Source organism: Pecten maximus, chromosome 7 (assembly GCF_902652985.1).
Source record: "Pecten maximus chromosome 7, xPecMax1.1, whole genome shotgun sequence".
Classification (NCBI taxonomy): domain Eukaryota; kingdom Metazoa; phylum Mollusca; class Bivalvia; order Pectinida; family Pectinidae; genus Pecten; species Pecten maximus.
This window is the reverse complement of record NC_047021.1, coordinates 18,444,327-18,498,409: the sequence shown is the minus strand read 5'-3', so window position 1 is coordinate 18,498,409 and position 54,083 is coordinate 18,444,327. Positions and strand designations below refer to the sequence as shown.

Genomic DNA, 54,083 nt, shown 5'->3' with positions numbered 1-54,083 from the left:
GCAAGATAGCATCATTACTTGAAACTCAACACGAAAGACTGAGTAATTTGTGTCATTCAAATATGATATAATATCAACAAAATAATCAGAGATGTCAATAACATAAATCATGACGAAACAGAAAAACATGTACATGAACTATATGGTGCCGTTTTCCTCATTTACTTATAGATAACACGTCTCAGTATCAAAGTTGCTTCATTATATAGACGAAATATAGCCAACAGATAGGATAGAGGTCGAAGTCTCACGATATATCTTGCTTCTAGTTTTAAAGGTCCTTAACCGAACGACATAGTCCCGAGCCTTCATAAGAGTGGCGTCTTAATCTGAATAGAACACAATTAATTACATAATTCTTCTCCAAAGCTTAACGCGGCTGTTTACGTTATAGTTCCACTACATACATGAATTACATTGCATCGACGTTTTGCAAATAGTATCTAACGATATTAATATATTTTTTAAAGGCCAGCACGAATAAACAGCATTTTATCACCACGCATTATTCTAAGCAGAAATACAGGAACCCATGTGCTACGCAAATTTCCACTATTGGTAACAGCCATATATGTTAAGCATTTTTTTTATAAAGCACGATATCCCGTCAGACTTTGGTACGCTCCCGATAATTTGTAATCTGTTTAATTATGGGAGTGTAAGGTTCATTTTATTTTTGCCTGTTAGATTAACGGGATGCCAGATCACTGGTCACGATTGATTAGAATAATTACTGTTCAATACTTGACAGCTGTTTATGATAATTGTTGTAAAACTAGCATTCTTCTCATTCTTACACTCTGAATATTTTACATAGGTATTATATTCAAACCTACTTTGAACCGGGACGAAATACCAAATTACTTTTAGTTTTTCAAAATAGTGAAAGTAGGGTTAAATATCAAAACGAGGTTTACGAGATTCGGTTCGTGTCTGAATATTTCTAGAAAAAGTGTTCATACAGTCGAGTAGATATACTCATACGAAACAACCTGACTCTGCAGTTGTAGTTTTATTAAATGTTACAAATATTCGTCAACAACTACATAATTATGGTACTGCAGACAGTCAACGAGTCGCCTCGGTCGTTTGATCACTTCTTCAGTAACAGACCTGAAATGTAAACAAAAGTAAAAAAAAATAGTTTATCATATTAAATGATATGTTATCGTACGTGTTATTAAATTGATCTAACCCTACTTTCTTTGCAATTTATATTTATGACATTACCGAAAATATCCATCGATATAGCTGTAACTCAGTATACTAGGCTTTTGATTCAGCGTAAGTATATACATGTATATGTAAGTAAAGTAAATGCAAATGCTGTCCTCGATATCGCAGGAAGTATCTTTAAAATTTAAAGTTCTGACAATATCTCCGGGCTTACAACAATATATAGGGCAATAACAATTAATAGCATATTTGATACATACTTCGAATTTTCTTGAAATGTTTAAAAAAAACTAAACAAAATAATGCTCTGAGGGTATTGATCTCTACTATCAATATTTATAAAAAAAAAAAAAAAAAAAAAACCTTGTAATACTGATATCATTCAAATACAAATATATGACTATAAGACTCTTTCATATGTGTATATGTAGGATAGGGATATTCCACCCGAGGGGTCACAAAATGTGGTGAAACCCGAGGCTTGCCGAGGGTTTTACCACATTTTGTGATCCCGAGGGTGGAATATCCCTATCCTACATACACACATAATGAAAGAGTCTTTTTCTCTCATATCATTACCGAATTTCTGGCGAAAGTGTCCCTCAGCCATCCATTTTCTTCAATATTTTAATTTCTTTATTTGACGTTTTTACTAAATATACTTGTGATATTCTGAAAGATCATACGCTATTTTGACAAACTATGTTTGAACACAAATTTCATTCATTTTGTGGTTAAGTGATGAACGAATGAACTATTCGCCGATAAAAATTACCGTAACTTGACCGACTTTTACGTGGCCGTGATCAAATTGTCAACATCCGAGAAAAAGAAGTTCTATCAACAATACTGAAACCCAACGCTGAAATGAGTTTTCCAACTTCACATATAATTTGATTTGCACCTCGACATATTTAATCATTTCACAGAACACACTGTACTTTTAAATGTCAAGTCAATTTTTTTTATAAAATACTACGTCACTGCATGACGTCACGACTGTCATTGGAATTCCATTCATAGTTCAAGGATATTGAGAGTGATGTCGATCTCGATCGCCATGACGCGGCGATGTTTCGTGGCTGGTAATTTTAAATTCACCGTGATTTTGGCAACTTCGTGTGTGAACCAGCGAACAGTGACTCTATACGAGTATTCGATCTTTTCTGTGACATAGGATTATATGTGTTTAACCGGTTGTCTTGATGGAATGACGAAGGTAGGTCAGTCGATAGGCTAACGATGATCATATTGAAAGGCTAGGATGGCAGTTAGTTTTCATGGTTACTCTACACAAATATAGACTCTGAGTTACAATTGAAATAAATATTTTTTATATGAACATCGAGGGGTGTCATTTTTACCGAATGTTCGTTCATTTAAGAGCCAATTCCCAACTTCCAAATACACAGGTTACTGAGTAGGCCTAACAGTTACTGACAGTACCGTAGAGTAAACAAATTCCAGGGCCCCCTGCTGACGCAAACGGAACCATTTCATAGGTTGTGACGTTTGACATTTTCTTTTTTATATTTTTTTATGTATGGCTTTTATTTTACTTCCTGTCATTGCCAGGTGATTGTGTGTGTTTACATGTTTTTAATGACAAATGACAAATCTGTCGGGTAGGCAAGTCTGTATTGTACTGTAACTGTTACAACAGGCTTGTAGGCGTAGTCTAACTGTTTGTTAGAGCAAGGGTACGTAATTTCGCACAGTACGTAAATTCGCACACCTGACATTTTTTTGCGTTTTTCCTCCAAGTGGTCGAGGGCTGTGTTTTTTTTGTTTACATGTTGACTAATGCCAACCTTTAGTGGAACATTTGCCGTTTTAAGTACATATTTTCAGATTTAGTTCGTTTTGAAAACAAATTTTAACTGATACGACTCTCGTCCGATAAAATGGATACCGGATGATTAAATATTTTATTTAAAATAATCCCAATTGTTGATTGGCATGTGAATTTGCAAATATTTAAGGAAAATAGCATTTGATCAGATTATAAACAAAACTTATTACAAATCCACCAAGTATAACTAATAACAGCGCTGACCTGCAGACACCCCGTCATTTTCACCGCCTTGTTTACATTACCTCCGTAGGGAGCGGTCATTATTTAAAGCAAAAATGGCGGTAAATTGACACTTTCCAATTTTACATTATTTTGTTTTTAAAGATATTTTTAATCATGGCATTGGGCTTAATCTTAGTTTAGGATGTTGTTTGTCTACAAAATGGCTGAAAACTATTTTTACCAACAAAATTAAAGAAGTTAGATGGGTGTGCGAAATTACGTTCCCGATCGTCTTCAAACCCAGCAATAAACACAAGTTAACAACAGCTCCCTTGCGCAGTGATACGTGTGCGCATATCAGGTTGCACACTTGTATGTTACGAAGCATTTGTACATCTAACAATGTGAGGTATTCTTTCTTGATTTGAAATTGATTTGATGGAAATGTATTTAAATACATACCGAAAGTGTGCGAAATTACGTACCCCCACTCTACAGTAACGGAGTTATACATTGTATGTTCGCTCAGATGAAATGTCTAATCGTTTAACCGTGTAGCCCTATTGATTTACTGCTGATATGATATATATTTATCTAAGAATGTATGTATTTTTATAGTTAAGTCCAACGTTTCAAAACCGACACCGACGAAAAGGACTGTCGGATGTGAACACAAGCAGACGACGTTGTGAGAGTTGTCCCCCTTGAACGCAGATTAATCCGCGCGCGTGAAATGCTATGTAAGATAGATTTATCTTACATAGCTATCTTACATGGGCAAACTCTATCCAACATGGCGAGATATGAGAGAAATATACGTCTTGATATAATCATATTCATTACCTGGATAATCAACACATTCGACCGTTCCGTCGGTTACTGTCAAAGAAAGATATCATTTTCAAACAAGATTGTTGTGAAAGAAAAAGTTAAGTTTTACAAATTATAACGATGATATTTGTGTCTGATTGACCAAAATCCACATCAAGATTTTCAAAATTGCCTGATTAAAGGAATTTAAACTTATCTCGTATTGTCGGAAGTATTAGAGGAACTCTCAATCTTTTTGAGCTATATCTATTTACAAGGAGGAATTACACTTTAGACGAAGGCAAATTGCCATGATATAAAAAAACAACTTTGCTTTTTACAAAAATAATGTTATTTTCTGTTTTTAGTTGAAACAAGACTAATATTATTGTTGATATAATATATACGTCATTTTCAATGATACGGAAAGAGAACATTTCAAAACACTTCGTTTGCACTTTTTTTTCAAAAGCATATACTTACAAATAGCACAGCAATGAGTCATCTCTCCATCTGACAATACAAAAAATGACGATATATATAGATGAGACAACATACATTTTTATGATATACATATATTTATGTTATACATTTCCATGACGACAAACAGGTCACGACTTGAGCTATGTTTTTGGTTACACATTTATATATAATTATATATAACAACCTAGAACAAATTTATCCAGTAAATATCATTTTATTAAATGCCGAATGACAGCAGACATGGCAACCACAATGTCAGCCATGCTGCATAAACACATTTACAACATAAACAATACTTTGATTATATATATAGCCAAAAATGTGGAGCACAAAAATACGCCACAGGACTGTAATGCTGTTAATCATGTCAGTCCAGGGCTGCCACCCCAGGTCGTCACTAAGATAAAGCGTGAGATACTGTCTAATTACAAGATGAATAATTATTGACACGAATATAACGAAGCATAGTAGTAAAATGTTCATCTCCTTATTCCCAATATGTATATACCATAATAAGCAACATTTGTCGAGTCACCTTTCTAACATACAACACAACGCACACCATAGACCTCTAGCATTCGATGATCACACCACAAAACGTGTGCATATCAATTTAAGTGAAATGGTAACTATTTAAGATCAATAATAGTATGTAAGTTCTGACCCTTTAAGGTAAATTTTACCTTTATATAATTAAGAATAAGTAAACTCTGATTTCTCAACTCTAACCACTTAGTGTAAGTTCATCATCCTATGATAAGAGCAGGAAACCCTGACCTCTTGGTGTAAGTATTTCCCTCTAAAATAAGAGCAGGCAAATCCTGACCTCTTGGTGTAAGTATTTCCCTCTAAGATAAGAGCAGGAAACCCTGACCTCTTGGTGTAAGTATTTCCCTCTAAGATAAGAGCAGGAAACCCTGACCTCTTGGTGTAAGTATTTCCCTCTAAGATAAGAGCAGGCACACCCTGACCTCTTGGTGTAAGTATTTCCCTCTAAGATAAGAGCAGGCACACCCTGACCTCTTGGTGTAAGTATTTCCCTCTACAATAAGAGCAGGCAAACCCTAACCTCTTGGTGTAAGTATTTCCCTCAAAGATAAGAGCAGGAAACCCTGACCTCTTGGTGTAAGTATTTCCCTCAAAGATAAGAGCAGGAAACCCTGACCTCTTGGTGTAAGTATTTCCCTCTAAGATAAGAGCAGGAAACCCTGACCTCTTGGTGTAAGTATTTCCCTCTAAGATAAGAGCAGGAAACCCTGACCTCTTGGTGTAAGTATTTCCCTCTACAATAAGAGCAGGCAAACACTGACCTCTTGGTGTAAGTATTTCCCTCTACAATAAGAGCAGGCAAACACTGACCTCTTGGTGCATTTCCCTCTACAATAAGAGCAGGGAAGTCCAGACCTATTGGTTTAAGTATTTCCCCTGAGATAAGGACAAGCAAAACTGACCTCTTGGTGTAAATATTTCCCTCTAAGATAAGGGCAAACAAAAACTGACCTCTTGGTGTAAGTATTTTCCCTCTAAGATAAGAGCAAGTAAAACTGACCTCTTGGTGTAAGTATTTCCCTCTCAGATAAGAGCATGCAGATATAGCAGTCACATCGGAATAAAGTGGTTGACTTGTATTAAAAGTGGATACGTAAGCTCGAGATACAGATTGAATAGTATTCTTCCTCGTGTAATCACTTCATAGAAAACGAGAAGAAAAAAATAATGCTTTAGCTTTTCGTTAACGAAATCTAATGATATTTGACTTCGATGGAAGTAACAATACTTAAATACATACCAAGTTCTGTATAACAAACTGCAAAACAAATAATTACTTTCGTCAGTTGATTGACAAAACACCACAATTAATATCTGGCAAAGATCTGACCGATTATCGCATGTTTTTACAAGAATGAATTATACAAAAGACAAAGACATAGAAACCTTTCATTACAAATTGAAAGTAATAAACAGTAGAGCCAAAGCTCAGTTAAAATGCATTACACAGCTGTTTCGTCCTACGACTCGTCGGTGCTAAGAGAGGAGACTAAAATAGGTAAAAGAAGTTTCAAGATTTGGAAGGGGCGGTGCAAAAGTTCCGTGATAAAAAAAAATGAGAAAAATATCTTTGTTTTTGAAGAGAAAGACGTGTTTATACTGAGTGTGTGTGTGTGTGTGTATGTGTGAGTGTGTGTGTGTGTGTGTGTGTGTGTGTGTGGGGGGGGGGGGGGATGGGGGGGGGGGGGGGGGGCAGTAGAAAGTCTAGAAGCTAAAATGTCAGAAGATCTTTAAACACGATCAAGTGGATGAAGGATAATAAATTAAGTCTCAATTTAACAAAAACCCAATGTATGATGAAAGGATCGTCTCAAAAACTCGCAAGATGTCGGCAGCTGATTTTGAAAGTTGGGGATCTCTCCATTGAAACTGTCCAATGTGCAAAGTTACTGGGTGTTTTTATTGATAGTTGTCTCTCATGGAAAGAGCATATTGAATTTATTACAAAGAAAATATCCAAGAAAATAGGTGTGTTGAGAAGACTAAGGTCATTTATGTCAGATGATGTCATTACCAACGTATACAACAGTATTGTTTTCCCCCATTTTATGTACTGTTCAACTGTCTGGAGTAAACCTAGCAACAAAATGTATATAGATATGGTCTTAAAATTACAGAAAAGAGCAGCCAGGATATTATTAAATGTTAGAGATATTCTTACTCCCTCCAAATCCCTCTTTGAAAAATTAAAATGGATGCCAATTGCAGACTTTTACGATTTTAGAAAAATGGTTTTGTGTTACAAAATTTTACATTGTGAATCACCAGGTATTTTAACAAACATGTTTTCTTATGTAAAAAAAAATGTGAATGGCAGAACAACTAGATCTTCTATATCAAACAAATTGTATGTTCCAACAGCCAGAACAAACTATTTCAAATGTTCATTTGTATATACATGTTCAATTTTATGGAACGAAGCTAATGATACTATTAGAGACTCAGTTAGTATTGGGATTTTTAAAACTAGATACCTGCAGCTTTACTTCTCAAAATCTTCGCTATATATATATATACCGCAATATTATATAAATTACTTCAACTAGTCTAGTTTTAATTTCTAAATATTTCTTTTGTAATTATTAATAGAATATACAGTTATATCTGTGATTAATTTCCTTACACTGATATTTTAGTATAGTAATATTCAATCTCATTCCATAATCTTCCTTTCTAAATTTAATTTTAGGTCACCTACTTCATTGTCCCATTTTAATTCACACTATATTAGTGTATATTCTGTCAATTTTTACCTTTTGCTATATTAGCATTATATGTATATTCGACTCCTAGTGCTTTAATCATGCCCTTCAGCAACACTTGTGTGATATACAAGCGTTCATTTTTAAACCATATTTAAGCTGTGATGATAATTATATATGTATTACATTATTATATTATATCGTTATTTTAAATTATGCCATGCTTGTGTAAATATATTTGATGCAGGGCCATGTTGTAAACTAGACATTGTCTAAATATGTTACCCTGGTTAAATAAAAGATATTATTATATTATTATTATTACTGGACCGTGTCACTATTCAAATGAAAGAAAGGGTGATATATACGGTACGGCAAACCTAGCTGAGTAAACTCCATCAGTGTCTATAACCAGCATCCTCAAAGAATTGTAAAAAGTACACAATATATCAACATTGTTCAAATTTAAAAGTTTCAACGCAGCCTCTTATATTACGATACATTTTTAACAATGTTTTAGTATCATACCAACAAAATGGGATAAACAAGCAATATTTTAAAGATGAAAACATATTGAAACAATCATCTAAATCATCGTGTAAGTAAATATTACAATCTTTACATTTATAAAACATTCGAATTATTTTTCTCTTATAAATATAGCTTATGTAATGCGTACTTTGAAATACTCGCCACAGTCTTACCATTCCCACCCAATAAGAAGGGACATAACAACTCGCGTGAATTCGGTACGAAATCCAATTGGTAAATAACTTATTTTGGTCATAACCCTCCCTGGGTCGAACATTTCCAGGTATACTGTTAGTTACTTTCATAATCTTACATACATGGGTAGTGTAAACAGGATACTTCTCCTAGCCGTGCTGTAAATAAAGTGAGAAACAACTATTATAGATAAAACCAACGATAATGTATGCTAGCATAATGCCAATTTTGAATACACATCTGTGGTTACAGGTGGAACGAAGGCTGCTTTTATCGATTAATTTAAGCTTAAAAGCACAATGGTGGCAAGTTATTAAACAGACAAATTATTTAGTGTATTGTATTAATTTGTACATCTTGTTAGAGAAAAAAAATATATAAATGTAAATATGAAAACGCTACTTGCTTACTTTGATTATTTTTTTGTTATACATACCCCGTCGACAGCACTCTAAACTGTTGTCTTTAATTGGAAAAGAAAAAACAATGAAATATAATAGACCTTTAATTTTAATTATTTCATCACCACCTCAAAATTCCAACTGCCACCATTTTACTATGAATAAATTAAAAGTATTTGTTTCATAAAACAAACACGATAGTTAAGAAAGTGATAAATATTTGTTCTGTGCCTTGTTGAAATGAAAATTGGCGATGGGTTGTTGAGTCATACAAAACAATTTTCAATGGTTGTGAGAAGAAAATTACCTACATTTGTATATTATGGACATAGAATATGATTCTCTGACCAATCGTCTGAGGTCTCAACCATTCGAAATTGATCCTGATCAATTTTAGTATATCAATATGCTGTTCAATTGCTTGTTTTTCACTATGATACGTTGGGTAAAACAATATTTGTAGATTGTTATTGTTTTAAGTTATTCGTGTTTTATTCGTGTTTACTAAATAACTTGCACAAGCAAAGTCAAGCTATATATTTCCTCTGTGAACTGTGGTGTTTAGTCGATGTTATATTCAATTTATTGGCGTTTGGTCTTACGGCTCATTAGTACAATTGACATACAATACATAAATACGAGTGTGACAGCAAAAATGAAGAAATATGGAGAACGAGCTATATAGATACATGTATAGCTATTATCTGATTTGCTTCAGACAAGACATTTCCCGGTCGGATTGATTCTGTTGCTAAAAGACAGTTATTGAATAAGTTTGCTCATTGAAGATTTATGCCAATAACATATTTTTTTTATATAACGAATTCCTTGAATGAGAAACACAAAATGATGTTCGTCTTCTACCTCAGTAGGAGACTTACATTTCTGACAATATCTTTTGTTTCTGTCAATGTTTCTGTAACAACCTCTTTCCATTGCCAAAGGGTATGCAGATATAAATAGTTTTGTTAGACAGGTTCTGTATTATAGACATGTACAGATGTTGTTTAGTATATCATACACCCGATAGAAAAACAATATAAAAAGTGTGTACTTACCTGCGGTGGGCCTACAGCCTGAAAATGGATATTTGTTTAAATTAATACAAAAAATCTTCGTTATATGCATTAATAAAATACAAACTTTTCGGACATTAAATACAAATACGGGTTCGTGTATTAATAACTGTTTATTATGTTTTTAATACAAGCATAAAGACCTCTCTTCGTCTTGTACCAATACATTATCTATTCTTTTGTTCTACACACTATTAAAGAAATCACTAATCATTACAAAATATGTCACAGCACTAAAATAACATTGAATCTCTTATACAAACTTCTTGCTGCGCAGTTGAAGAATGCATCTTCAGATAATTCTAGATCCGATGGTTGCAAATCCAGGACAGGTCGCTTCCAGTTGCACAGATTTATATGTAGGGAAGCGCCGACTTAAAAAGAAGAGAGGGGCTATCAATGATGTATTCAATAATTTCATAAACTTGACCTACATTTGCGGCTAGGTTTCGCAAAGTGGCATCCATTTTTATTCCAATAACGTTGACTTACATACTTTAGTCACACCGTTAGAATATTGAACATGGAATATGGAACATGGAATATGTAAGTATGTGGGATAGGGAAATTCTACCCGATGGTGAAGATTTTGACCCCAAATTCTACACCCGAGGGTAGCATTTCTCTATCCCATATACCTAACATATGACGGACTATTTTTCTCACACTTTTTTTTTCGTGAAATGCAGGGGGAAATCGATCGAACATGGCGAAACATCGGTGACCGACAATAAAACCAATTACATATTTGGAAAGATGAGAAAAAGTATGGTATACCGTGAAAAATAAGCTGACTGTTAAAGTGTCAAGGTAACAACAAATATATAATAAAAAATTTTCAGAGGTGATCGGCTTTCCGGAAACTGCCGTCTAATGTTTGACATCACGTCATTTTCTCCGCCTATGCTTGTTTGCACAACGGAAACTATCTAGTCTTCCGATGTAAAACAATAAATTCTCGACAAACAGTAACAATATGACTGAATTTACAGGGAAATGACCACACTGTTTTTTTTGAAAGACACATAGAAAAAATGGATTTGTGAAAGTTATTATACATATAAACAAACAGAATGGTTTTTCCCTGTGACGTCACACAATTAAAAAGTAGTCCTGGAACTGAGGTCACTCGATACAACTATTTGGGATAGAGATATCCCACATGGGTGTTCCACATGGACAAATGTATCTTACATATGCAAAGATGTGAGAAAATTCGGTAACAGTGACACCCCCGCTATTCATAACATCTGAATAAACACCGGGGGTATCATTTTTACCGAATCGAAAAAATCTCAAAATGTGCAATACACACTAGGGAAGGTCCAAATGCATGTAATATTTAAGAAATTCTCTGAGGCCATGTCAGGCGAACGATAAGCGGTATTTATATTCGTACGTAAATATTATACTTACATACCATAACGTACTCCACCCCGAGTGTTAGACTTGTACCACACAATTTATATCCGTACGTCATTACTATACTTACATACTATAACGTACTCCACCCCGAGTGTTAGACTTGTACCACACAATTTATATCCGTACGTCATTACTATACTTACATGCTATAACGTACTCCACCCCGAGTGTTAGACTTGTACCACACAATTTATATCCGTACGTCATTACTATACTTATATACTATAACGTACTCCACCCCGAGTGTTAGACTTGTACCATACAATTTATATCCGGACGTCATTACTATACTTACATGCTATAACGTACTCCACCCCGAGTGTTAGACTTGTACCATACAATTTATATCCGTACGTCATTACTATACTTACATACTATAACGTACTCCACCCCGAGTGTTAGACTTGTACCACACAATTTATATCCGTACGTCATTACTATACTTATATACTATAACGTACTCCACCCCGAGTGTTAGACTTGTATCACACACTTTATATCCGTACGTCATTACTTATATACTATAACGTACTCCACCCCGAGTGTTAGACTTGTACCATACAATTTATATCCGTTCGTCATTACTTATATACTATAACGTACTCCACCCCGAGTGTTAGACTTGTATCACACACTTTATATCCGCACGTCATTACTTATATACTATAACATACTCCACCCCGAGTGTTAGACTTGTACCATACAATTTATATCCGTTCGTCATTACTATACTTATATACTATAACATACTCCACCCCGAGTGTTAGACTTGTACCACACAATTTATATCCGTTCGTCATTACTTATATACTATAACGTACTCCACCCCGAGTGTTAGACTTGTACCACACAATGTATATCCGCACGTCATTACTATACTTACATGCTATAACGTACTCCACCCCGAGTGTTAGACTTGTACCACACAATTTATATCCGTACGTCATTACTTATATACTATAACGTACTCCACCCCGAGTGTTAGACTTGTACCACACAATTTATATCCGTTCGTCATTACTTATATTCTATAACGTACTCCACCCCGAGTGTTAGACTTGTACCACACAATTTATATCCGTTCGTCATTACTTACATACTATAACGTACTCCACCCCTAGTGTTAGACTTGTACCACACACTTTATATCCGTACGTCATTACTTATATACTATAACGTACCCCACCCCTAGTGTTAGACTTGTACCACACAATTTATATCCGTACGTCATTACTTACATACTATAACGTACTCCACCCCGAGTGTTAGTCTTGTACCACACACTTTATATCCGTACGTCATTACTTATATACTATAACGTACCCCACCCCTAGTGTTAGACTTGTACCACACACTTTATATCCGTACGTCATTACTTATATACTATAACGTACTCCACCCCGAGTGTTAGACTTGTACCACACAATTTATATCCGTACGTCATTACTTATATACTATAACGTACTCCACCCCGAGTGTTAGACTTGTACCATACAATTTATATCCGTACGTCATTACTATACTTATATACTATAACGTACTCCACCCCGAGTGTTAGACTTGTACCACACAATTTATATCCGTACGTCATTACTTATATACTATAACGTACCCCACCCCTAGTGTTAGACTTGTACCACACAATTTATATCCGTACGTCATTACTTATATACTATAACGTACTCCACCCCGAGTGTTAGACTTGTACCACACACTTTATATCCGTACGTCATTACTATACTTACATGCTATAACGTACTCCACCCCGAGTGTTAGACTTGTACCACACAATTTATATCCGTACGTCATTACTATACTTATATACTATAACGTACTCCACCCCGAGTGTTAGACTTGTACCATACAATTTATATCCGTACGTCATTACTATACTTACATACTATAACGTACTCCACCCCGAGTGTTAGACTTGTACCACACAATTTATATCCGTACGTCATTACTTATATACTATAACGTACTCCACCCCGAGTGTTAGACTTGTACCATACAATTTATATCCGTACGTCATTACTATACTTACATACTATAACGTACTCCACCCCGAGTGTTAGACTTGTACCACACAATTTATATCCGTACGTCATTACTTACATACTATAACGTACTCCACCCCGAGTGTTAGACTTGTACCACACAATTTATATCCGTACGTCATTACTATACTTACATACTATAACGTACTCCACCCCGAGTGTTAGACTTGTACCACACAATTTATATCCGTACGTCATTACTATACTTACATGCTATAACGTACTCCACCCCGAGTGTTAGACTTGTACCACACAATTTATATCCGTACGTCATTACTATACTTACATGCTATAACGTACTCCACCCCGAGTGTTAGTCTTGTACCACACATAGCTTCATTTGTATTTGCGTTAATGTCAACGATGCTTTTCCCCTCAACTAACCTGCTGGAATTCTGAAATAATCCGCTCAATTAAATTACATTTTAATTGACAAGCCTTTACTAACAAAATCAATTTAATTCAATCAGTTTTAAATTAGAATCATGATATCATTAATATTTCGAAATTTGGTATATTCAGTGTTGAATACCGGAAGAATTTTACTGCTAAAAACATTTCAAGGCCCGTTGTAGGACATTTAAAGAATACTAAGATTCATTATAGTTTACAACTCTTGTCTCTCTCCTGCATAGTAAACAAGATCTCATACATATTTAACAATGGTTTGAAAATTATAATAAAGAAAAAGAAAATACATAAGATTATCATTATATATTATTCACAAATACTCTTTCTATATATATATATATATACTGTAATTTCCATTCTTGACTAATAACCAGATACTAATTATTTGAAATAAATGTAATATGTTATGGAGAGAACTTTAATATAGGCTTAGCCTGATGTTCAATCCATTTGATTTCCAATAAAATATGTTGAAATGAAAAATAAGATTCTGATAATTATACTACTCTCCGTATCAATTCAGTTTACAATTGTGACATGTTAATGCAAACTGAAACCGGCAGTGGATGCTAGTAAACTGTATATCGTCTTCTGAGGTACTTTAAAAAGTGAGATAAACTTACTCCTTCAGCTTTGATGACGCTCGTTATTTCAAAGGCGTAGGACACAATGTCGGCCCACGGGTAGTTACTTTCTACTACTGTACTGTTTAAGACTTCTCCTCGGAGGACTAAGAAAACAAGTCAATGATAGACATAACAAATACAGAACATGTGTTCTTACAGGCTACTTTATATACATTAGAGTGAGATATGGTAATCTGAAATATCATACAAGTGTAGCCTTTTGATGAGGTCGGTCGTGGTTTTATCAACCCGAGAAAATGTACCACTGAGGACAACAGTGATATGATGAACCGAAATATAAACTAATGGCTAATTACTATTAAGAGATCATGAGGTATGATGACTTTTGATGTATCGCATTTTAAACGTGTAAAGCTAATAATGGATTAACGTTTAAAATCCAGTTTATATTAAAGTGCTGTGATTGCATAATAGTTCGTTTTAAATGCCATTAAATCCTTATGCTTCATGGTTTATTGAAATATCAAATTCAGTGATATTTTACAAGCGTTTAAATCACTTCTCTGGTGCAATGGAACAGAGGTAACTTGACAATTGCATCACGGCCAATCATATACAATGTAAATCGTTTAACTGCTTACTTATTTTTGCAAAACATGCCAAAGATAGCATGTTTCAAGAGTACACAATTAGTTTATGCGGATTACATATGTTGCATAAAATAAACAAGCCGTCATGTTTGTCTAAAGTGTCTGTAGTACGTAGTAGGGAAATTTGTTTGACCTTTCATAAAGTATATCATGATTACTGATTGATTGATGAATGATTGGTTGATATAAACGGCGTTTCTCTTTTGATCTTGAAATGCAAACGACGGTTGTGAATGATATAATACAAGTATGGCATATAGACCAAAAAATAACCAAAAATGTTCTTATTAGACAGTATGGAGAACTCTGAACATAACAAAAAGACTGCCTTCATGTAAAATAGCACAACCGTTTGAGGTAAAATATGCAGATTTCTGAAATAGCCTCTAACTCAACATTTAAACTATTTATCTCGAAAACATAATTCTTACTATGCTCAGAGGTTTTGATAGTATCTGATGGATATTTTTACTAAATGACTATTTATGCCCGATACACTTAACTATTGATACATGATACACAGTAACCATTTATACCTATATATTATTCGTACCCACCTTATTAAATGGACATCACGGTAAACCAATTTTTATTTTGTATATTTAAATATTATTGGGTATATCTTTAAAAAAAATTAACCTTATGAACAATAACCATTCGAATTTGATGATATATGTACATAAAAACATCACTTATTAATTATAAAAAGGTTATCACAATTCGTTGATCAACAGTCTGGATTTGTAAATTTTGTGACATACACGATTAAACGTATGCGCACAACAAACTAAAACACCTGAAAACAAAAATGGCTTCCAACGTGAATCGAGCGCGGTTGAAAACGATAACAGCTTCCGCAATAAAGGGAACAATAGCCAAATGGGTCAAAGACAATCCTAGAATTTGGAACAGTTCAAACATGAAAACAATGACTGCAGTAATACGGACGTTGTTCGTATTCTGCTTGATTGCTGGATAGTAGGCCATAACAAACTCGGTAATATTTATACAAACTCAGTAATACATAATGTATGTATACAGTCTGTATCAGTACATCGCTACTGTCACTATACTATATGTACAGTGTTTACACTTCTATAGAATATATACAGACCGTGTTATTTAACATTTAAACCACTGTATAATATCGTTATCTAACAAACCCAGATGGAATATTTCGACTTGTAAGCTATCGCGTGTTTGTGTTTACAAATGAAAATGCCTCGATTTCAAAACAGTCACGTGACGATTTAAAAATAATTTCCGCGCTAAATTTCCAACTAAATCAAATGGTCAATCTGGACATAGGGATCGACTGTGAATATTGGGATATCACAGAAACATAACTGAAAGGAACAAAACACGTACATTCAATGAAAATAACAACTTTTTTACCGTGATGTCCCTTTAATTCGAAAATGATTTTTTTTTTTAATTTCAATACCTGAATTTTAAAATAATTGTTTCATTGGACTCTATAATATATCTATTGTTTCTTTTGTCACAAAAACAAAGCTATTGTTGCCTTGATCACAATAGCAAATCTATTGTTCCATTGGTAACTATAGCATATTTATTGTTTCCTTGGTCACAATAACATATCTATTGTTTCATTGGTCACTATAACATGTCTTTTGTTCCCTTGGTCACTATAACATATATATCGTTTCCTTGGTCACTATAACATAGATATTGTTTCCTTGGTCGTTATAATAAATCTATTGTTCCCTTGGTCGTTATTACATATCTCTTGTTTCATTGGTCACTTTAGTATATGTATTGTTTCCTTGGTCACTATAACATATCTATTGTTTCCTTGGTCACTTTAGCATATCTATTGTTTCCTTAATCACTATAACATATTTATTTTTCATTAGTCACTATAGCATATCTATTGTTTCCTTGGTCACTATAACATACATGTATCTATTGTTTCCTTGGTCACTTTAGCATATCTATTGTTTCCTTAGTCACTATAACATATTTATTTTTCATTAGTCACTATAGCATATCAATTGTTTCCTTGGTCACTATAACATACATGTATCTATTGTTTCCTTGGTCACTTCAGCATATCTATTGTTTCCTTGGTCACTATAGCATATCTATTGTTTCCTTGGTCACTATAACATACATGTATCTATTGTTTCCTTGGTCACTTCAGCATATCTATTGTTTCCTTAGTCACTATAACATATTTATTTTTCATTAGTCACTATAGCATATCAATTGTTTCCTTAGTCACTATCACATATTTATTTTTCATTGGTCACTTTAGCATATCTATTGTTTCCTTAGTCACTATAACATATTTATTTTTCATTAGTCACTATAGCATATCAATTGTTTCCTTAGTCACTATCACATATTTATTTTTCATTGGTCACTTTAGCATATCTATTGTTTCCTTAGTCACTATAACATATTTATTTTTCATTAGTCACTATAGCATATATATTGTTTCCTTGGTCACTATAGCATATCTATTGTTTCCTTAATCAATATAACATAATTATTTTTCATTAGTCACTATATCCCTGTTCTGGATTTGACTTAATTGAACTTTAGAAAATATGAAGATTGTGGAAACCATCAGTTTAACAGAAGAAGAAGGACGCTTACGTTTTACTTTAACGTTTGCAAGTTTGCAAGGACATATACGAATAATACTGTTCTTGATATTTTACACTTCAATTTTGAGTTGGAATAAATGTTAAAAATCATTATAATTACTCACTCAACTCCGTGTAATCATCACAGTAGTAGTCCGCAAGGTCTTTGCTTGTCATACAAGTACAACCTTGACTTCTGTGAAAACAGACAGCTGTCACAAATGTAAGCGCGAGCGGTATCCATTCCATTCTCAAGAAATCTTCAGATCCGTTTTTGCTTGAGAAAAGATATTACCAATTCATATTTGAAATAAGTTTTGATAATCACAAGCTTATGATATCTTCCTACAAAGTCATAGATTCAAGAGGAGTAGTTTAAAGAAATCTTCAGAAATGGTTCCCTATAACAAAACCTCTCTGTAAGCGCTGACTTGTTACAAAACGATTGAAAACTTACAAAGTATTGAAAATTAAAATAACATCATACTCACATATATTAATGTTATGAGTAGCGTTGGGTTGTTTATACAAACGTTAAAGTAACGTTGTGATCAGCTCCCTAGTCGACAAACAATTCAAACGTTTATATATCAACCCCTTGATATAAAGATGAAAATGTCACATGAAATATCAGAGTGTACATTACGTCAATTTATTAATTAAGAGCTATTGCAATGCAATTCAATATAAATCGGGCGTCGGAAGTAGCAGCTGACAATGACAGGATGATTGCTGGTGATCATGGTGCTGTTCACGTGTTGTTGAAATGAGTGTTTGTGTGTGTTTGAAAGTGCGCATATACCGGTAAGGGAGAGTGTTATTTAGGTTTTTATTTAGCTTACCACAACATACAATTGCAATCACTTATTATATAGTCACGCAAAGAGGTACGAAACGAAGGCGTGTTCCACATGGCATAGCATTGTTAAAAACACTAACAAAATGAACATTATAAGTCATTCAATACAAATCACGAGCAGATTGATATTGTGCTGTAAAAAGATAACAAATTCAAATGACATGCAATTATAAACATGCAATAAGCGAAAACAGACAGATAGATATTCCAAGATGAAAACCATGCAAAACCTGACGGAAGCGACAAGCTAATTGGGTGTTCCGAATGAAAGAGGACTTCCGATAGGTTTAGATGGATACCACAGATAAAGTATCAATGATAAATATAAACCCTCTGGATATTATCTCGTTTGAATGACACTTTCCTGATTATTTCCCCATAAAGTTTCTCGCATTTGCTACTCCAATACCCCTATTCCTGATAACAGTACTTATATACAATTACTAACAACAGACTTTAATTAGGCAATTAACATAATGCTACAATATGAAATTTAAACGTTTAAGTATGATGATATTATACTAAAATGACACCATTTAAAACCATGAACCTAATCTGAGCCAAGTGTTGCTGTTAAAGAGCCATCCATCTGTCTCTGAAAATCTGCCACATCATTTATAACCGATTTGATTATTTATGCTTGGTTACAATAACGTCAACTTCGGAACGTGCGTATCGTTCCTAGGGATTCCAGTTTTCATCGAATGTGAAGGTATAATTCAAATAAGCGTACTAGTATTTACATCAGGTAAACATGTATTGCATACTAATGAAACAAATGCGACAATTTGCATTGATATGTACCATAAACTGAATTAATTTGACATTATTTAGAAATCAGTATCAATCTGTATCAACCAACACTTGTTGGCCTGGTGATGGCACATATGGATTGACGAAATACACCTGGTATTGTATATTTAGTTTTGTATGATTTCAGAGCAGAATACACGTGACAAAACGAGAGTGCTGAGTATGTCTTGGATAATCATCCTCTGTCTGGCTATTATAAGTATAGAACAGTGTGTAGCCTGTTCTTGTTCCAGGGTTAACGGGAACCTGCGCAACCAATTTTGCAAGGATGATATTGAGCTAAGTATGTTTATTTGCCACACTTGTCATTATGAAATTACTGATAGTAATTAAAATATGTAAACATCTCCACTGATAACTTCATTGTACATGAACTCTTTACATGCTATCATAATACGTTAAAAATAATCATCTTTCCAAGACTTTTCGTCATATATCAAATCATATGATGCAGTCGTGATCTGTAAAAGTTCGATAGTATGGTTATTGGTATTACTGCTTGGATAATGTTGGAAATGTTGAAATATTCAATTTTGAAAAAAGAAAGAAAAACATCTATCAGAACAGTACTATTATTCTCCTCGTTAAGAATAACATTAGTCGGGCCAATATATAAGTTTAAGGTAATATACAAATAAACATTAAAGTGTATGTAACAGTTATAATACCAAGATCCGTTATTACAAAAGCGAGAACAAGGAATTTTTTATATGTTTTTGTTTAAAACTAAATATGTACTTGAGTAGGACACCGTATAATAAATAAGCTTAGGAATGTAATATGTACCTTTTGTAATACATATACATGTAATACATATACATGTGTTCTATCACGAAATATGTTCTTATTGGCTATATTTTGTTAACATTTCAAATACATTCGTTGTTTATATTGGATTGGATTGTTAAGATATTGTTAAAGCGAATGTTATTATGTAATTGCACCCAACTGTTCAAATTAATTTTATCTTTTTGAAGATAATAATTTTTCAGTGTATGTAGCCAAAAATACAACGTATTCGGACGTTAAATAACCCCTTGTTGAAATTGAATGATAAGAGAACATTCACTTATACTCGATAACTTACATGTACTTTTTTAGTTGCGACGGGCGTGGTCCTTAAATGAGTAGCTATTGACTCGCCGACTCAACTAAAACTATCAATAACTAAACTATTGTTTTATTTGTATCTAGTCGTGAGGGGCGTGGTCCTGAACGAGACGCTATTGACACGCCGAAAAGATGACCCTTTTGACGACCAATTCTTGTATGGGTTTGAAATAACAAATATCGTCCAGGCAACTTCGGTACGTTTCTTTTCGTTCAGTCGTAGACAGTAAGTTAATGGGGGAAAAGTTTATCTTTGGAGATGATTAAAGATGAAATGCGTAACAAGAGAATTTGTGTCGAAATAATATTATGAATACTAATAAAATTTGAATATGTATATATATATATATTATTAAGAAGTTTCCATGAGTGAACTGTAAACTTTAGTTGATTTTGGGAAGAAGAAATTTCCTATGTATGATAATCAGATAAATTACCAAGTCTAGTTAAAATCAAATATCTGTAAAAGAGAATCCAATATCAAAGAAAGTTTTACTGTTAATTGTTTACTTTATTTGCACAAAAATAGTCACGTAATTTACCAAAATATTTGTTTTTTCTTTCTTAAAATCACCAATAAGGACTTTTCTGTAGATGCTAACATTGTATGATATAGATTATTTGTGGTAAAATGTAGCATGGAATAATTCCAAGTCATAAATATAATTGAACCTGAAAAATAGCCATGCTATTAGGCTCACGAGTGTTTAAAGCCTACGATAGGAGCATTTATGTGACCGGATTTGTCTTTATGTACGTATAAACACTTCATTATTATAAGGTATAAAGGGAGGTATTTCAATTAATAGCAATGCTCCTATATTATACTTTTAAGACATATGGTCATAGTAAGAAGACTTTTTTTTAAAGTCAGATTTTTAAACTGGTTGGCTTTTTTTCATAAGAAGATGCATCTTTTGTCCCAAACTCACCGATTGGACACAGAGTATTTATGGTGTTTGAAATACCTCCTTATATGCCATATTTGTGCGATATTATTCACAACCGTCATTTGCATTTCAGTGTCAAAATAGAATCAATTTATCATAATATCAAGTGAACCAATGTTCTTTTTGTGTGCTTTAGACACTTATAAGCAAAACGACATGGCTAGCTTTGCTATAAATGTGATACAAATGAGCAAATTGTGCCCCCTGAAATATGTATTTTTCGCATGTTTTAATGAAATTTACAAACAGCTTAATAAATTACATGTCAACAGCAAGCCCCTTGGTTTACCATGATACATACTAAAAGTTTATTAAGATACTGTTTCTGATGCTTAATTAGTCACATTGTTCATTGTTTACACTTTAATTATTAACACTGATTATTGTTTATACTGTTAATTAGTTACACTATTGTTTTCATTGTTAATTGTTTACAGTATAATGCTAGTTAAGACCGCACTGACAATGATTTGGAGAATCATGACTGTTCATTTTATTTTATAATTATATATATGTAATTTTAGACTACACTTACAAGGGTTTAGGGAATACTAATTTTTCATCTTTACCGTATAATCGTTGGCCCTGCAGATAGGGCATACGAATTGATGATCGTAAGAGATAACTAAATCTGGGATCATTTTTCTTCTTATTACACAACTTCATTCTAATGTCTTGACACTTTTGACTTCTCATTGAGCGCTCGTCCATATGAGGAAAATTCTGTCCCTTGCTCGAGACATACAATGTATCAGGGTCTATAAAAATGATAGACTTTGCTACTCCTGCTTTATGTTCGGCAATTAGGGAGTGGGTCATCTAGTTTGTCCGTTGTCAGTAAAATGTGTTGGGTATCTTTGGCAGTATGCCCCAGTAAGGTAGCACTATAAAGTTTCACGGTAACACAAGGGATCATACCTGAACATACCACAGATTCCAAAACACACACGCCCTCACCACATGTATGCATATCAAACAGGGTAGGTCGTCATTACATTTATCTTAGCTGTTAAAAATAACGTTCAAAATAAAAAGTAAAAACCCCTCTATAATGGTATTTGCTTTTAGACTGCTTTAGCACGAGTTGGAGGGGAAAACGTGGTCTATCTACACACGGCGGCGTTTGGCTCCCTGTGTGGCGTACAGTTGACTGTCGGCACAGACTACGTCATCACATGTAAGTCGTATCACAGGGGCTTGGCACGTTCCTATGACCCAGAATGAAAAACTAACCCCGACGTCCGACCCCTCGATCACTTTACATGGGCTTGACATGTTTCTATGACCAATAATGAAAAATCATCACTGAGGTTCGACTCCTCGATCACTTCTCAGGGGCTAGAAACGTTCCTGTGACCCAGAAATAATAGCCCCAGGGTCCGATCCGTCGGACACTTTTCATTAGCTTGAAACGATCTTATGACTTAGAATGAAACATTAACTCCAGGGTTCGACCCCTCGATCATTTTGTTCAGGTGCTTGACACCTTCATATGGCCCAAAATAAAAACAAACCTAGGGTCCGTCAGCTCGACCACCTTTCAGGGGCTTGACACGTTTAAGTCCCTATGAGTAGAAATGACAGATCTAATAAAATAACATTTACGCTATTATTTATTTCATGATAAGGGACGTTGTATAAATAAACCGCTTTTTATTTCAAACAGGTTTTTACTTATCAGCGTATTTGATATATCAATAATACATTACGCACGAACATGTTGTAAAATATATTTTCCCATGAACATCATCGTAGACCCTATGACTTTAATGAAATATTGTATATGTAAGCATTTAAACTTTTTACTACATTTGTTTATGTCTATTTTAGTTTACTTCTATATTTGTTGATGTCTATTTTAATCCATTACAACATTTGTTGATGTTTATCTTATTTTATTCCTACATGTGTTGATGTCTATCTCAGTCGATTCCTACAGTTGGGATTGGAGTCAGCAGGGATCATTTATGGTATACTTGTGTGGATATCACATACCTTACGATGACCTGTTTCCTGGTGAACTTGAAGTGCTCGAGGAAGGAGATTTAGATTGTACCAACATCAGTATGTATGAAATTGACTATAAACATGTGCATGCCTTGTGTCCTCCATAACAAATAAGTAATAGTAATAATAAGAATTCATGTAATGATGATTCAAATAGGACACCAGGCATACTAGCCGCCATGTCCATTGTACACAAATTGGTGTTTTGTGATGTCGATATCCATATTAATTCTTACCTTTATCCCACGGAAGGCCTTATCAATATCAATAAAGTCTATCTTTTTATTATTGATTTAACGTGATGGATTATTCTTGAAATAAGACTTGTTATGGTTTTATGGTTATATTACAGATGGAGAAGTAGAGTGCAAACCCAAAGAAGGTAGATTCCCTTTTCTATAGGAGAACCTTATTTGTATTTTAGTTTGATTAAAAACTATAATTGTGTTATAAACGGAATTTTAAACTTTTATTCTTACAATTGTACCAATAATTGCAGGTCTAAACACAAAATCGCTGAACGATAAATGTTGTTAAGGGTCATCTAGTGATATTTTATGTCTATAAATCAAAACTCTGGTGCAATTTATCAGAAGATTCAATTCCTCCTTATATGCCACATCAAACAAAAGTCTCAATTACGTGCTACGGGTAATTCGGAGCATATCGGCATGGTCATTTGTGTATGTGATCCAAATAAGTTAACTGTAATCTCACGAAACATGCATTTTTCGCGTGTTTTGCCAAAATTAACAAATAGCTTCATAAATCATATGTCAACACAATGCCCTTGGTTAGCAATTATACATACTAATAGCTTTTCAAATCACTTCTGTTTAACTTCACCAATATAGTAGTGATTTATAGACTTGTAAAATATCACTGGATATGTTATTTAGATGACTGACTTGTAAGGAAACATGATAAGTAGCTTGTTTTTTTTGCATTGTTTTACTGCCAATTAAGTAATTAAGTTCTTATTATCAATCTGCATTATCACGTTACATATTTGCCAAACATTTTTTGTAATATAACACTATATTAGATACATTTTACCGTCAATCACTGTCAGAATTAATACCCATGATTCACTAAAGACGGGAAGTTTAATGATACCACACGTTTCCTGCATGTGGTATGTGATCGAATGCTAACGCCTGTTGCTTGTACCAGATGTTCCACTATATCATAAATTATTGATCAGATGCATGATGGATGTTTCTAAATCTCTGCAGAAAACATTTACTTTACGAAGTCCTAAGTTCTCTGTGTTGTCTTTTCTTTTCGTTTCAACAATCCGTGAAGAGATGTGGCGAAAACGTAACAAAAGACCCGTATTGATGGTCTTGTTTCCTCTAAACAAGGATTATAACGGCCTGAGTAACTTAATGCCTAAAATTATACATTAACAGTATTCATTAACATAATTCATTTTAAACTATTTGTCACTGTGCAACTTTTTTCCAACAGATGGCGGAATGCAGTGCTGTCGACACACAGGCAAGTGCGATGTTTGTATTAATTAAACGACATATTGGCCGTAATGGGAAGAGAAAAAACAATTTTACCAGTGATTTTTCTGTCCGAAAGGAGCCATCATAGTCCCGATTTATTTGGTAACATGGTGTATAAGTGGTGTAGGAACACTTATGTTAAGTTTCAAAAAATCGTTACAATTATACATCGCAAAACTCATTCTTTTTTTAATGACCGAATCAAATAATTTTCAGAACAAGGTTCTAAAGAATAAGGAAACGGGTTAAGCCTATTCGTACATAAGACTACATATACAACAAAACGTTATCACTGAGCGTTTACAAATAAACTACTTTATTGATGATGGTGTTGAATTCCAGGAACGAGTACTAAAATTATGAGTACACCCTACCTGCGTTTTGGTTTTATTGTCCATTTAGCTTAAAATATTACCTTCTCAATAGGAAATACCAAATTGCCTTTTTGCTTGAGTGATGACGCATTTTTTATTATTATTATTATCTTAGTACTGTTTTCATTTGCAGGGCTGTCGGGGAGGGGACCTGATGAATGCTTCGATGTCGAAGGTATTAAGTATTTGTCATTTCTTTAAGACATTACCAACAATTCTGGAGCGACCCGAGTGATGTTTAAAGTTTGCAGTAGTACCTACATGTATAGCGTAGTTATAACGTCGCGAATCATGTTTTATTTGTGACATGGCCAGATATGTTTTAGATGGCTACCATTTATTTATTTCTGTTGCAGATTCCAATGAACAATAACAGATCATCACAGTGTCTCAGTATAACAAACCTGGGCCGGTACTGAACAAGTTCGCCGTATTGTCAATTGATGACACATCGTCGTTCGTATTACCATATTGTATCAGACCAAACCATGCTATTGCAAATAAACAAGATCAATAGAAATATGTTTTACGTTCTTTTTTATCGACACTAGTTTACGATACATATATACATGTATATGCGACTTAGTTTCTATTGGAACACTCTGGTACAGATACTTTAGATAAATACGTCACTTTCTTTGTTCCAACGTTGTTGTGTTCAAATTTCAGTAGTAACTACTCCTTTTACATTTCAGTAACAGAGATGAAAATTTGTTTTCTTATGATAATCTGCCTTGTTGGGACGTTATGTCAACATAACAAATCCATTACAACATTTGTTGATGTCTATTTTAATCCATTACAACATTTGTTGATGTCTATTTTAATCCATTTCTACATTTGTTGATGTCTATTTTAATCCATTTCTACATTTGTTGATGTCTATTTTAATCCATTCCTAAATTTGTTGATGTCTATTTTAATCCATTCCTAAATTTGTTGATGTCTATTTTAATCCATTACAACATTTGTTAATATTCCTACATGTGTTGATGTCTATCTCAGTCGATTCCTACAGTTGGGATTGGAGTCAGCAGGGATCATTTATGGTATATTTGTGTGGATATCACATACATGTACCTTACGATGACCTGTTTCCTGGTGAACTTGAAGTGCTCGAGGAAGGAGACTTAGATTGTACCAACATCAGTATGTATGAAATTGACTATAAACATGGTCATCCCTTGTGTCCTCCATAACAAATAAGTAATAGTAATAATAAGAATTCATGTAATGATGATTCAAATAGGACACCAGGCATACTAGCCGCCATGTCCATTGTACACAAATTGGTGTTTTGTGATGTCGATATCCATATTAATTCTTACCTTTATCCCACTGAAGGCCTTATCAATATCAATAAAGTCTATCTTTTTATTATTGATTAAACGTGATGGATTATTCTTGAAATAAGACTTGTTATGGTTTTATGGTTATATTACAGATGGAGAAGTAGAGTGCAAACCCAAAGAAGGTAGATTCCCTTTTCTATAGGAGAACCTTATTTGTATTTTAGTTTGATTAAAAACTATAATTGTGTTATAAACGGAATTTTAAACTTTTATTCTTACAATTGGTACCAAGCATTTCAGGTCTAAACACAAAATCGCTGAACGATAAATGTTGTAAAGGGTCATCTAGTGATATTTTATGTCTATAAATCAAAACTCTGGTGCAATCTATCAGAAGATTCAATTCCTCCTTATATGCCACATCAAACAAAAGTCTCAATTACGTGCTACGGGTAATTCGGAGCATATCGGCATGGCCATTTGTGTAATGTATGTGATCCAAATAAGTTCATTGTAATCTCACGAAACATGCATTTTTCGCGTGTTTTGCCAAAATTAACAAATAGCTTCATAAATCATATGTCAACACAATGCCCTTGGTTAGCAATTATACATACTAATAGTTTTTCAAATCACTTCTGTTTAACTTCACCAATATAGTAGTGATTTATAGACTTGTAAAATATCACTGGATATGTTATTTACATGACTGACTTGTAAGGAAACATGATAAGTAGCTTGTTTTTTTTGCATTGTTTTACTGCCAATTAAGTAATTAAGTTCTTATTATCAATCTGCATTATCACGTTACATATTTGCCAAACATTTTTTGTAATATAACACCATATTAGATACATTTTACCGTCAATCACTGTCAGAATTAATACCCATGACTCACTAAAGACAGGAAGTTTAATGATACCACACGTTTCCTGTATGTGGTATGTGATCGAATGCTAACGCCTGTTGCTTGTACCAGATGTTCCACTATATCATAAATTATTGATCAGATGCATGATGGATGTTTCTAAATCTCTGCAGAAAACATTAACTTTACGAAGTCCTAAGTTATCTGTGTTGTCTTTTCTTTTCGTTTCAACAATCCGTGAAGAGATGTGGCGAAAACGTAACAAAAGACCCGTATTGATGGTCTTGTTTCCTCTAAACAAGGATTATAACGGCCTGGGTCACTTAATGCCTAAAATTATACATTAACAGTATTCATTAACATAATTCATTTTAAACTATTTGTCACTGTGCAACTTTTCTCCAACAGATGGCGGAATGCAGTGCTGTCGACACACAGGCAAGTGCGATGTTTGTATTAATTAAACGACATATTGGCCGTAATGGGAAGAGAAAAAACAATTTTACCAGTGATTTTTCTGTCCGAAAGGAGCCATCATAGTCCCGATTTATTTGGTAACATGGTGTATAAGTGGTGTAGGAACACTTATGTTAAGTTTCAAAAAATCGTTACAATTATACATCGCAAAACTCATTCTTTTTGTTAATGACCGAATCAAATAATTTTCAGAACAAGGTACTAAAGAATATGGAAACGGGTTAAGCCTATTCGTACATAAGACTACATATACAACAAAACGTTATCACTGAGCGTTTATAAATAAACTACTTTATTGATGACGGTGTTGAATTCCAGGAACGAGTACTAAAATTATGAGTACACCCTACCTGCGTTTTGGTTTTATTGTCCATTTAGCTTAAAATATTACCTTCTCAATATGGAATACCAAATTGCCTTTTGGCTTTAGTGATGATGCATTCTTTTTTTTTATTATTATTATCTTGGTACTGTTTTCATTTACAGGGCTGTCGGGGAGGGGACCTGATGAATGCTTCGATGTCGAAGGTATTAAGTATTTGTCATTTCTTTAAGACATTACCAACAATTCTGGAGCCACCCGAGTGATGTTTAAAGTTTGCAGTAGTACCTACATGTATAGCGTAGTTATAACGTCGCGAATCATGTTTTATTTGTGACATGGCCAGATATGTTTTAGATGGCTACCATTTGTTTATTTCTGTTGCAGATTCCAATGAGCAATAACAGATCATCACAGTGTCTCAGTATAACAAACCTGGGCCGGTACTGAACAAGTTCGCCGTATTGTCAATTGATGACGCATCGTCGTTCGTATTACCATATTGTATTGGACCAAACCTTGCTATTGCAAATAAACAAGATCATTAGAAATATGGTTTACGTTCTTTTCTTTTTATCGACACTAGTTTACAATACATACATACATGTATATGCGACTTAGTTTCTATTGGAACACTCTGGTACAGATACTTTAGATAAATACGTCACTTTCTTAGTTCCAACTTTGTTGTGTTCAAATGGAATTAATTTCAGTAGTAACTACTCCTTTTACATTTCAGTAACAGAGATGATTTGTTTTCTTATGATAATCTGCCTTGTTGGGACGTTATGTCAACACATATGAATATAAAGCTTTATCAGAGCAATATTCAAAACCTCGGACATTTAACGATTTTATGAGGATGGAAAGATCGGACAGTTGAGACAAGTAGACAAATATGGTGTAGTCGTGACATTATTGGTTGGATAAACAAGAACTATTAAAATAAATATACAATTGCCATAGATAATGTCACATACATACTGCCCCCGGTTTTCAGTTAATAATGACAGATAACACAGACAATTACTCAATTGTACATCCATTATTTTAATATGAAGTCCACGTTTATGACATTCTGAACGTATGTTTAGCATCAGATATAACGGTTCAACACTGAATTGATCCAGCTGTGAATTTTTTTCCCGCTTGCTGAAACTTGAACTGTGTTCATCTTCGGAAGGTAAGCATATTGTACATTTGAAGGCTAATTGAAAATCGTAGCAATAGTTCACATGATATCTGAAATATGTGTCAGTCCTATAAAAATAATGCTCTTTTGAACAAGAGCGCATTTTGATATTGGGGGTAGAATTTGTTAGAAGTTCCCTTTCTTTTTTATTTTTTCTTCACTGTTTAAAACGCATTTTAATCAAGATGCCCATATGGCCTGCATCGCACACCTGAATATTTTAGTAACCATGCAGCTCTCATACAAGTTTTATTTAAAACGTTTTTTCTACCTTTTGACTGCCTCTCCAACAATGATTCAAAACAAATGTGGGCCAAATTTTGCCATTCTTAAAGAAAGATTGATTTGAAAGGTTTTTTTTATTGGCCTTTCTCCGGCCTTAGGAAAACCACATTCCTTATTTTATGCAAAAAATGAATATCCTTTGGCCAATAACGCTTTAGACCAAATTTCATCAAAATACATTGTCTTTACGACATGAAGGAGTATTCTTTCTTTTTTCAATTGGGTTCCACTCCTTCGGCCGAAGGGAAGCCACAGTCTCCGTTGATACAACATTGGATTGCCTTCCCAATATTTATGCCAACCAAATTCATCAAAATGCATTCAGGTGTACATGACTCGTTGCTATTTAAACGTTTAACCTCTATTTCCCCCTAATGAGCCCGCCACTCCGGCCCCAGGGGATCCGCGCCCTCCATTTTAATACAAACATTGAATTTATTTGACCAATAATGCTGATCACTGCATTTCATTAAAAATCTAATAAAGCATTTCAAAACTCTTTCATAAACATATAAATAAAACTTGCATCTGAAGTGAGATACTTGTTTACACTGGAAAAACGTCACATAAATCCAATACTAGTATTACTGTTTCAGAGTTTAATGATGGAAATCCACAGGATCCTTGTTGCGTTCGTACTCGCAGTGTTTGTTTTAGATGGTAAAAATGTTGAAGCATGCTTCTGTCCGAAATCTCACCCGCAGACAGACTTCTGTCATCTCAGTAGCTTTGGTAAGTACTCTGTAACGTTTACAAGATTAAGTCAAAACAAGATTTGCGCAAAAGCAGGATATCAAAATGGGATTGTCAAACATGATATAGATCCCGTTGTAGGAATAGAAAATAGCAAGTAACAAAGATCATGTTGTAGAAATAGTCTCACAAGACAAATACAAATGTATCATGTTTTATGTTTTGTTTTATAAATAGTAACACAAAGCAAAGATCATGTTATAGAAATAGTCTGACATGATACAGATCATGTTATAGAAATAGTCTGACATGATACAGATCGTGTTATAGAAATAGTCTGACAATATACAGATCGTGTTATAGAAATATTCTCACATGATACAGATCGTGTTATAGAAATGTTATCACATGATATAGATCGTGTTATAGAAATAGTCTGACATGATACGGATCATGTTACAGAAATATTCTGACATGATACAGATCGTGTTATAGAAATATTCTGACATGCTACAGATCATGTTATAGAAATATTCTGACATGATACAGATCGTGTTATAGAAATATTCTGACATGATACAGATCGTGTTATAGAAATATTCTCACAGATCATGTTATAGAAATATTCTGACATGATACAGATCATGTTATAGAAATATTCTGACAAGATACAGATCGTGTTATAGAAATATTCTTACATGATACAGATCGTGTTATAGAAATATTCTCACATGATACAGATCGTGTCATAGAAATATTCTGACATGATACAGATCATGTTATAGAAATATTCTGACATGATACAGATCATGTTATAGAAATATTCTCACAGATCATGTTATATAAATATTCTGACATGATACAGATCATGTTATAGAAATATTCTGACATGCTACAGATCATGTTATAGAAATATTCTGACATGATACAGATCGTGTTATAGAAATATTCTGACATGATACAGATCGTGTTATAGAAATATTCTCACATGATACAGATCATGTTATAGAAATATTCTTACATGATACAGATCGTGTTATAGAAATATTATCACATGATACAGATCGTGTTATAGAAATATTCTGATATGATAAAGATCGTGTTACAGAAATATTCTGATATGATACAGGTCATGTTATAGAAATATTCTGACATGCTACAGATCATGTTATAGAAATATTCTGACATGATACAGATAATGTTATAGAAATATTCTCACAGATCGTGTTATAGAAATATTCTGACATGATACAGATCGTGTTATAGAAATATTCTCACAGTTCGTGTTATATATGTTCCTGTGATGTAGAATACGAGGAGCAGATAAACCATATCGTATTTGTGTCTATTAGTGACAGTGTGATCCTTCTGTGCGGACGAGATAAGGTTACTTTCAGGGGATAGTTATCAAAGGATGCTGTCAGATTTCAACGTCCTGTGTTAATGGTAAAATTTAACATCAAATTTCCGTCAATCATTCTTTGTCATTATAACAAAAACAATACGTATCTAAATGGGAGTCATTTTCACATAAAGATATATAATTATGCCAAAATCATAGCCGTAAATTCCCCATGACCAAAGGGGATGATGGACCACAATTATCATCACAGTAAATACCATCAGTCTGTTTGATCAATGGCTCCAGCATCCCTTTAATCTTCATTCTACACAACAACACAGGGATGTTTATACACAACAACACAGGAATGTTTATACACACCAACACAGGCACGTTTATACACACCAACACAGGGATGTTTATACACACCAACACAGGGATGTTTATACACACCAACACAGGGATGTTTATACACACAAACACAGGGATGTTTATACACACAAACACAGTGATGTTTATACACACCAACACAGGGATGTTTATACACAACAACACAGGGACGTTTATACATACCAACACAGGGATGTTTATACACACCAACACAGAGACGTTTATACACACAAACACAGTGATGTTTATACACACCAACACAGGGACGTTTATACACACCAACACAGGGACGTTTATACACACCAACACAGAGACGTTTATACACACCAACACAGGGACGTTTAACACACCAACACAGGGATGTTTATACACACCAACACAGTGATGTTTATACACACCAACACAGGGATGTTTATACACACCAACACAGAGATGTTTATACACAACAACACAGGGATGTTTATACACACCAACACAGTAATGTGTATACACACCAACACAGTGATGTGTATACACACCAACACAGGGATGTTTATACACACCAACACAGGGATGTTTATACACACCAACACACGGATGTTTATACATACCAACACACGGATGTTTATACATACCAACACACGGATGTTTATACATACCAACACAGGGATGTTTATACACACCAACACAGGGACGTTTATACACACCAACACAGGGATGTTTATACACACCAACACACGGATGTTTATACATACCAACACAGGGATGTTTATACACACCAACACAGGGTTGTTTATACACACCATCATAGGGATGTGAAATATACGGCCAATGGGGTTGGAGATCTGAGCCACGCCTCCTTTTTTTTTTTTTTATGTTGATCATGTTGTCAATTCACTAAATATTGTACAACCTTGTTGTCAGCGTTGTACCGACGAAAGCTTTGGTTTGGCTTTTCGGGGTTTAACATGCACGCAACGGGGTAAAGGGGAGGGGGTGTCACGAATTGATATAAGCTGAAAAATAAAATATCAATTTACTGTACTTTTCTATTTCATAACTACTAAGATAAATATCAGTCACAGATACTGGATATCAGTCAAAAATATTAAGTATCAATCAAAAATATTATTTATAAGTCAAAAGATATTAAAATATCAGTCAAAAATATCAAATAGCAGTCAAAAATTTAGAAAGATATTTTTGAAGGAGCGACGAAAACATTGTTCAGATAGCAGTTCGATTAGAAGCGCAGAAAATGGGCGCTTTTGAACACTTTCTGAGACATCTCTACTAACCAACGAAAAGGAACTTTAACTGATCAGTTTGTCAGCCAAAAATACGTCATGAGTGTGTCACTCATCGATACATGAAAAGATTATTAGAGCCATTGAGCAATTGGCATCCCGAGCAGGTAGTACAGTAAAACCTCGCTATCTCGAACTCGAGAAGCATACCTTACTCGAAGTAAAAAATCAGTCCCGTCAGTAAAAATGATATATCAAATAAACACAGTTACCATGAATACTCGAGATATCTAGGTTTTTCTTTCCTCCCACTTTCTTCGAAATAACGAGGTTCGACTATAATTTATCATTCTCCAACAACTTAGGTACAGTAATAGTATCCAAGATGGAATTTCTTTTTATTTCATTATCTTAACAGAAGGGAATTATGTTGCCTTGTAATAGAGGAAAAGTAAAAAGTAATTAATACAATCATAGTAACTTGAAAGTGAATGGATGTTTTCCTGTACACTGATCACGATAAAAAAATATCGGCCTCGAATGTAGTGCGTCCGATACAAGTCTCATTGGGTTCAGAACAATATTTGGTTTGCATTTTCAGCACTTTGTTCAAAAGGTATGAAAGCCTATTCCAAAATAAAACAGGTGTAAAAATGCCAACCATCTTACAGTAAGGGAAGTTCCACGGGTAACGGAGTGGAGATTTGAATTAATCTATTCAAATGACATCTACACTTTCATAATTAACAAATTCAGTATATTCGAGAAATTTGATATTCTGTGCGCCTTGACAAAAACTGATTCAAAAGATCAACATAGTGACTGGCTTTTCTTCACAAACATGTTTTAACAGACTTATTTACCTATTCACTCATTTTAACATTTCGGGATATTTCACCGCAATAGAAACAACAATATGCACCACTTACCTCTAAACACGAAACAATGCTTCCTTTTGTTGGTTTCAGCTATTGTTGGGTTTGTCAATGACGTCACCGAGAATCAGAAGGACAGAAGATTCTCTGTGACCGTTCAGCACATGTTAAAGGTACAAAGCATGTTATGGATGATTTTAAGTCCCGAAGATAATTTGATTTAAAAATAATGTCAGAATAGTAAATCGTGGTGTGTACAACTCCCGACGTGTAGATTCAAACGCCTGACTCGTACTTCAGATGTCAATATAGATACAAATGACATATTTAACTATGCAACATTTACACACAATCCTAGTATCATTCAATTGTTATGATATATGTTTTGAAGGTTTTATTAAATTAACCAGCGTCTTATTAACATCTTCTTTATTGTTTTATGATATAGCTTCCTGACAGTTATACTGTTACAGACAAGGAACAGCTCGACCTGATATCTTACAAAGGGCCTACATTGTGTGAACTAGAACTAGAGCCAGGACGACTGTACTTAATCACAGGTGTGTAATGTAAAACATCATATTCCAAATAAGGGTAATTGAAATAAATTTGGAATGTATATATCTGTATGTTTGCTATATAGTTCAAATCTGAGATCAAGAGGGTTTTAGTGATACTTTTAAGCATGGAGCGATTACTAGTGTAGATAGTGTTAATATTAGTGTTCAGTTAAAGATTTTGAAAAGATCATTGTAAACCTGTTAATTACCCGTAATTACCCCCTTTCCCCCCAAATACAATGACACCTTTAGCATAAATAGTATCATTTCTAGGAATAAAGTCTTTAAGCTTTAAAGTTTCCTGTATTTTCTTCGTGGTATTTAACGCAAAATTTGTATTTCAAACTAGGATATGTGAGCACCGACAACGTCTACCTTGTGAACTCCTGCCTGTGGACAGAAGATTTCAATGCTCTGTCACTCAACAAGTTTAACGGCCTTCTCGGGGACTATGACTGCAGCTGCTATGTAAGACTATATAATCTTTCATTCACTCCCAATGGGATGGAGGATTATATTTCAGGGACGTGTATTTTTCTCGTCGTGTTTACCCAATTTTGTATCTAATATTGACGTTATATCAATGCAAAACAATCTAACGCTACATCGAGTGGTTAAGGTTTCCCGACACTTTATCACTAGCCCTCCACCTCTGGGTTGAGAGTTCGAAACCTACGTGGGGCAGTTGCCAGGTACTGACTGTAGGCCGGTGGTTTTTCTCCGGGTACTCCGGCTTTCCTCCACCTCCAAAACCTGGCACGTGCTTAAATGACCCTGGCTGTTAATAGGACGTTAAACAAAAACAAACCAAAGATTCAACTGTCGACATGAAATCATCGTGTTGTTGCCGTGATGTCATACAATTGTAGAGAGCGTATAAAGAACACGCGTAGCTTGTCGCAACCCTAAGGCAGCATAAGAAATCTCCCATCGGTAAAAGCGTGGATATCCATGTCCAGGATAAGATATATATATATATATATATATATTGAACTGGACGTTTTATTTATTTTATTTATTTATGTTTTGATAATTCGAACCTTAGGTGCCATGGTCACCCACCATCCACGGCTGTTACGATGTAATGTTAAGAAGAGGCTGCTACACTGTATGCTACGTCAATATAAATTCTGGCACAACTTTTTATTTTTTATCATTAACGGGACGACCTTTCGGCCCCTCAGTAGACTGCTGAATCTATTACTACGGCGTGGATACGGTCTTGTTCGTACAAATTGTCGAGAATAACTCACGTAGGTGTATGTCTCATCATATCCATAAGAGACTATACAAGGGGCCCAGAGGGCCTGTATCGCTCACCTGGATTTCATGAGATATGAAACAAAAATGATGATTAAGTATATTTGTCACTGGTATTGGTATGTCAATATATCATAGGCATTTTGTACGGGTACGTGAGGTTTCTATGCCCAAAAATGCATTAATCCATGAAATGAAATTGACTTTTGGGCAACCCCATAGGGATGCTACCACACAAATGTGAATGATATTCATTGCTTAGTTTTAGAAAAAAATGTTGTTTAAACCAATTGACCCCTTTTGACCCCGCCCTCTAGGGGTAGGGGGATGGAATGGGCAAAGTAATCAGAAATTGATGAGTGGGAAATAGGAATTGCTGTCACATGTGTACTGATATGGAAGAAGGATATGATATCGGGAATAGTTAATGAATTTACAAGAAAACATTCTGATCACAGAGTGATATCTGGGTAACAGTACAGGTTTGAACTAATGGGCAGTTTATACATAACAGAACTGCTTTTCAGTGTTGACTTCTAGAAAGAATTGTATTGTCATGCAAATTTATATCCCAATCATAAAAGGATCACCAATATGTCAAACCTCATGATTTTGTCAACTCCTTCCTTTCAGATAAATGATTGGGGACTGATACCACCACACGCAACCCCTAGTGATGTCTGTAACTATGACCAAACATCTAACTGTGAAAAGGCAGCATGCATGAGAAATGAACTCGGAACGTGCGAATGGATTCTGGACTGTACTGATCAAAAGAGGACAAGTCCTGATGTTCTCAGTTTGAAAACGATAATCAACAAAAAACTGAACAACATCTTGTAAATTTTTCTTTTTCAATTCTTGACACATTGTATTTTTATATAATTATTCAGTCCATCATATAACCAATGATAAATTGATTTCAATCTGATTATTGTTTTTGCGTTTTGTGATAAAAACACCACAAAATCCTATGACAATACTCCTCGAATAAAACTCCGATAACACATATAAATATGTGCATCTTTTGTATTTCAAAGTTGACAACTGACATTAGTCAAATATAACCAAAATAGACCACTACATGTAACAAAAAAGTTATTTCCTACTGGTAAGCAATCTTAATTATCATTTAACATCTCTTAAAAAGATGATAGCTTAGCAAACTCGAGCAAACTTTAAACTAACCATGATTATTAATTTGAACAAGCTTGATAGCCCTTCACTTTATTTGTAAAATATCTTTACCCTACCAGAAGGTCAAACATACATTGTATATTATTAGGTATTTTTCCTTCCAAAGGTACCAATAATGCATGCAATATTTAAAATGAGTCAAAGTTATGTACACATTTCATATAATTGATAGCCCTTCATGTTGGGATATTGGGACAAATATAATGAAACCAGCTCTTTAGGTTGTACAGGTAAAAGTGTGGTAATACTGTCAATTTGAACTATTGGTACATGTACATTAACATATTTGGCTATAAAGAATTTATATTCTCTATTTATGGATTTTTTTCTCTATGTACGAATTTAAGGACACTCATTCGAAGCCAGGAAATCACAATACCCTAAACAGAAGATAAAGCTTACAAGATGTTTTTTATTGTCAAGTTGTTAATATTGCCATTTGGGAGGACCTCCAGTGTCACACAAGAAGACCAAAGGTTTACAGGATCTGGGTACTGCTACTTCTATGAAAACTCTCGCTTGCAGTTGTCCAATCAGCATCCAAGGTTTTATAATGTAATAAAACAATCTGGCATGCAATGTAGTTAACAAACAATATTGGAAAGATAATAAAGTTAAATTTAAGTTTTCACAATTTTTATTTTACCAAAAGATGATCTCCCCCTCTATATAAACCATTCATATCACTGTTTACTTTCATACATATTTATAATTTTGTATCACAGCTATACTTTACATCAAATGTTAACATCTGAATACAAAGATCATTTAAATTAAAAAAAAAACACCTTCAACACTGTATATCACTTAATATTAATAAATCCCATTGTCTTTTTAATGATAATTTCTATCATATTTTTAGTATCACGACAGCAGTCTGACCACTTGGTCCGGGGTACGTGGCACTATACTTGGCGATTCCTTGTACTCATTTGCCGGGTTACAGATAGCGTCGTAGATCTGTTTGTACGCAGCACATATCAAGTCTGAGGAATTCTTCTTCACCATTTCTCTGTAAATAAAATGGTTTCTTATAGTGGGAACTTCATACTAAATCAAATTATTAAATCTTACCTTAATACATAATGTCTAGTTTCAAAGTAAATTATGATTTACAATGTATTTCAACTCCTGTTAATATCTGAAGAAAGAAAATCAAATGTGGCACTTATAGCTACCTAGATGATTAGAGGACACAAACATCTTAATTAACTGGTCATATTTATCTGCTGCAAATAAACATCACTCATTACCTCCTTACCAGAAGTTTAGCTCGCCTGTAAGGAATAGGAGGTTATTTTTGATGATGAAAGAAACATGACAAAGGGAGTGTGCTCTGAAATTAGTCCCATATTTAAAATTTAGTTCCTATTACTAGTACCCCACCTAGTGAAAAATATATTAATTACATTAATATATTTTTCACTAGGTGGGGTACTTATTTGCAGTATAATATGATGATATTTAAAGTTACAATCAATGAATTAGGAAATGTACAGTAAGTTAAGTTTACTACCTTCCAGATGTATTCAGTAGTCTATAGCAGAACTGGTGAAAAGTTAAGGGAAGAAAGACTAATGACTACATGCAAGTGAACATCCACTCGTCCACTCAGAAGTAAGCTATGGGGTACAACTTATGAATCGTGTGTATAACCTGCCTGACTCATCCACTCAGAAGTAAATTCTGGGGTACAACTAATAAGTCGTGTATATAACCTACCTGACTCGTCCACTCAGAAGGAGTCAACTCTAGGGCAGCACTAGCGAGTTGTGTATATAACCTACCTGACTCGTCCACTCAGAAGGAATCGACTCTGGGGCAGCACTAGCGAGTTGTGTATATAACCTACCTGACTCGTCCACTCAGAAGGAGTCGACTCTAGGGCAGCACTTGTGAATCGTGTGTGTAACCTACCTGACTCGTCCACTCAGAATGATTCGACTCTGGGGCAGCACTAGTGAGTCATGTATATAACCTACCTGACGCGTCCACTCAGAAGGAGTCGACTCTGGGGCAGCACTAGTGAGTCTGGAGATGCCATGTAACTATCAAACTTGGACTGCAAGTGACAAAGAGCAAGTTTGTTAAAATTAAAAAGACATTATCACATGTAACATCATACAATTTAGTAAAACTTGAATTTTACACAATCTCATGTTTCCTACATTCCTTTCTTTTAACTGCCAAGCTATACATCATACTTCTCTAGTCCTATATCACCAAATATTCTGTATGCAAACATTTCACAGGAAAGGTGTTGGCAGTTTCAGAAAGTTTTAAAATGTGCCATATACCTAAAAAAGCGTTCATGAAAAAATGTACATTCAATTGTTTTCTTTCAAAATGACATTTTTACTGTTTTGATTTTCAGGGTGATGTAAAATAAATCAGTTGACTAAATTTTACTGGAGTTGCTGACATCAAGGCAGACAAAACAAATGCTCTCAAATAAGACAGAGAATTAAAAAACTTAATTAAATACAAAAAAGCAAGATTCAAGATATGAATATTTAATAACATCAGATATTGATTAGTATGTCCTCAATATCATAATATGTTGATTAATTCAGGGTTTCAATTTTTCTGATGAATAAACAATTACTTTTCTGGAAACCTCAAATCGTTTTAGGAAATGAATCAATATAAGAATAAATGGTCTTAAATATTATTATAAATCCTTTGAAGTAAACTCTCACCATAGCAGCTTTAAGAGCAGGTCCATCCATATCAGGTAGGACTGACATAGGACCCTGGAATAATTAGCAAAGTGTTAAATCAACATGGTAGGATATAATTAATAGGTAGCAGGAAATGATCACTGTTAAGGATGGAAAACATTCAGGTATAAATGGTATGTATTGTTTCCAATGTAATGATTTTCATCATCATGATAAATTTGTCTTTTCTCAATATATCTGGTACATTATATCCAATGTATCTTCACCTAAATTAAATGTTAATTTTCTCTACTGGGATGTTCAATTAATGTATCTTACAAATATGTTCACTCAAAGTAAAATCCACATTAATCATGTCAGAATCAATATATTCAAATATCTGTGACAAACTTACAATCTATAGCATTGTTGTTACCTGTTTAGGTTGATGCTGTTGAACTGTCCCGTACACAAAGGCCAGGCCGACCTTATTGAGTACAAATGAAGCCTGCTCGCTCACAAGTGTGTCTACCTGGGCATCCACCTAATCATGAAGAGGATATCATTGTCATAATAACATATGTTTTGATAATACATTCCTACATGGGACTCATCATCTTATCAAATCTCTTATAATTTACAGCTTTTTGTATTGGTCTATCAGCTTTTATTTTACAGATTGGTTTTCATTATCAAAGCTTTTGAATTCTTATAGGAGAGCAGGCTTACATTTAATCATACAATGTTAGTAATAACATCAACTACACTGTGTGATGTGATTTATTTCAAAATTAATGTTACGCTGAAGAAATCTGTTTTCCTCAGAAATTATTTTTTGTTCATAACATAAAATACAATGTCAGTAGGTACTTGTGTCCTATGAATACTATTGCTTATGATAAACTAGTAAGATGAAAGAAAAAAGATATATTTCCACTCAACATATCTAATTTAATGAGAGAACATACCTGAGCCTGGAGCATCTCAAGTCGTGTGTCTGTAAACTCGTACAGGGCTAGTGTAGTCTGCATCAGATATATACAGTTGGCCATATAAGCAGCCATGTCAGTCGAGTTTAGTCGACTTGCAGACACAGAGCACATCTGGACCAGAGGATCTATTACACAGGACAGGATCTACAGACACAATTATTAGCAATTAATGAGATCTGTTGTGTTTTCTTCTTGTTTGAATTGTGACTGGTTATCTGAATTACTACTTATCTGAACAATTTAATAGTTTCTCATTAATTTATAATTGACTTTCTTTTACTTGACTTCCATTTCTCAGCTTTGGGATATTAGCCCTTAATATGGAGACTTGTCCACAAGCACCTATTCATTCATTGAAATCAACAATAAACTTTCTAATTGTAAAATTTTTCTTAAGTACCATTTTTTTTATTAGAAGTATAAATTGTATAAAAGAGTGCAGAACAAAGCCAAATGTTTTACTTAAAACACAGGATAAACACCTGTTTGTAGTCTTGTTTCTTGTCGTCTATGGCAACCACAGATGCATCGTGACAAGCAAGTACATCTTTCAGCAGCTGCAGTGTTTGATTCAAAGAACTTGTAGGACCAAGATCAGAGGGAGGTAATTCCACCTGAAAAAAAAAATGTTAAAAATGTTAAACAATTAATTTGGTATGAAGTTTCTAAGTTTTTATTTGAAACATTTCATATTTATCTACAATTTGAGATTCATGGAGTTTTTACAATAGACTCTAAAATACTTAACAATGTTTCACTAGTAGGTTTAATCCTATCAATTCTTCAATGACAATATTAAATTATTTCATACATGAACAAAGATATTCTGTGATATTACTATCTACACAAGGATTAAGCACAGACCTTGTCCAGGAGTTTGTTGGCATTACAGTTGAGACTATTAAAGAACATTCTGTGGCTCAAGTCTTGTATTTCAGCTACAGTATTCAGCAGGGCTGCATCCTTACAGATGATCTGACTGGAATAAAAAATGGTAAACATATATTTGTAACTTAAACATACTGATGTCCTTCATTGCGACTTCGATAGAAATGGCATTAAACACAAAACTTAAGTCAGTAGATTGGAAAATGTAGACCATGGCAATCCATGGGGGTGGGGGGTGGGGATGTGAAACTGAATTAATGATGATGTAGTACTACTGACCTGATTGTATTGTGGTAGAACTTAAGGAGGTTGTGTAGTTTGTAGAGGGTGACTGCATCCTGTTCCGAAACCAAAACCTGCTCCACCCTCACCTGTTATGTAAAAAAAAAATATGTTAACTTCAGATCAATCCATTCTTTGATTTCTAGGAAATCTGGCATCAGAATGCAGAGATTTTCACAATAAAAGAAACTATTATATGACTTGTGATATTTCATCACATAAAAACAACATCACGCACACGAATTCATAAAGCTACACCTAAACCTTGAGGGTACAAAAATGGCAAGCTTCAGCATTAAGCTAGATAATTCAATAGTTAAACCTTGACAAGCACTTGACTCCCAGTTTTGACCAAAGTATTAGTGACAGGGAGTTTTGCCTAACATTCAACACACAACTGGTTGTGGTTATGATTTCTTAGAACATATATTCAGCAGTATTTTGACAATAAATCCTTTATTTTACAGAAATATTGTTCGGTTATGACTAACTGAGACACCACTGTTACAAACTAACAGGACATGAGATTCAATAGAAATATGTATTTTCTAACAGAAAAGAAATTCATATCATTATCCTGTTGTCGTATCTGTATCAATCACCAGGAACATTAGACACACTACTGTAACGTAACTACCTTGAATGGTCGACATACTCCTTCTGTTATATGGCCCAAGATGTCCTGTACCTGTTCTTCATTAGCTGTAAAATATTCCAGAACACCTGATACCAAATAATGCTTTTTGACAGAAAAACAATTAAAATTTTGTAGCTTGCATCACAGTGTATTCAGTATATTGCTTTGATAGTAGCTGTATAGAAGAATACTATGGAGTAATCACAGTTGTGTGTTTCTATTCCTGAATGTATAGTAAATTTTGAATAGCTATAAATGCAAAGCATTTACAAGCTTTGAATATGTACCTTTCTATTTTGTATGTCCTGAATATTGAACACAAGCACAAAATAAATGGAAATAAACTATATCTTTGTTTGCAGTTCTAAATTTACCTCTGAATATGAAGAATTAAACTTGTTTTGAGAAAGGGTCCTGATATTTCATTTACAAACTCCACTAATCCAATGCCTACTCAAGTGTAGCTCTGGTTAATTGGTTTAATTTCATTTCTTGACTAAGTTTCAATTATAAACGATTTTTATCTTACCACTAGGACACATACAAAAAAGTTTGTGAAATTTGATAAATAAGATATAATGATACCATATCAGTAAATTACTGTGAGGAGTTGTGATGCACTGTTTAGGTTACTTTTATAAGATCTTTCTTATTACATCGCTTCACTTGCTTTGAAAAAAAAACGTAATACATATAACCTTGGTTGTAAATTATAACAATTTATCTCCCCTTACCAGGTATTTTATGTACATTGTATCACAGACAATTTTTTTATAGATAAAACACTGGGAACTAAACAAGCCATGCATGTAGGTAAACTGATACAAACATTGACACTTCTTGAGGAGGGACTGGAGGTGTTCCTTCTCTGATGCTGCAGCTTGATGTAGCCACGCAAGCATGTCCCCAACATACCTAGTCGGGTCATGTGAATGTAGCTCTATGGGGCGTGGCATTCCCCCTGGACCTAGGAAAGAAACACCAAAACTCAAAATACTGTCACTTAGTTTCAACATACAAAATCAAAGGGCCAAAGGCCCTGAGAAACGTCAGGGTCTGAGGTCATATAATAAGAAATTTAAAATTGGATTTTATAGTCAGACAGTTACATTTGTATCAGATGAAATGTCTTAATCTGGTATTCCTATTCTATATACATGTATATTCAAGAAAACATGTATAACATATTTTTCTGTTGACAACTTTCCAAAAGCTGAGTATAGTTCTTGCCCTATTTCTTTAATGCTTGTGGAAGATTATTGATATACTCCTGAATCAGTAAAGCTGCTTGTAAACTTTGAAAAAAAATCAACTGAACGACAAATCGGTCTATTAACAGAACATGTTGTACAACCAAATATAAAATCCAAGATGTACACAGCCTAAGTTTTTTTAAAATTTAATTTATGCTATAAGATGTTAATAAGGCCTACCAAACATCTATTTTATGACCCCTAGTAACATATTTTAACTCCGATAGAAAACTGCGGTCGCGTTGTCCGGCGAGACATATCTAGTTTTGACACCGACGGCGGACGCCAGTACATCAGTCACGGATCATAATCATTAGATTCTTTTCAAATAAACAAATAATAACCTTATTTAATAAAATTCTCACGAAAAACGGCAATGTAGTTTGTTACAACTTTATATACGTGATATTTCTTGCGTATTCTAGCGACATACAAATGAATATGAAACTGCGAACTGTCGTTGGTTTAGTTACATTAGACATAACCACCATTTTGGCCGACTAGTGATGAGTCACGTGACAGCTGAAGTTATCTCGTGGAATGATCGGGTGCATTTGACTATGCAAATAGGGTTGGTTTTAGGCTTATATGAAATGTTCCTGCATATGAACTCAGGATGAACATACGAGTCTAAGACATGTGATAGTTTCTCTGTGAATGCATGTAAATTTCCACGACGATCAAACTGATTTTTTTACTTTCGTTTTCAAGGCAGGATCAAGACAGAACTACGTAATCCTACGCCAACAAAATTGCATATACTGACGAGGAAAATGTTTATATTTATACTCTAAAATAGTCTAGAACACCAAACATTCATATTTAATTTTAAATAATTGCAGTAAACACGGTTTACATCAGTCAAATTGTGTCAATAATTGCTATCAAAATAGGAACTATATTAGGCTGCGGATGTATATCATTTGTATGACAGAAAAGAGGAATTGTTTGCCGGAAACAAAAGTGTCACTAACAACATTTTCCCACCACGCCTATAACGGCAGGTGCCAAAGGCATCCTGACGTTAAAAAGCAAACATATCAATGATTTGGGACATACATATAACACACCTATAATGGCCTACCCTTACGACTTAGGGGTGATCAATTTAATGCATATATCAAATTAGTAAAATAATGCACAATTATAGTAGAAGAGCTAGGCTCGTTAAAATAATTTCTTCTTTTAGAAATATATCTTTCACTCTCTAAATTGTCTTTGAAATGAAGCTGCTGTGTGCATTAATATTAAAGATAAGAATATACATGTAATGCTTCAAATTATACCTGTCACTAGATTTGTTTACATGGTATCTAAATTCAGCCAATATTTCTCTATTAGCCTTAATAATATATTGTTAGGACAGGTACACAAATGTGTTCAATTACCTCCCCTAGTCAATGCGTCAATGAGTCCACGAACAACAGCCGTCCTCCTGGCAGTACCAAACTCATCTAATGTATATCTGCACAAATAAAACATACAATACTTAATAATTCCTAAAAAACGTTTCAAAATTATACATCACTTAATCAACTACCAGGAAGAACACAATGTCAGCAGATTTTTGGAAATGTTTCAATATTTAAAGGTTATAAAAGCAAAATGATCTATTTTTCACCTTCTGAGAAGTTATGTGCTTTTCATAAACTTAAGTCTTTGTAACTCTATACACAAACTGTATCTGGTTTGAACTTCAGATAAAACAAGAGGGCAGCTTAAGCAAGACACACTTTGTGACAGAAATTCCGAGACATATTATATGGCTTAACAATTGAGGACAGTAAAACGAGGTATATCTGGCCAAAGTAACACACAAACAGGCTAACTGATATAAATGGTAATATAAGTGGAATGATTTACCTGTAGAACTGATATAACAAACACTCATTAGATATGTTTTTACCTGTAGAGTACAGGTCTGTCCTCGAGAGCTTCCATAGCCTGACACAACATAGACGACATATCTGGGGAGTCTCCCGTCAGCATTCGGCACTCATCTAGATATGGAAACACACAACACATAGTGGAATATATATACACAGAGTTTCAATTTACTATATCACACAGTGGAATGTATATACACAGAGTTTCAATTTACTATATAACATTTTATAGTATTCACTTTCTGGTAGTAAATCGTTAGTTGCAGTACTTGACTAAAATTTACACAGTATTCAGATGTCGAAAAAACCTGAATAAAAAATACATAAAAGCAGTTTTTATTAATCATTGTATATCAGTGACTAAGTGCTTAAACTATTATCAACAAAACAGTTGGTAAAATATTACTCCAGCGTTTTCAAAAACCAAAACATTTGGGGTGAACTTGTCTCCCTTCCTTTGTTAGAAACGCACATTGGACATGAAACTGTGGCATACTCACTTTGGGCCCATCTGTACAGACGTTCATATGCAGATTCTTGATGAAGGGCCATAGTCTCCATGATTTCCAGACTACAAAACATTATGCAAGAATAAAGCTTATTTGTCTTAATTCTCAAAATTTAAAACATTTTTTCAATGTTAACATGATAATTAAATTGTAGAATTTCCTTGCAATAAATTAAAAATAATATCAACAAAACATTCACAACAAAGTACAATATATACTGAATTTTGTATTTTGTTTTTGATTAACGTGACATTTTTCATCAAAATGAAATATAAAAATATAGTTTGATATTTCTGCTGTTTAGTTTTTAATATCATATATTAATATTATTTACTTTCTGTCAGGAATCGAGGTCCTGTTTTGTTATATTCAACATTGTGTTGAATGTGTTATTCTAGTAGAAATATGCTGTTGATGTTTTCTTTATTTTCTTACAGCTGGCTATGGGTTCTATTTCAACTGCTGTTTTTTTAGTATATTGAAGTATGAATATCTAGCATTTTTATTTTCATACCATATTTAGTGGCTCCACTGATATCTACATATATGTGTTGCAGTTCAGTAGAAATACCAGTATCAACAAATGATTTTAGTGTAATCAACAACACAAATCCATATCATCAATACTGTAAAATGGCCAGCATACGTAATATTAAAAGCTAAACAGTAGTTTTATTACAAGTACAATCTCAATCCAAGTGTAAAGCCATTTTTTGAAAATTCTGGGAAAAACATTCCATACACTTGATTTCACTACTGAGTTATATCTGTGCAAATCTGTGTATGATAGTACTTGCCATAACACTGTAGCAGTGAAATATCAATAAAAGTTGTCATTAGTTAATCATTATTTAACATTTTTTTCCTGGTTATAATTTACCCTGCTGTCTGTTGGTTTGTCCGCAGTAACACCTTGCAGTGTTTGTGAATTTCCTTTGCTTTAGCCAATGCCCTGAAGAAGTCCTGGGGAAAAAAAAGATAAAATTCTTGAAATATATTTGTATACATGTATTCCACAAATTAAAAGTAATTGAAAACCAACCTTAACTAGTAATTAGATTAATTAAAATGACCGACAAACTCACCATGTGTAATGTTCCATCCCGATTCCCCCTCAAAGCTGTGGCCTCCTCTGGTTTCAGCTGGAATTTCTCCAGAAATGCATCTGCCACCTGGGCCTTAACTTGCAGGGTTTGACTGCAGAATTCAAGGAAAATTTCAGAAATAATTAAACCTTACATCGCACAAAACTTAATTTAACTTAAAATATTATGCAAAAAATGTGGACTTTGTCTTTTAAAAACAGTAGGTAATTATTGTTGGTTGGTATAACAAAAAGTCGAATGAAACTCTGTCGACAACATGTGAACTCAAACTGACCCGATTGCTGCATGTGCACACCTGGTAAGAGTGAGGCAAGATGTCAACAAAAACCATGAGGCTGTGATTGTAGCAGGCAATCGAGAACCAGACTATACTTGACAATTTTGTTGTTGACAAATTAAAGCTCCCTTTCTATTTTAATCATATGTGAGTATGCGAGAAATCCCAATTTCCAAGACACCAGTATCTTTTATGCAGAATTTGAGAAATGAGCCAACACCGTATCAATGTATTTGTTAGTTAAAGTTTTAAGCAGATGATTGTTTGTTTCTGGACAATCATAAGTCAAGTGAAAATGAATATCCATTGTTTCGTGACAAGCAATTATCATATTTGCATAAGCTCATTTTAGTATAAATTGCACTTACGTATACGGTCACCTTCAAATTTATGCATGTTTAGTTTAATATCAATTTTAGGTCAGCCCTTTGGCTAATTCTGGGATATTATCGATGCATAACTCATTAGCTTATACTTTCATTTGGCTGAAAACTATCATCAATTATGATCATGTCAGTGAAAATAAATTACTGGAAGGTATCATTTCATTCAACCTAGGAGTCTTCTTTCCAAAAACTGGGCCTCACTTTTACACAGGAATATTGTAGACCCTATAACTTTAATCACTGCCTAGTCCTAACACTGAACCTATCAAAATGGAATAGGCTAAACATACATGTGTATACTAAATGTCCAATCTAACTTAATTTACTAACCTTTCTGACTGTAACTTGGTTGTTTGATTTATCAAATCATGTGTTTGTTCTTTGGCTGCCTGAAAGCAATTAAAATACATCTTAAACTGCAACGAGTTTGTTATCAGTAATCTCAGTCAAAATGCATTGCAAATCTTCATTTCTTGAAGAGAACCCCCCCACATTTGATGGTTCATATCATTTGATTCCTTGCATATACATGTGTATCTTTACAACATGCAGGTTTTAAATGACCTCTACAATTAAAAGTTCATTTCAATTGAAAACTTCAATATGAGAAAAATGTTAAATCGAAAGTTAAGTTTCTAGACTGAAGTAGTTTTGGGCTATCAAGAGTATAAATAAATAAAGAAATCAGGGTTAATATTTAATATTTTTGATATCTTTGTCTTCAACTGATATTTTCATTTGTCTGGAATTATGACTGATAGTGCTTTTGCCTCTAAATGATGCTGACAATACACTGTAATGTAACAAAATTATTTATTTGTATGTAGGATTTCCTAGCTTTCAACATACCTTGAGCCTGCTTGTCATGTCCTGACAACATTCATTCATGGACTTAACATCATTATACACACTGTCAAGTTGCTGAAAAATTGGATAGAAAAACTGTACATATTTTTAGTTATTTTCATAGTTCTGTAACTTTCTATAAATATTGATTGTATCTATACATGCAAAATGTATATTCAAATAGTTACATGTGATTGTATAGTTTTACTATTAACCCATGGCCAACATCTGACATAAATGAAGATACCATAATGAAAATTAACTTTTGTCTATGCTAGAATAACATTTAACAGCTGTTCAATATTGAGCTTTTACACTACTCTTCACAAAGTCTATTGCCCTTGGGTTGGCACTTCAGTGTATGTTTTCAACTATTTGTAATGACCACGTTCAAGACCTGATGAGGTGCGACACTGGACAATCCTCATGCTGAAAACAACTACAGATAAGACTTATAATCACCTACATTTGTATGTATAGCTAGTTCCAGGGGTGTAAAAATATTTTTCAAGTCACTTGCCCCGGGCAAGTAGAGCTCTGAAAGCCACTTGCCCGAATGCAATTTCTACTTGCCCCAGTGTGCGTTTCATTAAATATATAAAAAAGTCTATATCAACAAGAGGCCCATGGGTCTTAATGGTCACCTTACATTTGAAATATTTCAGTTAATTTAAATGACCCTTTTTTGCCCGGCCCATCAGCCCCTTGGGGTCAGTCAGGGCCAACATGTGTATACCATTAAGCTGTCATCCCATGCTGATAGTGTTAACCAAATTAGAATGAATTCCATTACATTTTTACACATAAAATATATGGCCACAAATGTTTGGAAACTCAGAGTCGGATTAAGAGACCACCTGCATGTCACATGTGACCTTTTTTCATTCCTTCCTTTGGAAGATCACATATACAACAGGTTTAACTGTATTCAAAAGTTGGAAACATACAACATAGCCTACCCACAGGCATGTCGGCTAACCCCCCTCCCTCTCCCCCATTTTACTATGGCAGGAGTTCTGAGGTTAGTCGGCCCATATCAGATTTTTAGTCGGCCCATATCAGATTTTTTTAAAGGCTGACAAAAATTCAGAAACCTTTGGATTACATACATCCTATAGCTACCACTGATAACACCAGGTTAAAGGATTAAAGTAATTATAAGGTGATCTAGTACTGATCTTATACACTATACCACTCTCTCTACACATGTACTGTACCTCTTTTACAGATTGGAACACTTGTAAGAAATCTTCATTGATGACTAAACTCCTGCGTTCAATGTCACTTCTTAGATTTCTTCTTGTACGTAAACTGTTCTCATTAAAGAATACTGACAATGCCTTAAGTGCTTCAAGCATTTCCTGAAAGACAAATAAAGGAATACAATTAGCAGTAATATTATAAACAATACATAGAAGTCAAGATGATATCAATTTATTACACTATTTTGAGGCATTAATTTTGTTATGACAATCACGGTTCTATGGTCTGTTTACTTCTCATAGAGATTGCTAATTTAATCTTTAGATATACGCAGTTATCATTTACATGATACATTTGCGATCTTCTTTAATAAATAAAGTTGATTCAAAACAAAAATGTGAAGTCCTGCCATTTTGACAGACACTGTGATATTATCTCTTGTTGCACACCAGTCGTTAAGTTGTTAATAATAAGAGCGCAGCTCATCGGGCGCGAGAGCGAAGCTCTCTTTCAGACAACATGTGTATAAGCTATATTTTCAATAAATTCTATACCCCTTCAACTTTGAAATCGTGTCCCACGGGAAAAGTCGCGCGCCTCCAGTAGAGGCGGCCATGTTTGAAATCTCGTTCCCTACCCAATGAGATGTGAAAGATTTCTCTCTCGTCGAAACAAATAACTGAAAGTTAGTTCAAATTACTTAATTCTTGAAACATCCACACAACCCATGTCAAAGGCCTGATTCATTTAAAAGCTACCATTTCTATTTTTCTTTTAACGGACGAGGTAAATGTATTTTGCGAATTAGATTGGCTTGAGATATTTCGTTGGTTACCTAAATCGGAACCCTCCAAGTTTTGGTGCTGATCAAATTGGATGCGAGCGTAGAATAAGAGGTTATTTTGCTGCATATGTGCGTTATATAGAACAGTTTTTAATTGCATTATCATTAGATAACAGCATTGTAAGCACAACTTTCCAGGTTACAACCGTAAACCCTGAAATATTACTGAGTTGAACACGGAATGGTGTTGTATTGTCGTCAAGCGTGACGTCATAAGAATTCAACGTCAAAGATTATGCCACCGATTCCCGCGCTTTCTCAGCGCATATATTTTACGAGTTTTTCGTAGTCCAGATTTCTGTGAAATATGTGATATTTCACGGGAAACGAATAACTTCTGTATTTGCAAAGTGGGTATAGATTGTATTAACTGAGGTAGTTGCTGCATTTTTGTTTATCATAAAATTTCATCAAAACTTGTATTATCTTAATGAAATTTCATGATTTGTCCAATATGCACACACTTGAGATTAAAAACCTGGATGCTTATAATATGTCTCAAATAATAATCTAAGCGAGTGATTTTGCTTCTTGTTACTTCAACTACGGACTAAGATATACATACTAATATATGTCCATGCTTTAACCTAAAAACAAAACCAAAACCCAACAGATGCATAAAATAAAAGATGATATAGATATACCTCGCAAGTTTTGATTGTAACTAGTTTATTGATATGATTGCCTTCTAGCTTCCTTTAGCTCAGTCAGTAAAGCAGCTGACCATTTAAGCCATGCAGTGGTCGCGGGCTCGATCCCGGTGGAGGCACACTACTTGCTTTTCTGTTACATCGGTTGACTACTCCAAGTGCAAGCTATAGGGAAATGAGAGGATTCGTCGGGGATAAAACCTGGGTTAATGTGTGTTCGGGGCAAACACGTTTGAAAAGTGAGGAATAGTGAGGCAGGTTTTAATTGTAAATAGTGTACATAGTGATTTCAAGTGGGGAAATTTCCCTTAAGCTTATTCGGTAGAGCGACGGACCAGTAAGCAGAGGGTCGCGGGTTCAATCCCTCGTGGAGTCAATATATTCGCTTTCCTGTTATACTGTATATATCATGAGAATCTTGTTGTATTGTCTGCCCTTTTACGTTTTTAGTAAATAAATAGTAAATATGGCAGTAGAATACTGATGTCATTATTCAGTGCACATGCCATCACGGATATAATATCAGAGACATATATACATATATATGTCTCTGATAATATGTACGATCATTTGGAATCAGACAATGCAAAGTAATTAAGACAATGAAAGTCACATCAGGACAAACAATAAGAATTTCAGCTGATATATGTATAGATGTACAGATGTATAGATGTAATACATAGTTTATGTTACAATGTGTTTACACGTTTAGATTTAGATTTTTTTAAATGGGGGGAGGGTATAATCACCTATTATATTTTGGCCTAGTTTGTAGCATATTTTGTGTGTCATTCTTTTAAGTTATGACCCCCTTCTCTCTCTCCCCCCCCCCCCCCCCCCCCCCCCCCAAAAAAAGAAATGAGTCTGAAATTCTAAATGTGGTAGATCTGTCTAGTATACAGTACACACTGCGATAATAAACTTTAATGATTACGGTGAGTGATTACTGTCATAGCTGCGCTCTTCTAAGGCTTTGCCTTCATTCATATTAACCACACACACACATACACACACAATTACTTTGTCATTGTCAAGCCGAGTTTCCAATATTTTGTTAAGCTTCCTAGACAGTGGGTTTGAAGCTTGTGATGAAGAAAATGACGTGTCTGCCAATTCCTTGTCTGCCATTTTGCCTTTTCAGTGTACAATGGACGCTTTTTACTGAATCTGCTGCACATGAAGCGCAGAGATGACTCAAATATAAGTGTATACTAAATCGAGACACAATCCTGATCGGAAACCCGGAATATCGTAGGCATACAGTGTAGCTCTGTAATATAACCATTATCATTTTTGCAGAGTGTGAAAATACGTTGGTGTTATTTATCAAAGAAATATTGTAATGATTTGACGATATCACATATTCAAACTGAATTAATTAATTGATTATTTAATTAACCGTTTTAGGTGAAATCAGCACTGTATATCCTACCCTGTATTGAACAATCCTTATATTATTGGTTTTATGAAAGACCGTTGTTTTCTCTACTTTTCCTTCTTTCCTCTTCTCCTTTAAGAACTGTCTGAGAAATAGCGATAACAAATTTCAACTGACAAAATCTAAGAGAGCCACTGACAGCCAGACACCTATATACTATATAGGTCTCTGTGACAGCCGATGTGTTTTCTAGATACGACTCCAAAAATACTGTAACTATAGGGACCATGGGAAATCTTCATGTGAAGTTTGAGAAATATCCTCATAGTCTAGTACTCCTTAAGAAATAGAGATAACAGATGTCACCTGTCAAAATTTAAGACGGCGGCTGCCTTTCGACCAGTTTGTTTTCTCGGTCAGACTCTTTAAATGAATGGACACAACTAAGGACCAAGGAAAACCTATATGTGACTGAAGTTTGAGTAATATCCTTTCGTTGTTCCGAAGAAATAGTAATAACAATCTTTAACTGTCAAAATCAAGGATCGCCACCTGGTGGCCACTTTTTTTTCTGGATCAGACTCAAAACGTACGAAGCGACAATAAATTAACCGTCAAAATAAAAAAAAAATCGATCAGACACATACCTAAATGATAATACTGCCATACCATAGAGCCAGATTTCTGTCGGCATTTGACAATTGTGTTTTTCGAAAGATGCAATATACAGTTGTAGCTTATATTTTCTCTGTGACTATCACCTCTTCTGATACGTCAGTGGTTATAACTGATGTCGGCTAATTATATATAATGCTGGCGCGTTTGTGTAGCCATAAAGACATTTTGTACATGTGCATACATTGTATCTAAATGAACTTGTTGAGATTGGTGGTATTGACTACCGAACGAGTTCCACGAATTCACCAAGGTCCTTGTGTGATTGTGGTTTTTTTTAAAATTTATTTGTTGTTGCCTCTAGTGTTTGTTTGTGATCTTGT

General features: G+C 34.2%; 3 protein-coding genes across 6 annotated transcripts; 1 reads left to right on the top strand and 2 right to left on the bottom strand.

Annotated features, from left to right (window-relative positions):
* Window positions 1–993: 993 nt before the first annotated feature.
* LOC117331812 lies at window positions 994–18,301 on the bottom strand. Its single transcript, XM_033890711.1, has 12 exons — window positions 18,174–18,301; window positions 17,808–17,959; window positions 14,457–14,563; window positions 13,709–13,817; window positions 10,204–10,314; window positions 9,923–9,940; window positions 8,900–8,926; window positions 8,586–8,621; window positions 6,276–6,293; window positions 4,487–4,516; window positions 4,037–4,072; window positions 994–1,113 (listed from the first exon to the last, which is right to left on the bottom strand). The coding sequence occupies exons 2-12, from the start codon at window positions 17,929–17,931 to the stop codon at window positions 1,094–1,096; spliced, it is 636 nt and encodes a 211-aa protein (XP_033746602.1). The 5' UTR covers window positions 17,932–17,959; window positions 18,174–18,301; the 3' UTR covers window positions 994–1,093.
* Window positions 18,302–19,003: 702 nt separating this feature from the next.
* LOC117331811 lies at window positions 19,004–37,022 on the top strand. Of its 4 annotated transcripts, none has more exons than XR_004533654.1 (14): window positions 19,004–19,289; window positions 19,482–19,637; window positions 20,549–20,661; window positions 22,483–22,591; window positions 26,315–26,458; window positions 26,754–26,783; window positions 27,878–27,907; window positions 28,433–28,474; window positions 28,656–29,451; window positions 30,342–30,477; window positions 34,365–34,444; window positions 34,720–34,831; window positions 35,181–35,299; window positions 36,725–37,022. XR_004533654.1 is itself a non-coding variant. In XM_033890709.1 (9 exons), the coding sequence occupies exons 1-9, from the start codon at window positions 19,178–19,180 to the stop codon at window positions 25,680–25,682; spliced, it is 747 nt and encodes a 248-aa protein (XP_033746600.1). In that variant the 5' UTR covers window positions 19,025–19,177; the 3' UTR covers window positions 25,683–25,829. The 4 variants fall into 4 exon arrangements, 2 of the variants coding, with proteins under 2 accessions (XP_033746600.1, XP_033746601.1); XR_004533655.1 differs by having other exon boundaries at window positions 19,008–19,253; XM_033890709.1 differs by lacking the exons at window positions 26,315–26,458; window positions 26,754–26,783; window positions 27,878–27,907; ... (5 more) ...; window positions 35,181–35,299; window positions 36,725–37,022 and adding exons at window positions 23,341–23,478; window positions 23,774–23,803; window positions 24,892–24,921; window positions 25,443–25,484; window positions 25,666–25,829 and having other exon boundaries at window positions 19,025–19,289.
* Window positions 37,023–37,680: 658 nt separating this feature from the next.
* On the bottom strand, window positions 37,681–52,851 carry LOC117331810 (conserved oligomeric Golgi complex subunit 6-like). The gene is made up of 19 exons (XM_033890708.1): window positions 52,728–52,851; window positions 50,228–50,371; window positions 49,014–49,085; window positions 48,495–48,553; window positions 47,481–47,592; window positions 47,276–47,358; window positions 46,387–46,457; window positions 45,907–46,000; window positions 45,389–45,465; window positions 43,577–43,714; window positions 42,748–42,812; window positions 42,108–42,199; window positions 41,805–41,919; window positions 41,423–41,554; window positions 40,917–41,084; window positions 40,385–40,492; window positions 39,988–40,041; window positions 39,271–39,350; window positions 37,681–38,300 (listed from the first exon to the last, which is right to left on the bottom strand). Exons 1-19 carry the CDS (start codon window positions 52,833–52,835, stop codon window positions 38,153–38,155), a joined length of 1,920 nt encoding a protein of 639 aa, XP_033746599.1. The 5' UTR covers window positions 52,836–52,851; the 3' UTR covers window positions 37,681–38,152.
* Window positions 52,852–54,083: the final 1,232 nt, after the last annotated feature.

Excerpts from the sequence above, each read along its gene's own strand:
- LOC117331812 (XM_033890711.1), bottom strand. The coding sequence starts at position 17,931 with ATGGAATGGATACCGCTCGCGCTTACATTTGTGACAGCTGTCTGTTTT. Across the intron at positions 10,315-13,708 it reads GGTGGAGTACGTTATAGCAT|TCGGCGCTTCCCTACATATA; the intron begins GTAAGTATAGTA and ends CTTCTTTTTAAG. Across the intron at positions 4,073-4,486 it reads GACTCATTGCTGTGCTATTT|TAACCGACGGAACGGTCGAA; the intron begins GTAAGTATATGC and ends TTTCTTTGACAG.
- LOC117331811 (XM_033890709.1), top strand. The coding sequence starts at position 19,178 with ATGCTTGGTTACAATAACGTCAACTTCGGAACGTGCGTATCGTTCCTA. Across the intron at positions 23,804-24,891 it reads AGAGTGCAAACCCAAAGAAG|ATGGCGGAATGCAGTGCTGT; the intron begins GTAGATTCCCTT and ends TTTTTCCAACAG. Across the intron at positions 24,922-25,442 it reads GCAGTGCTGTCGACACACAG|GGCTGTCGGGGAGGGGACCT; the intron begins GCAAGTGCGATG and ends TTTCATTTGCAG.
- LOC117331810 (XM_033890708.1), bottom strand. The coding sequence starts at position 52,835 with ATGGCAGACAAGGAATTGGCAGACACGTCATTTTCTTCATCACAAGCT. Across the intron at positions 48,554-49,013 it reads ACATGACAAGCAGGCTCAAG|GCAGCCAAAGAACAAACACA; the intron begins GTATGTTGAAAG and ends AATTGCTTTCAG. Across the intron at positions 40,042-40,384 it reads AACAGCATCAACCTAAACAG|GGTCCTATGTCAGTCCTACC; the intron begins GTAACAACAATG and ends TAATTATTCCAG.